At 38.1% G+C, this 72,089-nt stretch overlaps 1 protein-coding gene across 1 annotated transcript; it reads left to right on the top strand.

The window, feature by feature from the left end:
• Positions 1 to 21,839: 21,839 nt before the first annotated feature.
• Positions 21,840 to 43,278, top strand: LOC124143373 (homeobox protein Nkx-6.2-like). The gene is made up of 3 exons (XM_046512331.2): positions 21,840 to 22,410; positions 25,480 to 25,676; positions 39,387 to 43,278. Exons 1-3 carry the CDS (start codon positions 21,993 to 21,995, stop codon positions 39,573 to 39,575), a joined length of 804 nt encoding a protein of 267 aa, XP_046368287.1. The 5' UTR covers positions 21,840 to 21,992; the 3' UTR covers positions 39,576 to 43,278.
• The last annotated feature ends 28,811 nt before the right edge of the window (positions 43,279 to 72,089 follow it).

Consider the following 72,089-nt stretch of genomic DNA (forward strand, 5'->3'; position numbering starts at 1 on the left):
GCATTCAATCATTCACTCACTCAGACAACCACTCACACATTCACTCACTAATCTACCCACCGAATCGCTCATTCACTCGCTCACTGCTCGCGATCGTGGGTTTCACCAAAGTGGAGACCTGCATCACTTCGGGCCTTGCTCCCACATTAAGCTGACACGAGGTGATGTAACTGGAATACTGTTCAAAGCGGCGATAGAAATGACACTCCCTCCCTCACTCACTCTCTCGTATTGCACTAAATTGATAAAGCTACAAGCACAAACAACAACTTGATTTTATAATAATAGTTAGATAGTTTCCTTTATATAACGAAGCACTAAAACCTAGACCGCCTCCGTGGTCTAATGGTAGAGCGTCCGCCCGGAGAGCGGGAGGTCCGAGGTTCGAGGCTCGGAGTCAGTATACTGTGTCTGAGTGGGGTATTCATGTTAAACTGCGGCATGGTATCTCAGTGAGCTAGCACTATAAATCGGCATCAGTCCGGACTAGTACAAGCAGCCACACACACACACACACACACACACACACACACACACACACACACACATATATATAAGTGCAATAATCTTGGACGCGACGTTAAACCCCAGTTCACCTCACCTCACTAAAACCTAACTCATAGACACATTATGCTGACTGGATGCGGGATCGTATTTTGTACCCTGATCTATTGAGGGCGGTTGTAGGGAAAGGGTCTGTCGTGACTTCGATGACGGTATGTTATAAATAGGACATGTCACGTGTTCACTGATCTATGGTCGATCCCCATACTGCGCCTTACGTCACAATACACCTATAACAAGAAGCGATCCTTCAGTGTGGTTTAAGCATCACGCGATGTTTGTTGCATTAAGGATACCTGTAGTTGGCTGGGTTTTGACTTCCTGGTTACTGTAACCTGTTTCGGTTTTGCGTATGTTAAGTTATGTATATCACTCAAAAGAAGTTAAGGAACACAAGATTTTAAAAAAATACTATAGTTAGTCTGTCGTGGCCGGTGGGTATTGCAACACACAGACTTCCAGTTGTGGTTGTTCCTTATACAATAAAGCATTGTAAAGATCAACAAAATTAATGAACGAGAACTTCTACTGTTTGTTTTTGTTTGTTGTTTAACGCCACACTCAGCAATATTCCAGCAATATGACGGCGATCTATAAATAATCGAGTCTGGACCAGACAATCCGGTGACTGATATCATGATTTTGTTTGTTGTTTAACGCCACACTCCGCAGTATTCCAGCTATACGACAGCAGTCAGTAAATAATCGAGTCTGGACCAGACAATCCGGTGACTGATATGCTTTTGTTGGTTTGTTGTTTAACGCCACACTCCTCAGTATTCCAGCTATATGACAGCAGTCAGTAGATAATCGAGTCTGGACCAGACAATCCGGTGACTGATATGATTTAAATTTGTTTTTTTGTTGTTCAACGCCTAAGTCAGCAATATTCCCGCTAGTCGCCTCTTACGACAAGCATAGTCGCCTCTTATGGCAAGGACGGGTTGCTGAAGACCAATTCTAACCCGGATCATCACGGGTCAAACATTCAACTTAGATGCACTACACGCGGACGCCACCTTACCCCTCGTACATCCCATCAACCACCCCTCCCATTCATGTGCATCATAGCATAAACATTGCTACATTTGGAAGTAGTTTGAAAGAGTCTATACACAAAGTGTAAAGCACAAAAATAACTCATTTCAAAACAGATTACACGACTGCCACCGCACCTGTATGTTAACTTATAATGCACCCGTCCTGTTTAAAGCCGTATAAAGGCTTGTCACTATAAACCCAGATAAAATATTTTGCTCTTCTCAAAGCCATGTTTCCTGTTAATAAAATGATACAGTGTCATGGCTGTTTGTTGACCCGCCTCTGTAACTCAAGGGACAAGCAGTGACACATCTCGGTCTGTGCCCGTGAAGATCCGGGGTAGAACAGGTCTTCAGCAACCCATGCTTGCCGTAAAAGGCGACTCAACACCTACACATGGAGGCCCGTGAAGATCCGGGGTAGAACAGGTCTTCAGCAACCCATGCTTGCCGTAAAAGGCGACTATGCTTGTCGTAAAAGGCGACTAACGGGGTCGGGTGGTCAGGCTCGTTGAATTGGTTGATGCATGTCTTCGTATCCCAAATGCGTGGATCGATGCTCATGATGTCAGTCACTGGATTGTCTGATCCAGACTCGATTATTCACAGACCGCTGTCATAAAGCATGAATATTGATGAGTGCGACGTTAAACAACAAATAAACAAACTTGTCGTTCAGACCCCAAGTTTCTTACGTCGTGTGTGAAATCGTTTGGCGTCGGTTTCTTCGAAATATGTTCGTTGATGAAATTGTCGAATGATATGAATGTTATGATATTTCTCTGACAGACCTGATTATGCTAGACAGATAACTGTGAGGGGTTATTAGTGGGTCTGTCAACCTGACTTCCTCGCCTGGGAGAGATATCACCTTTCTCTCCACACAAGCGAGGTATCACTTTCCTGCTTGCGAGATCTCTGGTACCGTTATCTTTATCAAGTATTAAAAACAACCATGTTCCGATTGTATAACGCTGTCCCATTAGTTCCGCACGCAAGGATTTCTGGTCCAGACTCGATTATTTACAGACCGCCGTCATATAGCTGTAATATTGATGAGTGCGTCTTAAACAACAAACAAACAAACAAACAAAAACCTCGGCCGGAGCATACCTATATGTTATAACGTTCTCTGTAATCAATGCAACTAGTTGTCCAGACCTGCACTAAGTATTTAGTTAAACTGTAAATTATAGACTTTTAACGACGTATCAAGTCTAGGTCTCAGTTCCATCGCTTTCGGCGGAATTTTTAAACTGATGATTTAAAAATATGTTTCCTGATAACAAAATCATGTAATCATATGGTTGTACACAATCTTTAAAGCATGTTGGGGTTATTAGAGGAACACCAGCTGTTCCATGTCGACAGTTCCCAGGTCAGGAAGCTTGGCATGTTCGACTTGTTTCAACGTTAACTGTGCTAAGTCTTTTATTCCTGAAAAACAAACAACCACACAAACGCATGGAATCGACATAGCAAACCAGCGTTCGTATACTTAGTAGTCAATATTGATACAACAAAAGTGTTAATTAGTAATAACAACACATTTATGCTGACATTGATGTTTATTCAATGTACATGTATATGTGAGACCGATCATTTTGGCGGTTCTTAATTTTCTGAAATTGACACCAGGAAATTGACACCACACAGGTAGATATTTCATACCCTCAATTAAAGCTACAAATCTGTCAATTCAACTTTTATTTCTTTCCATATTATGTTTAATTATGGCAACAGAACCCTTTTCATAATCATAAAACATTAAGTGTCAACGCCAGAGAATAATCAGTCTCGATTAAATTAAATTAAATTAAATTAAATTAAATTGGGAAAGCGGTAAAATAGTGGTGAATATATGAATGGATCACTGAAAAGCAGTGGTGGCACCAGGTGTTCGCGAAAAGATTAAACTTTTCTTGCCCTAACGGTGTAGCACCTGTCACTCATACAATTTGTATTAAAAAGTAAGTTTGTGTTGGCTGACGCTGCACAGCGTCCTGCCATACGACGGCGCCTGTAAACAATCGAGTATTGTCCAGATAATCCAGTGATAGACCAGACAATCCAATGTGTGGCACATTTAGTGATTTTGTTGAAACTAAAGCCGATATGCTAATTTTGAATTACGTCCGCTGTGTAATACCTCGTTCGCATGCGTCTCTATACATGTGTGTGTATATGTGCATACGTGTGTAGAAATACATACGTGAATATACTTGTCATGTGAACGCGTTTACTCATGTGTGTGTATTTACACTAGGAGCAAATTTGCATCATGTCTGGAGCAGGTGCAAATGTAAATGTAACTTTGCACTGTGTGTATATGTTGCAATGTCAACGTTTATGTTAACGTAAGAGGATGATCTAATAATCTGTTCTTTTGACAACACCAAACAAAATGTCAACAGTTGCCAACGTTTATGCGTTTATACAGTGTTGAGCGGACGGTGTTTTCTTTTAGTTTCAAGGAGTCAAAACTTTGTGGAGAATTTTAATCAAACACATGTTGCTTTCACGCGAAAATTTTCGGTGAAGTAACTCTTCTCATTCAACTTTGATTGGAAAACAACCTGCTTTGTGTTGAAAGTCGTAAACAGACAGACGAATATGTGTGCCTTTCACAATTTACATACTTTATTTACACACCTATGATGCTTTTTATGTGATGCATAATAAATTTACATATACGCACGTATGTATAGTTACACATGTGTAGAATTACTTACGTTAGTAGATGTTGTGCATGTGATCGGGGTATCAGAGTACAGAGATTCCGCTGCTTATAAGTAAAGAGAAACGTTGAAGAAATATGTTCGTTTTGGGGTCGGGAACTGAGTGAGTTGGGTTTAACGTCGCTGTTAATAGTATTCCAGTTATATCACGGCGTGTCAGCTTAATGTGGGAGGAAAACCCGAAGTGATGCAGGTCTCAGACGTTTACCACTTCGGTGAAACCCACGAGCACGGGTATGGTGCTGACAAACCTAGAAACATAATCGGGGCGAACCGGGATTCGAACCCACAATCATAGGTTTCTGGCGTGCCCAAGGGACGCAACTCTGCACAGCGAATCGCGGCTCAGACGACTGGGCCACCCGTGCCCCCTGGGGTCGAGGATGGGTGGGTGGGTGGGGGTGTCTGCCAATGCCTCGGCACAAACATTGCTCTTTAAGTTGGCTCTGCATGATAGATAAATTCTACTGAGCTTATGATGAAATATCTGCTAAAATCCTAAGTATGTGTGTATAAATCACTATCAAATAGTAATAAAACACGTTTGAAACATATTCAAAGGTATGTCTGTGATATGCCTGTTGTGACTATTCGCCCCTGTATTCGGTGAACTAAACTGAACAGTGTAAGTCTGTCTGTGACATCGAATCTGAACAGGTGATTATGTGTAATGTTTATTAATAGAAAATCGTCCACAATTTCTGACAACGTGTTATTTCTACGCACAACACATGTATTAACCTTTAACCCCTTACAATACATAGTATCCTCAAACACATTTATTTTCCGTTACTCCCCGTGAAGATCCAGGTTAGAGTACGTCTTCACCAACCCATGCTTGTCGTAAGAGGCGACTAACGGGATAGGGGGGTCAGGCTCGCTGACTTGGTTTGATGCGTGTCATCGATCCCAATTGCGAAGATGGATGGTCATATCAATCACTGAATTGTCTGGTCCAGACTTGATCTTTAAAGACCGCTGGCATATTGCTGAGTGTGGCGTTAAACAAAAAACAAAATCTTATTCTTTAAAGGGCAAGTGCACACTGAAATGAACCTATTTTTCTTGTACTTTTTCCACATTAAAAGTGTTAACCTAGTAGTGTCATAGACAAAAATATAAAAATAACACAATTAATTAACATATGTTTTGCGTTAAAACGATTTATATTTCACATTTACCAAATGTTCTATTTCCATAACAAAAACACCATGGCTTATGCCCCTTGCAATATGACGTCATTGGTGCCAATTGATAAACATTATGACGTCAACATGCTTTGTTAGAGCAGCTTCACGTGGTGTAGGTACAGGCGTGTGATTCTAGCGTCTCAGATGCCAGCCAGCATAGTGTTATGCTGAGTCACCACTGCGCCGGCGTGTGTCGTAGGCCATGTTGTTTTACGGCAAACTGGTACTTGATATCTTTTGCGTTGAGAATCGACAGGGACCCGGTTGAATTGGCACCAATTACGTCATAACCTAAGGGGGATAACTCAGGCCTGTTTAGCTCGAAAAACGAAGGCCTCATAACGGCATATCATTTTCACAGTATTGTGAGCTACCTACTTTCACTGTGGAAAAAGTGAGTGTATATTTTCAAACACAAATACTAACTTATTCTAAAATTGCGTTTTGTTTTGAAAAAGAAAGAAAGTGATTTTTGAGTGTACACTTCCCCTTTAACTAAGTTCAGTATTTCTTACTTGTTCGGGTGTGAAACACGAGCTACATTTTAGTTCAACACATAAATCAACAAATGCTGTGAATGTCTAAATGTGGAGAAATGAAGTAAAATGTTTTATCATCGCTATTTGATCATCACTATTTGACTAGTTAATCATCACTATTTGACTAGTTAATCATCACTATTTGACGAGTTAATCATCACTATTTGACGAGTTGATCATCACTATTTGACGAGTTAATCATCACTATTTGACGAGTTGATCATCACTATTTGACGAGTTAATCATCACTATTTGACGAGTTGATCATCACTATTTGACTAGTTAATCATCACTATTTGACGAGTTGATCATCAATATATGACGAGTTGATCATCACTATTTGACGAGTTAATCATCACTATTTGTTGATGATTCATGGACGCATGCTCAAGATATGGTCGGTATTGTACAATCATACCAGCTTTTGGCAGAGAGTTTGTATGAATATGGAAAGTGAGTGAGTGAGTTGGGTTTAACGCCGCTGTTAACAGTATTCCAGTTATATCACGGCGTGTCAGCTGAATGTGGGAGAAAAATCCGAAGTGATGCAGGTCTCAGACGTTTACCACTTCGGTGAAACCCACGAGCACGGGTATGGTGCTGACAAACCTAGAAACATAATCGTGGCGAAGAATATATAAAGAGTTTTGTCTCTTTTATTTACTGTTACCAAAAAAACAAAGGCATGAAGTGACAGTGACATGTTAGGTAGTTGTATTTAACTGTGGTTGTAACACCTGGTGTCATCACTATTTCATTGTTAGTCATAGACACAGGTTTTTGATGTAGTACAATGCCCTCTGCTTTTAGCAGAGACTTCTTATGATTATCTAAATGTTTTTGTCGGTTTAATTTACAAAAAATATGTTTTTGTCAAATCTACAGGTATTAATGTTGTTGTATCGCGCTTGCCTTCTTGATCGCTACATCTTATTGCAATGGTAATGTCATGTGTATCTTGAAAATATCAGGTCGGAGAGAATTTATTGTGGTGGGAGAAAATATACTTGCACGACTATGCTAGATATTATCACCGCTAAGCTCACTATTACTGTCACAGGGGGCCTTGTGGTTAAAGTGTTCGCTCGTCGCGCCTAAGGCCCGGGTTCGATTCCCCATATGGGTACAATGCGTGAAGCCCAATTCCGGCGCTAAAAGCTAACCTCACTCATTTTCATAATCATAATGATGATGACAAAGTGCATCATACCCGTGAAGATCCGGGTTAAAATAGGTCTTCAGCAACCCATGCTTGTCGTAAAAGGCGACTATGCTTGTCGTAAGAGGCGACTAACGGGATCGGGTAGTCAGGCTCGCTGACTTGGTTGATGCATGTCATCGATCCCAATTGCGTGGATCGATGGTTATGATATCAATCACTGGATTGTCTGGTCCAGACTCGATTATTTACAGACAGCCGTCACATAGCTGGAATTGCTGAATGCGACGTTAAGCAACAAACCAACCAACCAAAGTGCATCAACACTATCCGATGATGTGTAACGTAATGTGCATCTAGCAAAACAACCGTAATTATACGTTTAATGTTTAAAGTTTTCAACATTTTCAAATAAAAAAACTTCGTGAAGAGAACATACAGAGAACATTGGCAGATTTTGTTTTGTAAACCAGAAACTTGCTGGAACGTGACTATGCATTGAAAAGGGCCGTTTGCAATTATTGGACGCCGAGCTACCATGTCGTGAACGTGCACGTCAATCATTGGCAAGACAGTGTGAACACCAGGTGTTGCTGAAAGGGGTGACATGTCTGTGCGTCGGGTGCATACGTCATGTGCACAGCTGGTGATGCACGGGTTTACCGGGAACAACAGCAAAACACTTTCTATACAAATATCTTTTGGTGATGAAATTGTTTCAACTGTCATAAAAAGGTTCTTTGACAACAGTTGGCCTTTTCAGATATTTCATATTTGAATCACATATTTCATTTTTTTTATTATTTCAAGTGAAACTTTAGAATATCGATTATTAGTTGAAACATAAGTTATTTTACAATAAGTGTTTTATTTTTTAGTCTCGTAGGATATCGTTAAAACATGACGATAAGATTATCGGAAATCCCAAAAGTGGCTTGTGATACGATGGTTCATTTCCTGATGATGCGTTACATGTCAATTTCCAAAATATATTATTTTTATCATTGTCGGGGCAATATGTTGACATAGGCAAATATACACAGATTTTATTTCACACGGGGTGAAATATAAAACTAGTTCCAGTACGCTGGTGGTAATTTATCTACAGTAAACTACGGTTATAACGAACACGCTTATAACGAACTGACGGATATAACGAACTTACTTTTTTGGTCACGACTATTTGCTGTAGTTATGCTGTTTATATGCTTATAACGAACTACGGTTATAACGAACTAAAATTAGTAGTCCCTTTCAGTTCGTTATAACCGTACTTTACTGTATATCTAATCGCCAGCATCATCAACTAATCTATTTATCTATATGGCTGGAATGACTTAAACCAGACTTTGTCTAAAGTAGCAATTTCAACATCACACTTACAATGTTCATTTCAATTGCATTCCATTTGATCGGGACCGTCTCCGTGGTCTTGTGGTAGAGCGTCCGCCCGGAGAGCGGAAGGTCCAGGGTTCGATCCCGGGCCGCGTCATACAAAAAGACGTTAAAAGATTGTACTTGTTGTTACCCTGTCTGGCGCTCGGCATTAAGGGGCTAAAACAAGGACTGGTCGGCTCGGAGTCAGTATACTGTGTCTGAGTGGGGTATTCATGTTAAACTGCGGCATGGTATCTCAGTGAGCTAGCACTATAAATCGGCATCAGTCCGGACTAGTACAAGCAGCCACACACACACATACACGTGCATGCACGTCGCTATATAAGTGCAATAATCTTGGACGCGACGTTAAACCCAATTTCACCTCACCTCACCATTTGATCGGAACCCCGTTTTCTCACTGTTGTTACCTCCATCATATTTTATTGAACAAAAATCACTCAAATAAATTATTTTCCTTGGTCTATTATTGTAAATAAAATATCCATTGTTGGTATTGGGTGGTACAGACAAATCTTCATGAGAAATACCTTCCATGGAGCTGTTCCAGAGGCTTATGTAATATGCTCCTTACTCGATCAGGTGTAATTCTAAATTGTTCGCAATAAGGCAATGTATTATTCTAAACTAAACTTGAAACTGAGTCGAATTTAATTGATCAATGTCCTTTTCAAACACCTGCTGGTACATTTCATTAATACAAAGCCTTGATGTGTTTGACAATTCTTCCAGATTATCAAGTAATCAGTTCATACCTACGACAATCTACATCTGAGAATGCCGTGATTGGCGTTAATGGCGCTGGAAGTCCCTTTAGATTCCATAATGACAATATAAAACGAAAAGTCCCGCAAACGAGTCAACAAAAGTTACTTAACCTATTTGGAATTTAAGATACATGAAATTTCCTCTCAAATCTGTTTAACCCATTATCGTCTAATGACATTTTGAAAACTCTGAACACAAACCGCCCTCCAGAATGTTCGCTTTGTGGATGGTGGACAAATTTATCGGTTAATTATAGTGTGTTCTAATCGCCAGCATCATCAACTATCTGCTTGGCTGAACAGAGCAACGGTCATAGACTATAGGCCTTCAAACTGTAATTAACAGTTTCTCCATTCATTAAAGATATGTTACGGGAAGCTTACTGTCAAAAGGTCACAATATAGCTAACCTCGTTTTAATTACACTCCTGGACTAAGAACTATACTTAGATGCTGGGGCCATTTCCTCTCTATTATTCATGATGCTAAAGACATGAGATTCATTTGTGATTACTTAGATTTCATTTGGTTGATATTCTCATTTCACAAAGGTCATTAAGAGCCTCCAGTATTAAATTCATTATTAAACTGTATCATTTTTAACTCTACTGAGATTCATTGACAAATCAGTTGGTTAAATTCATTGTCAAATCTTAATGTATTGATAATATGCTTGTCCGCTTTATCCTAAACACGGTATTCATGTTTTAGTCATAAAATAGGTCAGATAATGCTGTTGAATCTGTAAATGGCAAGAATGTAACTTAAATTTATAATATTTGTTTATTTGATTATTAATATCGAATAATAATTTTAGTTTGCTTCTTCTGTTTCAAAGAGACAATCTGCAACAGTTATGCTTCCTAACGTTCGTGCGTCGAACAATTCTAGTAAGAAACAAAAAAAATTAAAAATTCATGTATATTTATATCTGTATTTAACCATTTTGTTTCAGAGGAACAAAATCTGAAAAGAAATGCAGGTCAACAGATTATAAACAAAATGTTAGAGATGGTTATGAAGCATTGATAAACAAATCAGTTGCACTGCATCAATAAAGAACATAAAAGATACCCAAAAGCCAAGCCTGATATGAACAGTTAGATGATATGAAAATTAAACAACAACACTTTGCTAAACAAGACCTGCATGATGTAAAAACTTCAGAGTGTTTAGAGTGAGTGAATGAGTATGGTTTTACGCCATTTCAGCAATATTTCAGCAATATCACGGCGGGCACATCAGAAATGGACTTCACACATTGTACCCATGTAGGGCATCGTACCGGGTCTTCTGCGTGAAGAGCGAACGCTTTTAACCACCAGGCTACCCCACCGCCCCTTAATAACTTTAGATATTTCCGAATGCACGAATATAGCTGCTTGTCATGACCATATAATGTGATGCGTTAAACATGTTCCGGCATGTGATCAATACAATACGATAATCATCCAATAAATTGGCTAGTAACTCAAAGTGGACGAAAATAGTTCAATATTAAAATAATTTTTGAATTTCCAGATTTAAATAATAATGTTTTATAAACAGAAATGTATCAACAAAAATCATATATATCATGCAACCTTTTCGGACTGGTTTCACCGTGACCAGTATTTGAAAAAATCGATCGTCTTTGAGGATATTATTTTACAAACACATCTGAAATATGTTGAATATAGCAATTATTTTGACATGTGTACTCTAGCTGGTTCCTCTGCAATCGAGACGAATATTAGCTCGGTGCAGACCTGTAGTTATTCCGTGATAGCAATATACTTTATTTAATTGTTTGAAATAAAGGCCAGAATGGAAATGGAACATTGAATATAGCATTCCAGAATTCCAACTGACTTTATCGGATATTATGTGTAATACATTAAATATATTGGAAAATATCAATTATAATTTAACATCAATTATATGAGTTTTTAAAATAAAATAAAATCATTATGTTTATTACTATTATTTTCTGTTGTCTATCCATAAGTATCCAAGAATGTTATAAAAAATATATGTAAACGAAAACCTATTCTAACAACTGTTATATGACACCTTGCCCACACTGAAAGTCTGTCAATAGTTGCCCAATAACAAACATGTGTGCACATTATCGACAATTGCATGTCATGTCAATTACAGGGATATCTTGTCAATAACAGATACAGATGTCGTTTCCTTGTCTTACAATGTATTCCAGGTAGCTACCTCGCAATCCGGATTACAACCATGCCTTGTCAATTACATACGGTACATGTCACATCACCAGGTGAAATATACCACACTTGCTCAAGGCCAATACAGGTGTAGATAGCGATTGTGTTAGTGTCACTTCAGGCACCCCTAGTGGTAATTATACATCACGGTTCATATCCAAATGGGGGATCATTAACAACACGGGAATAATTCGCTCCCCCGCAACGTGACGCGCCCCTCCGTTATGGACAGTGGTCAGTGGTGTCACCGTTGTATGGGATGTACCTCTTGACCATTGTCCTCGCTGATCTCCACTTCCGATGTCATTAACACGCGGTGTTAATTGTTGCACCACGCGGCACGTGCTGTGACGTCATAATCCCCGATAATCAATTTCGCCGGGGGAGAGAAAGAGCTATGAAACGATTCATGGTGAAACATGTTTCATATCAGAGGTCGAATTCAATAAAACGGATATTATTGATACATTATAGCCGATTATCTCATGATCGTGAAACTTTAAAAAATTAGATTAATTTTAAAAATGATTTAATTTTAAATTTTGAAACAAATCACAGATCTTAAAGTATTTTAAACTGTGTCTTCTGTGATTGTGTTTATTCTAATATTTCCTTCTCACGGAATCATATTTTCCGAAACGATGAAACATGACAAGTTAAGTGCTTTTCCATATTTACTGCCACGTTAGGCTAACAGTTGTATATGTTGATGTTCCACATTTCATTTCATCAATGGTTGAAGCGAACCGTGCAACCTATATTTGTGTTGTCGTTTGTTCGTTCTTTTGAAATAATAAAAGGGAAAATTACAGTGATGAACAAAGCGATGAACTGACTAACCTGTCTATGTTTGTATATAAAACTATTCTATAACAATTGCTAAGTAAAATTTACTCTTAAACCAACATCAGATAACTAAGAGAGGCCACCTACGCGGCCTAGCCCCATATCTGCTACCGACGTGCTCGATCTCATGCCATACGTGATCCAAGCATTATTATATGGGTTTTTTCTGTAACTAAAAGTAATAACTTAACGAAATATAAAGTCTGCATTTATTGTCTGCAAATGTGACGAACTGCATGAAACATGAAAAAAATATAGAATAGGACTGTTCAGTAAACACACGTAGATTTCTTGTGTGGTAGATTTTACTTGTGTTTTATGTGCGCGGTAACATAGGAAAAGCTGTATGCTTTCCGATGTGCCGTGAGTTAGGAGCAGTTGATGTACTAAGCTGAACCTATGACAACAAACAAATGGCAATATTTCATATCTGTCGCAATCTTTATGGCTATGCCATGTACACTAAAAAACATGATGACTGCCGCGAATAGCGGGTTTGTTTCAGAAACATTGCTCTTCTAAAGAGAGATGGTTTATTCATTTTGAGGTTGAGAAATATTTTGTACATTCGGATTCTCGGGCCGTGCAAACGTGATGGCATATGTGTATCCGTGAAAAATTGTTACAATCAATCAAAAGGTATTTCAGAACATCTTGGAAATACACATTTGGATTTTCGGAATATCGTTCGCCATACCCGTCAGCCAGGCGTATAAACAATGAGCGAAATGCCGTGTAGATCATAACATGGAATTTGCTGTTGCGTTTAGATTGAGCCAATAAATACCATGTTGCATATCCGTGATAGCTGCATTGCTGATCAGCAAATAATATCAAGTGAAAAGAATTATGTGCAAACGAGCTGACGGGAGAACATTAGTTAAAGATACACTCAGGGTAACGAAATTAGCTGACGGGGAATATTAATTAAAGATACACCCAGGGTTACGAAACGAGAAATTGAAACAACAGCGAATATTGATTAAACATACACTCAGGGTAACGAAACAAGAAATTGAAGCAACATTTGTTAAAGATACACTCAGGGTAATGAAACAAGAAATTGAAACCACATTATTTTGTTAAAGATACACTCAGGGTAACGGAACAAGAAATTGAAACAACATTTGTTAAAGATACACTCAGGGTAACTAAATGAGCTCACAGCGAATATTGATTAAACATACACTCAGGGTAACGAAACAAGAAATTGAAGCAACATTTGTTAAAGATACACTCAGGGTAACGGAACAAGAAATTGAAACAACATTTGTTAAAGATACACTCAGGGTAACGAAACAAGAAATTGAAACAACATTTGTTAAAGATAGACTCGGGGTAACGAAACAAGGAATTGAAACAACATTTGTTAAAGATACACTCAGGGTAACGAAACAAGAAATTGAAACAACATTATTTTGTTAAAGATAGACTCGGGGTAACGAAACCAGAAATTGAAACAACATTATTTTGTTTAAAGATACACTCAGGGTAACGAAACAAGAAATTGAAACAACATTTCTCAAAGATACACTCGGGGTAACGAAACAAGAAATTGAAACAACATTTCTCAAAGATACACTAAGGGTAACGAAACAAGAAATTGAAACAACATTTCTCAAAGATACACTCAGGGTAACGAAACAAGAAATTGAAACAACATTTGTTAAAGATACACTCAGGTATACTAAACGGGCCGATAGGAAATATTAGTTAAAGATAGAAGCAGGGTAAGGCAAGGCAAGGATCTGACAGGAGAGAGATAACTACATGTATTTAAAGATATACATTCTGGGTAATGCAACAGACGTATGGGAAATATTAGATAAAGATGCAATGAGGGTAATGAAAAGAGCTGGTGTAGGTGAGGCGGGGTGGGGCGGGACGTGGTGGTAGTTAAACATACACTCAGGCTATCACAATGAACTAAGGCGGGGTGGTGGGTGGTCGTGGTATAACCTACCTACCTACCTACCTACCTACACGCACGCACGCACGCACGCACGCACGCACGCACGCACGCACGCGCGCGCACACACACACACACACACACACACACACACATACATACATACATACATACATACATCGCGTGGACAACAATGTGGACAATTTCATCGGATTAACACGATATATATATATCGTCTACAATCCGATGAAAGTGTCCACATTGCTGTTATATACCCAGTGTGCAATATCAGATAAAAAAATATATATTGATAGTGATCAATAGCATTTACTGTTATATAATGAACGCTGTACAGTTTGTTTACCCAGTCGATACAACTCGTACTCAGCGCTGATTATCATTTCTGTAGGATGTGTACGATAGCAGCGATTGCGAAACCGTCATTTCATACATTTCGGAGATCAAACCCTGATCATCAGATTTTGATCATCCATTATGTTAATTTCATTGTTGTGTTTACTAGATAATTATTTATGACATTTTTTGTAACAACATCGCAGCGTATCATGTGAATAGAGTTATAATTCATGGCAAATAACGATTATATATCACCAACGTATAAATATTAAAAGTCTGTATATGTAATTTCCACCTATTTCCAGTGTGTGTGGAGGGGGGGGGGGGCTACTGGGCAGGGGTAGCAGTCAACTGTAGAAGCTGCTGCAGCCATTGCGGTTACTAACAGTTACCCGCTGTTCCCGACCTTATTAATTAACAACTGCTAATTGCTGCACTGTGCTTCGCGCTATGACGTCATTAGCATATCTTGCTACCCACCTGTATTCGTGTCGTGTCACCTCCCGCCAACGTATGGATTGCACATATGTAGTTTATTTCAAAACTTCCTTAACTGTTGTACATGTCACCAAACTTTCCCCTTGTTAAACTAGTCGTCAATTGAGATAAAAACATATTCATAGTTTTAACAAGACGTCAATTGAGATATAAAATCCTTTATTATTTTAACATGTAATCTGTTGATTGGAGATCAAAGCCTCATATAATAAAAGGAAGTAATTTGTGAATTGATCCATGACTGTTTGTTCATCTTGGTATTTGTTAGTTTGTGCACAATGGATACAAGCGTTGTTGTGATCAGTTATGCATCATAAAACATATCTAACATTCGTTTGTGATTAAATTAAAGATCGCCGAGAAGACGTGCATCCGTACAGCTCAGCCCGACAGGGGAAGAAGAACAAGTATCGCATACTTTAAAAATACGTTTCAAAACTGTCAATAAGTCAACAGGTCTATAATCATTTGTGACGACAATGAGTACCAAGTTATGAAATGTTCACAAATCGCTTACATTAACATCGATTACCGATAACCTTTGTTGCAGAGTACACAACATGAAGGTGCTTCTTGTTGCAGCAACTGAAGTCTGTAACTACCAACTTACAGTTGTTCTTGCCTCTATTTCTCCATATGAGAGTTACATCAATACATTATATGAATCCAACACACATTATATCAATAGGAAGACAACAAAGGCGAGAACCAGGGTGGTTAAGTGACTACTGTATTTGCTCATGTGATAGGTGAGCTTCAGTAATGGCTACACATTGTTTGGGGGAATTAAAACTTATTTGCATTAAATGGGAGAAGCATTCGGTAGCAGAGGCTCATGTTACAGTGAACTTACAGTATTACTCCAACATTGTGTGTTCATCACTACAGCGAAGTTACAGTTTCACTACAGTGAACTAACATTATCACTACAGTGAAGTTACAGTATTTCTACAGTGAAGCTAGTTTTACTTCAGTGCAGTTACAGTATAACTACAGTGAAGCTAGTTTTACTTCAGTGCAGTTACAGTTTTACTACAGCGAAATAACAGTTTTACTTCTGTGAAGTAACAGTATTACTACAGCGAAGCTACAGTATTATTACAGTGAAGTTAAAGTATTACTACAGTGAAGCTAGTTTTACTTCAGTGCAGTTACAGCATTACTACAGTGAAGTTACAGTTTTACATCTGTGAAGTTACAGCATTACTGCAGTGAAGTTACAGTTTTACTTCAGTGCAGTTACAGCATTACTGCAGTGAAGTTACAGTGTTTGTTACAGTGACGTTACACAGTACAGTCAAGCTACAGGTGATATTGCAGTAGCGTAACAGTGACAGTAGTCAAGATACAGTAGTGACACAAGGTGTTCGCGAAACAGATGCGAGTAGTTTGAATGTTTCAAGGCATATATGAAACACTGGATCATATGTTTGTTTGAATATTGAACAATGAAAGTAAGCAAGACAATAAACGCAACACAAAATTCAACTCAACCAAGGTGAAAACAACGTATGAACACATTTCAAAAGTTTCATTTTTAACACAAACAATTGGCAAATGTTACATGAACAACAACACGCACTGGTGTTTCATATACAGTAAACTACGGTTAGAACGAACTCAAAGGGACTACTAATTCCAGTTCGTTATAACCGTAGTTCGTTATAAGTACATATACAGCATGACTACAGCAAGTAGTCGGGACCAAAAAGTAAGTTCGTTATATCCGTCAGTTCGTTATAAGCGTGTTCGTTATAACCGTAGTTTACTGTATATAACTGGGCTTGGCGTGACGTGAAAAATGGATTTACTTTTTTCAAGACTGGTAAAGCACCTTTAAAATGTAGCAACAGTATCACTCCTGATTGCACCAAGACTGCGTGCTTGCACGGAGAACGCTCTATCTCGGGGGGACTGCTGGTATATGAATCAACATGCAAACGGTATAGACTGATGGAGTTTTTCCTCCTCCCTCCCGTTACGAGACCACCCAAGATGCTTATTCCTCTAGTGACAAATTTGTAGCGGACTAGGCATGTTGTATAAGTCTCCGCTCTCCTAAACCCGACACAATGTCACATTGCTCTATAAAGCAATCATGTTATCCTCTGGTACAAAACAATGATAGTTTTTTTTATCCCCTGGATGTTTTTTATTCCTTCCCTCAACCATGCGTCGGAGGGAAGGAGGGAGAATTATGAGATATTATAAAACAACTATGAGAAACCTTATCGAGTTAATGCTCGGGGTATTGCAGTTACATACTGTCCGTAGATAGTAGAACACAACACGAATCTAATCGTATCCCAAGTGGCGCTATGTCGCGTGTGTTACTTTAATGCACATACATCTAACGACCCTCTCTCCTCGCATGTATATATCCAAGGTGTAGATAACAAACGATGCACTTTGTGGAGTTTTTGCACCACTAGTTTTCTATTCCTGGTTGTTCATTTCACCTCGATTGCATGTATATGTCACTGTGGCTGTTGCTTTTGAAAACGATGTACTGCACTTATCTGTTTGTAAAAGACAAGATACGTTTACCTGCTTGTAATGACGGGAGCTGGAATTGATCCTGGTGAAATCTTTAGTCCGCAAAACCTTTCTTGGCTTAGTTATCTTATAAGAACATATGTTTTGAAAGTAACATTTGATCGATGATTTTAATCTGCTATTTCCCGGCAATGCAGAATGACCGTTGTTGTTGACATACGTATCATGATGACTGAAAATTATTTCAATACACATATCTTTACAATCATGTAATTATAAATCCACCTGCGTGAATATCAAACTATAAAATTAATTTAAACTAACAGTAATTATAACCAGACAGGTCATTAAAACTTGTTTTAACAAAATGACATGTCCTTATCGTATTGATAAAATCATATTATCATACTAAATATATGAATGAAATTATGAATTCAGCATAACGTAAATTATAAATCATATCTCATATACCATGGCTATCAAATTTATTTATATTTTATCATTTCCGATAATATGCCGTATCAACAACAACAACAATCAATCAATCAATCAATCAATCAATCAATCAATCCTCGTTGATAACAATATGTTAATTGTATATGGGGCATTACTTTGTATATTTATTTTTGTCATTTGATTATGCATATGAAAATAAGTATGTACAAAATAAGTTAATAACAATCATTTTAAAGGGCTCGTTAAATCATTTATAATCTATTAAACTAAAATCAAACATATAAAAACCGTACAAATAATCAATAGTAATTGTTGATAATTACAAACCGAACGCATATTGTAGGCAACAAAAATAAGTTAAGTGTCTCTCATATCCACCTCGAAAAGTTGAATGACGCTAAGCTGCCAGGCAAAGGAAAGTACACACTTGAAAACTGGATCGGACCAAAACATTGCAAACGTTATCAAAACGTTACTAAGCTGAAAACAGTCGCGAAACACTGCAAAACCCAACCGTATCATTTCTTGTTTGTTTTCATTTCAAGGATAGGTTATAGTTTCTTTTGCAGTTTAAATATTGACCTAAAGCGACAGTGTCTATTTTGTTCCCAATTGAACTGTTTCCCTGATTGACCCAGTGCAGTAACAAACTGAAATCCGGGAATATTTATTTTCATTCATTTAAGTGTTAAATTCTGCTTCAATTGTGGTAGCAACCAAGACAAAGCAAACTGGCGAATTCAAATGCAGACACATTTTATCAAAAATCTATAAGAAACAGATTCCACAGAATTCTCAAACAACCTTACATTACTTATTTTATTTATACACATATAAATAGTGGAACGCGATACTGAGAATACATCACTAAACTAAACACTCGTTAGTATTGCTTTAAGTACATGTACATGTACGTCTCTGATATAGACTCGGTAAAGTTTGACTTGCTGTAAAGTAACATTGGGTAACAACACATTGTACCACCATCTTAAACCTTAACTTACCTGTTTAAATTTGAAAACCACCAGACAATATACTGCTCAGATCAGTCAAGCCGCCAAGCCCATCTTATGTCAGAAAATAATTACGTTGGTTTACTGTATAAGGAGCTGCTGAAGTGTAATGCCCCGCATCACTATGTTTCTATAACTAACGCTAAAGAGGGTTCTTTGAAGGAGAAAATATATTCTAACAATTCTACAGATGGTCTTTTAGGAAGTTGTCGCTACAGTGATGTTTTGTGGAAGATGAAGAGACGCTACGCATAAATGAGTAATGAGTTTCAAGCATATTTACTTCAGTTTTTTCCTTCTTTAAGTGGAAGGGAGTTAACACCGGTATGCTCCATTGACTTTAACCATGTTGTGTTATATCCCGAAAAGGGTTTAAATTATTCGAATAAACGTTTCAGTTTGATAACACACGTGTTTACACAAACAACAGCTATCAGGTAGATAATCTCCTGGGTATAATGAAAAGTAATTTATGATAATACTACCACATTATCAAACAGGGTATATATATATATATATATATATATATATATATATATATATATATATATATACACCGCTAGACAGACAAGATAGATAAATACTTGGATTAACAGCTTACAAATATTACAAAATATCAACATTTTGTGAATTTCAAAACTGAAACAGGTTCTTTTGTGGTTATTACTTAATCAATATTGCTTTGAAGCAGACAAGTTATCATATAAAAATTGATAATTTACCTAACATATATATTATTAAACTGCCGGGCAAAAGAAAGTATACAATTAAACATTGGATTTGACTAAAAAAATATTAAAAATTTATCAAAATATTGCCAGGCTAAAATGGTGAGAGAAACACTGCAAACTTAAGGTCCAAAACATAACTATCAAACACGTCACCATCAAATCCCTACGTCTTATGTTTTTCAAATCAGCCACTGTCAAACACCGGTGTATACTTTGCCCGGCAGATTATTAAGGGTGTTTTCATAATGTGTCTACATAAGTATTTTTGTATAATATGCATGCATATGCATTGTATTAATCACCTATATACATATATACTACATGCAACTGATCACACTGACTATGTAATAATTTCCTGTATAATTCTTAGTTGAAGTAGGGAGCATAATATCCGTTGAAGTGGTATTGGTCGTATGATTGTCATAGAGATCTGTGTCAACACAACACGTGTCATAGATTGACCTCCATCTCAACTCACAACAAACACATGCATATTTGACAGCAAGACTAGATATGATGAATATTATTAAAATAGTATTTAAAATTAAATATTTGATTTTAAACTAATATTCATATGTTAATGAGACACCATTAAAGAGGCGGATTGTGTGTAAACGGGCATCAAAAGAACACTTACCGTTTCAAGCAACAAAAACACACATCATAATATCCGCCGCCACTTCGAAACAATATCCTAAAAGCTTACTTTTATTTAAATTTGAATTTAACTACAGAATGATCATAACTGTAACGAAAAAAGATTTAATGAAAGATGTTAACAATAAACTTGACACATATCTCCTTGTAGGCTCCGAAACGCCACCATGGAAATCGAAAAGAATTTGCATAATTAAAGACATTTTATGCGCAGAGCGTGGCAGCCCGTGAAGAATATAAAACACAACTTAATCAAAAGGTTGTGAGAGAAAGAACGAAAAAGTAATTAATTTTGTAAAAAGGGTAACACCGAAAAAATCAATACTTTACAACTTTGTCACCAGAATGTCACATGAAGAAATTACCTGGGTAAAATCCCTTATTGAACCCGACCCAACTCAAACTCGGGAGTGTAAAACATAACACTTTCCCCTTGAGAGGGTGATAACTGATCACTGATAAACTGAATTGTACAAACAGGGTATATGCGACATTTCAGTCATTTATTTTCACTGACACGAGTCATGTGTGATATTTGAAAGGCGGGTCCTTCAGATAAGGGATTTTATGTCATTTGAATAACACCAGGATCTGGCTTTCGAGCGAGGTAGCCATTTTAAACGCTTTAAGTGTAGCCATAGCAACTCCAATGTCATCGGCCAGGCTGTGTTAAAACTTCTGGTGATAGAAATATGTAATAAAGGATTAATACAGGAATTATTACAACACGATTGGGTTAATTGTTTGTGCGATGTGTTGAGTAAATATCATACAATTGGGACAAATTTTAATACGATTGTGCGGTTTTAACGAATTTTGACCCCTATCAATTTTCTTCTCGTTTGTTAAAAGATTTTCGTTCAAATTTGACATTTTTCTATTCGGAGTTTCGTTTTAACACAATTTCCAACCCTCTGGCAAAATTACTAAGCAATACGGAACAGATCTGCCGTTCCACTTTAGATGCGAAAAGTGATTAGGAAATTGGATCTTATCTTCACAACATGTTGTAGAATTTTGTTTGTTCGATCTTAAACGACCAACACGTGTAGCTGAAGCCAGCGCCGTCACGCTGCTATAGCAAACCTCAAACACAACGCCTAATCATTTTCTTATCCTCAAATCCCTCAGCCAATAACACCTTACCTAAACCAGCAGACAGTTCGAATAAGCCCCGCCCCTCAACCAATCAGAACGCACGATACGCACGACAGGACTCGCCTCCGGCGGTACAAGGTGTTATGAATTACAGGTCCCAGTGATTGACAGATCAGTGTGTAAGTCGGCCCGAGTTAGAACTGTCAGAGACGTGTACATTTCTCAAACGACGACGTACTATCGCCGAGCGAACACACACTTACCTTCATTTTCTGTGAGCGTAAACATCCAAGGTGACGGAAGACAAGTCATTCGATGCCAACATGTTGGACTACTGTGCCAACGATGTGTCGGGGAACGGGTACCCAACCTCAAACCCCTCTATGGCATCAATTCTAAACATGAGCGGTTCTATGGACACCTCCAGACAGAATTCCTTCGTCCTAAGCAGTCCCCCTTTAGCGGCGTTACATAATTTAACCGAGATGAAGTTCCCTTCATCACAACAGTTAACAGACTATCAACAAAATGCGTTCAAGCATTTGGCTGCGAACTCAACACCACATGGGATTAATGACATTCTAAGCCGTCCCTTGCCAGGCAATCCACTCGGAATACCCCGGATTAATCCACAGATGTACCTTAGCCCACAAGTACGGTTTCCAAAAATCGCAGAATTGCCAGGTAGACAACCAATCTACTGGCCGGGTGTGCTTCCGCAGCCTTGGAGACCGTCGCCAGGTAAATATGAAAGGGGCTCAGATATGTTCATAAAAAAAGTTATCTTGCTTGAACGCAGTCATGTGGGTAACATTTTTGTCGTAACTGCACCTTCTAAACTCCTCAGCTTTTGAAAAGAACGTACAGATGAAAAGTTAACTCTCTTTTATGACTTTTCGAGTTGATTTAAATTCTCTATTGAATTATGTGTTTCTGTTTTTTTAGGTTATTATAACTGTAATAAGAGACACATATCCAATCTAACTGTAAATTACCAGGAACGTGTGGTTGAATAAGATTTAATTCTTAATTTATTTTTTTTTAAATATTTTTTCAATAATACTGACCTTACCTCATTATTAAAGGATTGAGTAACTGTACACTGAATGTGTGTAGCCAATCTATCCTAAATAATTAAAAAATGTTCTTTTTCACTTCTTCAAAGATAAGCGATAGGTTCTTATGTGAATAAAATACATTTGTTAAATAGTATCAAAGTGATGAATAAAACACCGTGCTCTTGTTACATCTATCATGTAACAAATCGACTTACATTAGACGTTAACTATGTCATCAATGTTACACTCCCTACCGGGACGTCCCAAGGCGCTAATATCATCTTGTGCCTGTATTCTTTTTCTCAACAAAAGTTTTCGTCATTTTAAATAATCATTTTTCCTAAAGAACAATTATAATATACTTAAGTGTGGCGAAATCACATTTCAATATGCCTGTGTGAATAATAGGAGGTTAAATAAATAATTTAAACAACAGATCGAGTACAATTAACATATCATCATATCCCACGCTGGACCATTATCCTGTTAAAATCATGTTGCCTTATTTTCAAAACAGGTCTGTGCATTTAGTGATGTTAAAACACTTATCACAAATGTATATACCATTCTGTATGGTAGATCTACCACCTGGTTAGCGTTTTGTTTAAGCACTTAAAAACTGACCGGAAAATATATATGTCACATCCTAATTACCTAATGACAAAATAACAGCCTTGTTATCTCATTTAAAGTACTTAGCTCTTTCGATATCTAACCATGCATTTCTGCTCGAACGCGCAATGCTGGGGGTCTCTGTATACCAACCGGGAAGTTTTTTGAAAACTTTTTAATGTTTTTTGGGTGCGGTGCTTGTGTGGTTGCCGTGTAACGTTATCTGGCCGTAGGGGGTTGGGCCATCATTGTATATTTTTTATGTATATCCCCTCCCAAGAAAAGGGGGTAAGTGTTCACACATTTTGAACTTATGTTGGTAGCATTCTCGCAATGGAAAAGGGTTTGTAGAGTAACTGATCTTGGGAAGAAACATATATACTTCTATCATTGATACATTCTGATTAAATAATCTTAAATTCTTTTCTGGACATACGGCTTTCTATTTCTACTCCTACATAAAAATACTGTATAATATACTCGTCAGTGCAGTCATTCACGATACAGGTTACAGTCATTCCATTAACTATGAAAATAGTTGGTTTTGTGTCTTTATATTGATGTTAATAATAATAATAATAATAATAAGGTTTATAATATTTTATATATAGAATATATTAGAATAAGTTGCAGGTGTGGATTGTCAAACACATCTATTCTTCATAGATAACACCAGTCAATAGATAACACTCTAATTCTGATCACTAAGTACATTACAGCCATAGATAAGTAATTGGATAAAATACAAGTTGAATATTTTAAAAGAATATTCATGTACATTTCACTGACATTCTAATCAGGAAATGAGAGTTGTTTTCGTGTACTAGACTTTCTTTCGAAATAAACCACGAATGTGATTTGTTTAGATACTGTTGAAAAACGGAATTAACAATAAAACAAAATTCCTTGGGAGTTAGGGATTTATATACCATTAAACACCGATAGAGAAAAATACATGGCGAATATTGCAATATTTTTTTCAAAACAAACGCTAACAACGCACGTGACAAATGATGGAACGTAGGCAAAATAATCTTGATTGACAGCTGCCGACATCAGTCCGCTCTGATTTTGACAGTAACCCGATTATATGGTGCACGCAATCGATGCCCAATAACAAGATATCGATAATATCCTAAATGATGACAGGACTAAAATCAGAGCGGAGGGGGTGAGGGAGGGGGAATAGTCTTCGTATCACGCAATTAACTGGTTAAAGATGACACCCGCTAATTGTTAGAAACCGGAGTGATAGCAATCGACACGGTTGTACATTTCAGCTTGTTCATAGCATGTGGTATCCATAGCGGATGTGTTCGTGCAATGTAACGTCCTTGTATATAGCAGAAAGGGATTTCGGGGCCCAGTGAACATGACAACTTCACATTGTCCACACATGTTCCAAATTAAGGGACAAAATTGGCCCCCGGCAAACGCACCAGAGATGTACATATCCTTATGTTCCTTTCGCTACAGACGCGTGGTGGTGGGATAAAAAACGATGCAGATCTCAAGATAAGGTTATATTGCAATTTCACGGTTATGTACAGCTTATACAAATTTTGAATTACTGTTTTGAATGAATGAGATGTTGTCTATTGAATATAACATATCCGAAATACAGATTCCAATCTACTTTTCATTCATTTCAAACCCTCAACAGCTTCTTGAGGAGAAGGGAAAAGAAATATTCTAAACATTAAAATACATTTACTCTCTTCCCCAGTGTCTTAATCTATGGACTAACACGAACACTATATACACAAGTAGTCGCTCTTACATCTGTTAAAATTAAAATAGGCACATGTTATGTTCATAAACAAGTATTATTTTTTAATCTCGCTACATACACTGTATGATCCCGACACAAGGGTATCATTTATGTAATAACCTAAAAATAGAAGTTATAAGTAGCAAACAATTTTCAAAATACACACGTAAGCAAATTGTTGCAAAGAGAGGACTATATTTCATATTTTATTGAACTTTTCATGTTTTACATTGCCTTCTTTGCGATACATTTGACTGATGTGGTGGCATTCATATAACGCCGCCCCAATATTTCATTTCCCATGTCTTGTTCATTAATTTACCACTTCGTCATTTGTCCTAACCCGCCTTTTTTTCGTTCCCCACGAAGGCTCCTGTGCACGTTTTACAGCCAACTCATCCAATGTAATTGTCGACAAGGATGGAAAGAAGAAGCATACAAGACCAACCTTTTCTGGACAACAAATCTTTGCACTTGAAAAAACTTTTGAACAAACCAAATATTTGGCGGGACCTGAACGGGCGAGGCTAGCGTATGCATTGGGAATGTCAGAGAGTCAAGTTAAGGTGAGTGAAATTTGTTTACACTTCTGGTTTATTTTTATTTTTTTAGTTATTCTTTCTGCATCTCTACTTTCTAACACTTAGCATCGGTAAACTATTTTTCTTTCCTTGTAAGCAAGCGAAACGAATTTCTACTCTTGAATTTATTTCTGAGTTCTTTATTTCTGAGTTTAGAACTTAAATAACAATTGCATTGACATTTTGTTTAGATTGGATTAAACCCATGGCGCATCAATAACCCAAAATAAGGATTGAAAACATTTAAATATAACAACATATCCAGTAGACCATGTTCAATTTGCAAGGGAAAATACTAAATACAGAGGCGATTTAATTCCTAATCACAGGGCAACTCTCCAACAATGGCAGTCAAAACTTAATGTAACAAAATGTGAATTCATATTCTTTTCTATAATAATAAGTGATCATATTTAATCCCATACGAATTGTTAATTACGGAAAACAATGAATACAAATTTAAATCTAAAACAATAAAACTCATGTAAAATGTTTCCCTGCCTGCGAGTGGGGGACATAAGCTGTTATTATCGCTGACAGTCGGAGGTGACTGATAGCCGTGAAATCATGAGGCCGAAGACGAAACAATTAAAGTTAATCCGCCAAATGTCGTCCGACAAATGAGGCGTAAGGCAACCAAACCGTCTGGTGACGATTGCACTTGAAACGGATTTCAGTTAAGAAATCCGATCGTGTCCATATCATTTTGCTTAATTTATTTGTTGAAAAAACATATCGGTTTATCCGCCACCATCCGCAATCTATGTTTGTGATATGGCCAAGTGGGTGTACTATCGAATTACATTGTGACAGATCTTTGATCTTTATTGACATGTTTGTCGATGAATTAGGCATATAATCAACAACACTGTATACAGTTTGTCAATTTCGATTGCTGTGCATGTTTACAAAGCGGCCAGCGATTTCAGGCAAGGGTAACTTTGTTGTGGTAGTATGCGAATCATTGATTATATTCGCAGGTGCGCGTTTGTCCAATGACTTCAATAGAAACATGGTTTCAAATTTTATTGAATAGATCTAAAGTTTATTAAATAAATAAATCAAATTATGAAATAATAACAATAAAGTGCATAACACATAAACATGATACATAAATAAATATATAATTTAAATAAATAATTGTATAAATCAATAAAATTGTATATCTTTGCAAACAACATTTTAGTCCACAGGCTTATCAATAAGATATAGCAGCCACTCGTGCAATCCGTGTATCTAATTTGTTTCCGATTATTGCTTTGGGGGTGTTAATTGGCCGCTGTGTGCCCCCAGGCGGTTTGTCAATCAAGCTCATGTCTGTTTAGACCATAGTTTTGATGGCTCAATTCCGGTGTTGGCTTGTCCCAATGAGCTTCGGTCACCTTCTTCAGAATCTTCTGACAAGTGATGGTGGTGGAACTGTTCGAAGCAGGGTTCGTGAACAGTCGGTCTAACCCTCTACTGAATACCTTGTCAATCATATTAGGCCCATGTGCCCGATCTGTTCATATCTGTCTTGAATAAGCCTGTCAGTTCGGTTTGGTACCAGTGGATTATGATAAATATATACATTGTGGGTTCTTTGTGGTTTGGGAAACCCTCAGAAAGTGTCATATGGCGCGTACTTAAGAATGGTCAGACGCATTATTCTCACAGACCGCTTCCAACAAAACCGTGGACCCGACAGCGCAATGATGGCAAATATGTGCATACATTTCCAGTGTCTTGTTACATGAACAGCTATTCGTTTATGATGTTAAAATGTGTAACTTTGATGAAACTTCTGGGCGTCCACATTAGCATTGTGTCGTGGGATAAGGATAATGTACACACTACTTACTAAAACCATTTCGGGCGTCTATGACAGTGAATCATGTATGGGTTTGCAGCAACAGCTGATTATATTAACATTTCACAAACCAGTAATCAAAATAGCATTTACATCACACGATGAGCAATTATTCAGAGATGGTAAATCACTATAAGCCTCGACTAGGTTTTTAATCTTTCAAAAACGTTTATTTATACCCGTTTATGGTAAATTCCAGTTCATTACACAAGTGTCACTTTATGTCACATAAAGCATAATTATCCTAATGAGATTTAATCTACTATTATGGGGAAAATATCAGTCTATTGGGATTATGCAAACCGAGCTGTGTCGCGATATATTTCCTCTTTTTTAGAAACTTCATGACCAAAGCCGGCGTGTTTAAAACGTGTATATTTCGCATAAATGAGTTGGGCTTCTATAACGGCTGCGCCACGGGAGATCTATCGAGTTAATATCTCTATTGAAATTGAGCTCGGGTGGCGGAGGGGAGCGCTTCAGACTGTAATCCTATTCCTTTGGTAGTCGGCTGACAATTCGCCCAGTCGGTTCTCACATCGCGAGATCCCGCTGCGCTTCGCGAGATCCCACTGAGATCTCGACTCGAGGGACACCATCACAAAAAAAGGTAGTTGACTTTTCAGAAAGGCACAGCGTGGCCTCTATTTAATGACTTCTCTCTGCATTACGATACATTTGCCCTGTGCCTGTGTCATCATTTCGCGCCATTACAGATGAAAGGGGGACATGTTAACTTAGCGTAAACAGCTATCATCTTTGGAGGGGGTTGATGGGAAATGTGGATGTCCACTCCATAATAACTCCCATGATGCCTTCAACTTGGAGATGCTAAAGCAGCCAAGTGGAAAAAGCTTGTCAGTGTATTTCAGGGCTCATTTTTTTATGAATAAAATTCACTCTTTGAAATTGACACTTGTGAATTTTTAAACAGTCTATAATGCCTATTGAAACTTCAAGTATCTGCGCTTGTTTGACGATATCTTAATCTAGTTTGTATCAACCTCCACTGTGAATGACATGGGGTTTATGAAATATACAAGTCGCTTAATAGCAACTGTTTGCGTAACTTTGATCAGATCGTATCAATTTATGCCAAACCGTGGTATATCCGCTCACATATTTCGTTGATATAAACGTAAACAAATCAAAGTTTATCCGTTTGATCATGTAATCATTTCACTACAAGTGTAATAAACCTCATCACAAAGACTTATACACACAGCGGTGGGTGCGCTGTTGACTTCGAAGTCTGAATAGAAACGGAAGTGCACACTTGGAATGTGGATTACGAACGACTCGCGTGATGTCACTTTGACAGACGCGTAGATTTTTATCAACTCATGCCTTGTCCGAAAGGATATCAGCAAATGCGGAAATTGTACAATTTGGCGATTGCCTTGGGTTTTGGGGGTATTTAAACAGAAAAAAAACGGTTCATATAAACACAGTATATTTTCAATGGTAACATTTTTTTAAACAAATACAAGCGACACGTCGTCACATGCAGCACGTGCAACAAAAGATAAACTGGATTTTCTGGTAATAAACTGCAACGTACATCAATAAGAAATCACACGGAAATGCTGTTTTATTTCAAAGCTATGGAAAATGTTTCCACATACATGGTATTTAAGAAATAATTTCTCATATAAATTGCAGCAGTCTGTAAAAATAAAGAAATATGCCCCAAAGAAATATGTTGCCTTCTGCTCAAAGAATCAGAGAAAAATCAAGCCTTTTGATACAAATATACAAAAGGTAATTGACGCGATATGCCTTCTCTCCAGGGATATTTAAGAACGAGTGGTTCTAATTACAGGGAAAGGGTCGTTTTGTAGCTAGAACCTCATCTCAATCTCCTATAGTTGAATTTCTAGTATAAATAAACTCATTCTTTCCTAGTTCAAAGCAGCTTTGCCAAGGGGGATGACTGGAACACGAGGACCTCAGAAGACTCCATTGATATTAAAGATCCGTCAACCTCACAACTGCAAATGATAATATAGTTTGTGAAATAGTTTCTGGATGAGGGAATAACGAATTATTTTCAAAACAAATTCACCATTCTGGCTTAGTCGGCATCTTCGTTTGATGCATTTCTTAGTAAATAAGATTGAATCGACGATACTTCATACAATTATTGTGCAACACTACGTATAAGGAATGGGTAATTATCACACGCAACTTCGGGACCATTTACGATACTTAGTGAATGGTACACTGTATCTATCTCGCAAACACCATGCAATATTACCTTACACATTCGTCAAAAGTAGGGACCTTCAAAGGGGACAAAAATGACTTCTCCTGTTGAACACTTCAAGCTATTTACGTTCAAGACGAAGCTGTAATCTATTTACCTGTTTAGTTGTCCATTGTTGCTCTTTTTCATTTATTCGCTTTGATCTCGCCGCTTCTACTTATCACATTAATTTCTTTATCTCGTATCTTTGTAGTTGTATCAATGTTCTCTAAACCGAGCCGATCCTACCTTTAGTCAATTAATGCCGCTAATCTGTGACTTTAAACGCCTTACCTGTTCCCTGACAATAGAGTGTTATTGATGATATGATTAGCAAGGTAAGTTGACGGCGATCATCACTACAGGTGTCGGAACACACCTGAAGCTTTAACTCATTGATCATGTCAATTACACCCGGAGATTGTCGATAACGTTTGTAAACAGCAAGTTAGCACAACAAACTGGCTCGAAACGCTGTTATTTGCAGGTGTAATTTCAAATGAATTTATAACAAAGACGGCGCAAGTAAATATTCTGCAATAGGGTTAATATGTTGCAGAACCGAACGGATAAACTTATGCCCCTTTTGCGTCATTAAATACATGTACATATGGTAATGTTTTCATTTCATTTCATGAACCGTCATGAATTAATTATATGTGAAAGACGAGGGGTCGGAATTTCAAGTGAAATAAACAAAGAATTAATACCCACATCTGTTTATGTAATTACAGTGTTAAATGTTACAGGATATTGTCGCTGTTACAATCACAGTACCAGCGAAATAAGAATACTGATATGAATAAAGATTGGCACACAGAGGTTCTTGTCATTCTAATGTTTCTGTAATTCCGTCAAATTAACCCATTCTGTCACGAATGAGCGAATGTCATCCAGAAACGGTCAAGGATTAAAATTTCAACCTGAAACCAAGCGATATAAAGAAGCACATCAGGGTGGAATTCTTATGATATTGAACTTTCCCCTAAGCGACCCGGCAGTATAACAATTCTTCGATGTTTGCTAAATTCGATGATAAAACATTAGCCCTCACATAAGGAGGCTCTGAGCCTGAAACATCCCATAGCGAATTTGTCAAACGCGGTGACGTAGCCTTTGTTCACGCCTTTCACGTGCAGGGATGTCTTTGCCCGTGCAGCTCGGACACAATGGTGAGCGAAAATGAAATTGCGAGTTATTGGGGGAGTATGCATCCCTACATGCAATAGTGATCATGTCTCAGTTAAGGAGGACTATTCACACGGAAAAATTATTTCCTGAAGCGCAAGAAGGAAAGTCATCAGTCCTCGGTATTTCGACGGCCAACGATTCTCTTAGCACGGCACCGGTCTTTTCTCATCGTATCCAATACTAGTTAATGAAATTTTATTTCGCTTTTATATTAATTTCATTTTCTGTGTGATAAAGTTTAATTCCGTCAAGTTTTTCACTCCTTTCACGCTGCATTGAACAGCAATTGACAAGCGCGTGCGCTCGTGCGGATGTCGATTTCAGATCAGCTGTCAACCCTTTGGTCGCTCGTGCCGAAATCGACATCGTTTAGACATCTCTGATGCACGTGACAAACAAGGAACTGCTTTGGGTGAAATGTGGTATTCTCTTGGAAATTCCTTTATTAAGTCTAGTACTTTTGATCATAAAATATTAACAATTCAAATATTAATAATAAATAAAATTGTCAGCATCTCCTGATTGAATAAAGTCGTAATGTGATCTATTTGCACCAGCCCTAACACTTTAATTATTTAGTGTGATGGGAAATGGCTTTTAAATAGGACATCTCGTTAGCCTGGAGGCAAACTTCTCGTAACATAAATAATGTGATCACATCTCGCAAAGGAACAAGTACAATATAACAATGCATGGAGAAATGTCCTGAGAACGTAAGCACTATCCTACCCGAATATTCTGCTTAACGAAACTCATTAAAGAGGCTACAGCACAGTTGCTTTATAAGTGACAAATCTAGTGACTCCATATCTAGATTTTAAATAATCCTATTTTCTTTAATGGTGGAACATGTTAAGACAATAACCTTCTGAATCTCTTTAAATAATAATAACAAAAGGTTTACTGATTTTCACATAATATAATTCAGACCACAGGGCGAGAAAGTGCGGCAGCGGTATTTTTTGATTATCTAAACATAACGTCTTATTGTTTTTCTGAACTGCGGTGATATGACAACTGTTTTGTTCTTTGATTTATTGCGATGGAAATCTACTTAACATGACCAAGTTTATTTACGTGGGAATATTTGTGGAAGGCCCGATAAATGTATGGGAACACTCGCCCGGCATTGAATGACGCTGCAGCCTCAGAAATATTACCCTTCTTTAGTTATCGTTATTGAAATCCTCATCATAAACGAAAGAATACCTTGGACACACGCTGAGAACAAACATGTTATGATCGCAAGTACTTAAAATGAAATGCGTCGATAAACTTCATCTCCGTGTATAAAACATCACTTTAGGAACGGTTCAATAAGACAAAAGATCGCTTTCAACGAATTATCATAATATAATCATCAAATGATACCCCAACATCAAGATTCTACAAAATGATTATATATTCTAAATGATTAATTCCTAAATGTTTGCTCTCAAGTATTAACACAAGAAATAAGATTAATCGAATATCAATAGCATCCTCAATTATGTGTGAGAAAAAAATTCGATTTCTTAATCACGTGATCTGACTGGTCGCTTAAGTCATTAGTTGGGGTAATGGATCACGGTACTTCGATTCCTCACCGTTTTTGTAGCGGGTTCATGACATTGAATTTTATTCCATTCGACCTTTCTTTGGTACCGCCTTAAAGCTTGTCTGCATTTAATAGGAGAAATATGTTACCGACCGTGTTCGCCTATATTGAACTCAACACCGAATACAAAGTGTGTGAATTTTCATTACCATTTTATCATACATAATTAATATATAATGCGCTGTATTAACTTTAATAGCACCTGCACTTCATTGATTTGTACTCACGTGGGTATAAAATATGATTCAAAGGGCTTAAGTATTCATTTAAGTTCAAATGCGCGACATAAGTTCACAATTCAACATTATACCTTCTGTATATATAACCAATGCAGAGAGTAACGACAGTCATCAAGAACGAAGCAACACATTCAATCATTCAAATTCAGAATTGATTATTTGCTTTCAATAGTATTTCGGATAACTATCCAGTATACTGGTAAATAAATAATGACTTCATAATTAGATATTACTAGCCGATGCCCGTACACATTTTACGCTATACATCTAGATTTCATAGATTTCGTTTTTGTTCGAGGCTTAATTATACAATCGCGTCCAGTGTTTCCAAACAATAGGCAAGTGCTGTATCATTTCCATGAACGTGTGAAATTGTGCAGTTTGTGTATATTTGTTCAACATGCAAGGAACGTGAAGAACACAGCTCGCATTGAGCGCGTGTTATTTCAACTGAGAAAATCCAAACGAAACAAACAAGGAAACTCCTATACCATTCTCGGGATTTTTTACTCCGCGCGTTGCCCCCTAAATCATGTGCTTGTACTCCTTAAAGCAAGCATATTTATTTATTTTAACAAGCAAACGAAATTCAGAATATCTTGATAACTTAATACATTCTTCGTTGATGCCCCTACCCTCCGCTAATAACGAGAAAAGCAGACATAAACTCGAAAAAGAATAACATATTAAATAATTCCGTCATGTTATATGAGAGATGGGGTGATACAAGGGAACTGTGTACCCGTGTGGTCTCTCCCGTGGGTTAGGGGTCATATCCCACCCCCATAATGCCAGCCCGGGGGTGGCTGATAGGGAGAGTTAAGTTCTTTCGCTTACACGCTTTTACCGTGAGTTATTTACACTACAGCGGTGGGCTTATATCGAGGTGGGTGATTTATGGGGATTCTGTTAGTTCTAATAACATCACTCCAAAACACGTTCACATCTCAAATATGGCTCTCAGGGCTGCGATCAAGCACATGTTTTTTGCATCTTCAGTGAAAGAAACAATTTGTTCGTTATGCTTGTTAGTTCTAAGATCGTGATTGAGATTAGTAATAGCAGTCATCGGTGTGAAATTCACGAAGGACCACCACGAAAGTGGCTGCACTGCTGTGATAGAGAGATGTACTCAAGGGTCGTATCTGTTGTTGATTTCTTTTTTGTACCGTGAGATTCATGTCTGTTTTGTTTACACAACAACAAACTAGAACCACGATTCATATACTTATTTCCTTTATAAACAAACAAACTGCTGTTTCAAACCAAGATAATGCTTAGACAATGTTGCATGCTGCACGTGCACTGAAATAAACAAACATGTACATATCTGTCAATTGTTCCTATTTATCTAGCAATTTATTGTAAATCTGATATCTAATAATAACTACGAGGCGTCTTATTTGATAAACGAAACAGGTTTAGTACCGACTACTGTGTTCTCTGACCAAGGAGATATTTTCAAAGCTGGTGAATGTTTTGATTGGCGTGTTGTCTATTTCACACGTCTCGCTGTTCCACGTGTATATGATACACCTCTGACGTACACTCGCCACAGTTATAGCTATTGTTTTACACGCAATGTGTTTATACGCTACAGTGTTACTTCATAAAACACAAGTAAGGTACTAGCGGTTTTATTACACCTTTGGTTTGGCTGTAAAGAAATTGTTAGAAAACTCAAACAGCAACTGTTCTGGAGCTGTTCCTAAGATTGCTGCTATATTTTCTCTTCTGAAGTCATCTCCTAAACATCGCTGATGTATTTTACAAGTTTTCATGTACCACCAAGAGAGAAAGACTCCTTTTGACTGCACAATCCTTCTGGAACTCTCTTTAACACTATGCTGGCATAATTTTCAGCTTGTAAAAGGATTTTTAACACTCAATTAAAGCCAATGAAAAGAATGCGCTGTTTTTACGCCAGCTAGCCTAGTGTGGGTTTCATCCTACAACAAACTTCAGCCAGTGTTGGTTTTAGTGGTATGCGTTTTTATCTTCACCCTGCCCTCATACTCCATAAATTGTCAACAAAAATGTGACATCTTCCTCACAAGCCTATATTACTTGCATGTCAAAGAGCCCGTATCGTTGTAGATGCTTTGAGAAAACAACTAAAACTAACGAAGGGTAAACGAGACGAAAAGAGACAGTGCGTTAACGAAATCCCCCCTCCTTCAATCCACTTAGTTTTCGCTTATTACGTCCCAAGGCGCACATGCGTATCTTTTACCGAACGACGCAAGCAATCCAGGACCTACCTAAATGTTTTGCCAGATTTTTTTGGCGTCTGTCATCGTTTCAAGCTTGACTGTCACATTTTAGCGATCGTCCATTTTCCCAGAAATTCCTGTATAAGCATCCATTTTATGTCTGAGTTGTAGGGAAAGCGTCAGTGCAACAAGAGGCACACATTTGTCCTATCTGTAAACACAATGTATGTTTTTTGTCCTTAAAGGTTCATGACATCTTTTCAGTTGTATTTTTTTTCTGTTCACTGTCATATACGCATTGTCTGCCACCTGACATCCGGTAGCCATTGTTGCTGTAGCTTTCGTCGCATTTCGCTGGTCTTTGCAATGGATGTGGTCTTTGTTTTCATTGAGAATCAGACAAAAATACGTTACTTTCGTCTGTGTCCTTTCTCTCTCAACACGACGTGTGAGATAACACATCACGCACGTGGTCACTCATCCTAGCATCTTTATTACGTGTTTTTACCTGCGTAACATGTTTTCGATGCAACGCAAAACCTCCCTCGCGAGAAACCACAGCGAAATAATTAATTACTTTCACAAAATTGAGGGGTTTATTTTCTCACTAGTCATATCCTTTATCACAACATATTGACTTAATTCTAAACAAATACCCATTCATTTCCTATCAAATATTATTGTTATATATATACAACATTAAGCGCAACACACTTAGCGACAAGGAAGCGGTCCACGTATGCTTAAATCAAGTTAACACTGAACTCACACAAGGTCAAGATAACAAAGAAAAATGAAATAAAACATTCGTCAATCAATATTATTTTTATCAAATAACCAACCTGCTATTTGATTGACCTTGATGAACCTATAATATTTGGAAAACCCCACTGCTAGCGTTTTATCTAGCCACGTGTTATTTCACGTATGTAATCCCTGTGTACATGTTACTCCCTTTAACATGGATTGACGACCGCTGCTGGGTTCTGTGTCAAAAAGACGGGTTTATGATTTGAGCGTTTGTGCTTGACAGGGCGATTCTTATCCATGTATTTACAAAATAGATTGTCCCCAGCTATGGCTTTAGCAGATTCGTTATTTGAAACCGAAGCGTAGAATGTCAACGGGAATGACATTATTTTGTGTACTTAAGAACTTCAGTGTTTTTGTTGGAACTTTGAAATTCACTTACAGTGTTTCCATCCTTCACGAACAAACAAACTTTGAAAATCAGCACCAGGTTTTTCTATAAGAAATAATGTCATCATATCTAAGTACACTGCCCTCGTATACACACATCAATTAGACGCATACTGTATATGATAGATGTTTCTAATCTGTCATGTCTGTATTTATGAAAATACAAATTCTGATAATCAATATTTCGCTATAAATAAAAAGAATATATTTTCTCATATGTAAGATTTAAGGTTTATGTGCGCCGTGAATTATTATACTATAAAAAGCAGCGTTAAACCCAACTCACTCACTTACCGTTATAGTGTACGTAGTTAACCATAGCTCATATTTGTCACTATTCATGATATCGAGAGTGCAATCGGCCTGGTTTAAGCTAGGGGCAGTTCGCCATCAACGCTGGCGCAGGCACTGATATGTTTGTGTGTTTAGCTAGCCCTCGGAGTCACACACTTATGGCAATAAACGTCATTCCTAGTAATAATGTACATACTCTATAGCCATGGAGAGGTTCCGGCAGTATATAAAATCCCAAATTTACATTCAACCGTAAACGAAAACTAGGTATCCAATCTCATGGAGACGCGATTTCCCCCTAATCAACTCATATTTATACTTTTACAAACGGAAATCGCAACTTTGATGTATGCTACCAACGCGACCGTTTACTGGACCGCGCCTACACATTTAACTGCTTTTATTCCCTGTTAAACATTTTGTAAGAATATCAAAAGTAATAATCAGATTAAAACGCGATCTTTCCTCGAGAGTATTTCTTTACAAATTTAATTGTTAAATAATTATTATCCTGAAGATGAAGTTTTAGAGCTTTTTGTCAACTGCTTTCATGCGACAGCTCAAACAGCGCGATTAGTCGAAACAAGCCAATGATTGACAATGAACTATACAATTTTATTGCGCACCGCATAGCCTATTTTAAAATCAAACCATGACTTAATGTTGTTGTTCTTCTTCCTGTGCTCGTAAAACTAACGACCTCTGAACGTAATTCAATACGTACCTTGCCCATAACTACAAATTATCAAATATTGATAATGCTGGCTGTATTATGGCGGGTATGGGTATAGAATCCTCAGATAGTAGCTCTGTGAACACCTGGTATTAATATGAGTTTTTGTTCGGTATTTACAATAGAGTCAAGTCGCTCTTTCACATCTAGGTTCATTGACAGTCTTATCACGAGCGCAAGGCATTCAAACTATAGCCTGTTTTGTAGATCAGCAAGACTTTAGTCAAGCATGGACTGCTCATTTGGGCTTTGTCAGTGTTCAACACGTCGGGTGAAGCGATTGGATTTTCAAAAGCGTTGTCAATAATTCATTTTTCTTGCAAAGGGATATTCTGTTCATTTAGTTCTATGTCTTCAGTATCACAAAACTTGGGCTTCTAATACTGGAAGTGGGTGGGCCTTCATACAGTTATTGCCCATTGATGAAAAACTACGAAAGCGTTTTCTAATGGTAGCCATTCATATCTCTTGCTATCGCTACTATGGTGACTATTTTGGTAGAATATTATTACGTCTCGTGTCGAGGCAGGTCGACACAGTGTGCCGAGGTTACTTTTTCTTGAATGCGAGTCTCGGCAAGAACACAATCTAAATAATTCAAAAGTGGTTGACAGATTGAATGTACCACCTGCGTTTAGAGCGGGTTTAATCAACAATTAGCGCAGTGCGTAAATGATTCGAATTAAAGCAATCTATTCATTTCAGAAGATCATTGGACGTTTGATTTAACGCTTAAATCAGGATTACTTCCCTTGGTTTTGTAGCTGTTGTTTGGATTAATTCATACAATGCCCTAATATACAAAAATATCCACTTGCAATTTATGGGGCTGGGCTAAAGAGATAACCCTTCACATCTCCTCAAAACCTCAAGTAAAGGGCTATCACGCGCCTCTTTCTCAAACAAACCGTCATTGTCGCCATATACTGAGGCAAATGATTTATTTATAATGCATCGAGCAACTCAATTTGTAAGGCAGGATTTTGATAGCCAAGTATTAAACTGTTTTATACATGACTAGGCCAGTGTCATGATGAGATGCTGCCTTTTAAACATCCATCGGGTGAAGAAAAACCCTTGGAAAAAGTTATAACAGAACGCTTTGAATAGAATACCAAACTATAATCCCCTTCCCTGTTGGGATAAGTCTATTTCATATTCAAGGCGCTGTTTAAATTATATTTTTAATATCGGCTGTATCACATTGAAAGGATTTATAACGATTCTACTATACCGCATACGATTGGTCGTGGAATCGTCCTGCCGTAAACTGGTCGCGCTCTTCAAAGATAGAGTCGCTTTTCGGCATGTCGAAAAACCGCTCTCCCTGATCAGATAAAACTATTCGGCAATATTCGAGGCCGGCGCCTGTTTTATGTCCCTATCAACTTTATTCGCTTCTCGAGCTGAAGCTATAAGCGGGATTTATGGACAGAGAGGTGTTAAAATGGGTATATCCGATCACATCCAACAGTACTTGGTCATTCTGTAAGATGGATTTGAGTGTTGACCATTTAAATTCCTTTTACACACACGGGCGATATATACGAAGGCCTATAAACTTCCCATGGAGTCTCATTCTGTCAACATATATGAAAATGTAATAGACGCCCCATCTGTTTTAACGCCAAATAAAAGACCGTCATTTCTTATGTCTTGCCAACAGCTAACGGCCTATATAAGATACGATACATCTTACTCTCACTTAAGTTTGTGACATGTATCGAGGGGAGATAACTGATGTATTTTAAAGGTCATTGACCATTCTGAGTGCAATTTAATGAAATATCAGTGTTAGCATATCCCGTAACTTAGTGACACAGATTATGTGCACTTGATAACACGTTCTTGAGATGAATCAAGTTGGAAACTGTTTTTAGTCCTACTCATTTGTTTAACTTCTAACCTATCCTTCTCAATCGTAATCTTTTGGCAATAACCTTCCAGTTTAACATCTCTAACAGGAAGGACATTCTATTTCACCACTTCGTTTTTATAAAAGTATGGCTGAAATTTTGCCGAGGTGACGTTATATTATAACTCACACTTTATGTAATATATTCGCTTTCGGTTGTGTGTATGATAGTTGATGAACATTCGCATTATTTAATACATATTTTTTTTTTTTTTTAAGGTATGGTTCCAGAACAGACGAACTAAGTGGCGCAAGAAACACGCCGCAGAAATGGCTACAGCCAAGAAGAAGCAAGAACAGGCGGAAGACTTGGAAGGTTCTGACTTAGAAGATGACAATTTTGATGGCAGTCGCCATGACAGTTACGAAGAAAGTCCACTTGATCATAACGGTGTAAACGTGTGTTGAGATGCCACACAACAGACTCCTCTGTCCAGATGTAGATCTACCAGTGCTAATAATTACTCTGTGTGGTCCGGAAGTGACTGGTGCTGCAAGTTAGCCAATGAGAAGTCAGATCTCAGGCACGGCGTGGATCGGTTGCCATGGCAATAGATCTCAAGATGGCGGCTGGTCGCCGCGTATGACGCTATATAGTTATATGCCCATGATGAAGACATTTACGAGTTGGTCGCTCTCTGATCTACGTTGTTACTTAGTAACGATGTTTTGCCATCATATCTATATTGCTATGTCCTCTCGTATTGAACTTCCGGTCACCGAACTGATGCTGTGACCTTTAACCTTCAGCTGTAGCCACATAGGATCACCCATACCCTATCTCCCAGCCCTTTGGCAAAGGATAAAGTCAAATATATGGTTATGACTGCTATAAATACCCATTTCATATAACCCTACGACAAACATTATCGTGGGAGGTTTGAGTTAGGTAGCTCTATAAGCCATGTGACGCAGAGGTTGTCGGGATACGAAGTTGACCTACTGACCTTTCCCGAAAACCCCACCCTGCATTGAACAGTCAGATCGCTTTTCTGCCATAGAGCTGTGATGTCAATAGCAAGCTATACATCACCTTGCATTGACAGGGAAAGTCGACGTTTTCATCTGACGGCAATTTATCAGGATAAGGGAAAAATAGAAAGAATTCCAAAATGACTATCGGCTTGCAGGTTGCGGTTAGGTGTGTTGTCTAACAATAAAAACTATGTTTCGTACTCATTTATTTGTAATATTTATCTTGAATTTAACTTAAAATTCGCTTTCAAGAAAAAATATATTTTTATTTATGATATGTGCATTTTAACAGCTGGGTCTGAACATACAGATTTTGTAATGCAACAACTGTTTCGGTTTTAGTCGCCTGGAGGGTATATAATGGGCTGGTCTTTCTTACGGGTGGTGTTCAAACCAGGAACACATCGCCTCTGCCATGGAAATCCATGGCACCAGAGCAAGATAACATTGTTGAAAAGAACAAATCTTTAAACCCGGCAACCGGCTTGGGGAAAGGGTGTTTGCATAGTCAAGTCATTTATTCTGTAGCTAAGAAGTTATCTGTACCACACGATTTCTAACAGACAGCAATGATTTATCACTTGAGGACAGAATGATCGTTTCACTGACCCTAGCAAGATGGACACTCTCTGAGAACCACAATGTCATGAAACCAAGAAAATAGTTTAGTCTCGTTTTATTCAAACTTATATCAGTCTTGCATATTAATTATATTTCGACCATACATCTCATATCCAATATATTTAATTCGTTCAGTTACAAATATTGATGTTTGATTCTATTTTCGTTGGTCAAATAATATTCCAAAATCGCTAAAACGAATGCTATTGCAATTTTATAAATATTTTCTTGGTTTAAACATCACTTTTCATTGACATGACATTTCGACGAGTACATACTGACAGAGGTTTGTTATATGAACCTACCATCCTACCTACCGCACGACAGCTTGTATTGTTATTAAACCATGCGTATTTCGTTTCATACATTTATGTATGGACTTTGTTTGAGAAAAAATGACAAGTCGGAGAAGCCATGTTTGATCGATAATGATGTCATTAATGCATCCGATCACGATGGGCACACTTTCAAAGTGCTATTGATAAATTTGTAAAAATTGATTTGTTGTTAACAACCATTTGAATAACAATTGACTCTAATGATCCCTGCAAACTGAATTATGTCAATGAAAACAATCCAGATCATAAAACGACCGTTGCAAACCGGGTATAATTTCCCTGGTTCAATAAGCATTTGTCCGGGGATTAGTATCGAAATATTCTATGATTGGGTATCAAGTCCAACTGTCCACCATTTGCCAAGCGACCGCCTAAATATCGGGCGGCTTTTGTCTTGAAATCAATTAATTCTCCCTCAAGTTGAAGAGGTAATCATTTGTTTAATTTTGCAATCACCGTGATGTAGTGTCGATTATTGAAATCCTTGCCAGTGTGCAGACAAATTATACTTGAGACATTAACATCCGACAGCAGTTGTATGGCTAGTAGTATTGACGACTGTCGCAAGGGTTGACTTCGGTTGATAAATCGTGAGCCTATTACGTTGAATGTGGAAATTGTGCAAAATAAAACACATTCTATGACAACATATTATAATAAATACCAATTGTTGAAATTAATTGTTTTCCACAACATTGATTTATATCATTCTCGATTAACGCAAAGAAACAAATGATATCAGAGTGTGAAGAGAATGATTTTGTTCATATTATGAACAATTATATGTATTCAAAGTGCAATCTGTTCCCAAACTGAGGGTTTATATATATTCGTGTTGTGACGCTGGAACACGAGCTATGAATCGATGTCAACCTGTTAGTCGAGGCGCAAAGTATTTAGATTAGCATCCCCCTACACAAACACCTGAGCGTGTTGACAGCTTATAGCATAAGCCGGACTTTTGTTTACTTTTATATCTTTTTGTTACGTCTCTGTTCTGTTTACTCATAGGAAGTCTTATACACTTCCACCATTATCATATAGATTATCATATAGATTATAAATCAATATCACTATTGCTTTTTAGTCTGAAATCTGTGATTTTAATTTCATGACTATGTATTTTATCCAAGTTCGTTCAAGTTACGTTTTCACCAAAAAAAACTCAGTTTAGGTGAAGTATATGTTCTCTTTAAACGAGTCTTTTACAAACCTACAATGGCGCGTAAATGTCTCGTGTCTTGCCAATGTGATATTGACAACTAGTGTAGATTTCAATCAATTCCTACAACGGCAACCTCGAATGATGACATACTGAACGTATGTGATCAATATCAGACAGAGTCTTCCAACAATCACATCTTCTATAACTTATCTTTCTGAAATGTAACCTTGTCAATATCTTGATCATATGGCCACTGCTAGCGTGTTTAAAAGGGTAAACTATTGTACATTGACCATAACCAAAATGTATTTCAGTTAAGATTGATGTCAGATTTAGCCTTTGTTGTTTCCTCACGTTTGATTGACAGTTGTATATTTCTGACCCGATTAGCGATATACGTGATGTAATATTAAATATTTACATTTCACGTCCTCTGTGTGGATTTCTATTGAAATGTACAAACATGATTTAAGTGTATAGTATTTAAATGAAATTAAGTTTATTGTTAATGATATTATTGAAACAATGTTTCCTAGTCAGATGTACCTGTATGTTGAACTTTGAGCTAGGAACTAGATGATACTGAATGCCATCTGTGTGTCAGCTATTCATACCATCCATTAACACAAATTAGGGGTCTGCAGTATCATCACTATTTTGTATTTTCATTGAACGGAAAACTGTTCCAAAGCTTTATTTATTAATTCCGAAAATGAGGATATTAATGATGTAAATCCTCAGAACGCAGCACTACCAGTAGAGAAAATATTTCATAGTCTATGAGTAGGAATTTATTTCCTAGCGGAAGGTTACAATTATTGCACGATGTGTCAATTATTCCTACTCCCCTATGGCTGCTTGTACATGACAAAATAGTTCCGCCCTAGACCCAGGGTTGAAATTTTACAGGGGAGGTAATCGCAATGTCAGGTCTTATGCGGCCCTGAAGGGCCCCTTACGATGTGTATAATTTGTTTTAAGATGGTTCGAATAAAGAGAGCCTCGAAATTGACTATGTCTTTGTGTGGTGAATTATTCCAACTTTCTTAGTCGCCTGGGAAAAGGAGAGCCAATAACAGGCTTTGTTCTTTTTCTGTTGGGGCTTACCACTTTAGGCTAATCAGCACTCTAACAGTCAGATCGCCGAGCCGGCAGGGCGCTATTAATTTCTATCAGGTAGCCAAGCCAATTAATAATCTTGAATTTGCGCGATAAATCATCCATTTAAAGAGAGCTGATCCTCGCAATGGCACATGCCGCCGAGAGTAAATTATTTGTACCCCACACTCCTGAGAAGCACATTCTATTCAAGTCTGGCTAGCTCTCCGTATCTACAACATGACGGATAGCATTGAGGCTGGTCTCAATACCAGGGTGAGACGCGAACAAAGACAGGAATCTGATTGATAAATTTCAACCCATCACATTCTCAAATAAGCGTCTTTCCGACTCCCTCTGTAGCAAAAATATGTCGCCTGATCCCCTTACGACTACTTGCAGCTATTTATCTCGGCAAAGAGCCCGGTAGTGAGGTTTTAACGTAATTTGTACGTCTTCCAAGTTAACCTTTCCTAGCCCCTATTGTCAAAGCAGAGCAGGACGAATTGGTAAATCGCATTTGAAGAATAAGGGATGTTCGGTGATGACGGAGGAGAATATTGGTCGTGAGGAAGATATGATTGTAACGACTGCACCCTGAAAGTGCTTAGGTTCAGACGGTGGATGCTTTATATGATGAACACGAAACAATCCTGGAAGAAGTCGATAGGAAAGCATTACTGCCGATTCGAAAATTGCATTTTTCAAATTTACGATAATTGTGCCTATTGAAAGTTGACATTTAAAAACAGTGTGACAACAACTAGTAGGATTTATATGTTTAATCAAATTAGTTGTGACAGTTCATTTTCGGGGACATGGCTTTAGTGATATGTAGCTGTGATATTTCCAAATTTGTAAATTGGGACCATGGTCATGTGACACTCAGTACGATTTCAAAGGGTCAACATTATAGAAGCCATTTCCTTACTCACAAGGAACTTCTATCACCACACCGCGACAGAGAAATCGATATTTATTTTAACTTGTTCATATATATTTCCTCTAATGAAAGGTATATTTATGTTTGACGCAACTATTTCCACGTCAGGGCTTATGATCGAACCACAAAAAGAAACCAGAGAGACACGTTTGAGTTTCGAGTTGATCAGCTGACGTATTAAGGAATTATGTTTAGAAACATACAATGCATGTTTTGGTTCTGTTATAGTTTTTGAAAACTGCTCTTTTAGTTTTTACTTGTCTGTCTCTCAGAATATATTACAAATATGAATCCAACTCAAGTCTAGAATGATTTGGCAAGTCTAGATTGCTTCAGCTCTGAAATTAAGCATTGTTCTGGGTTCCATTTTGGATTTTATTTTGGATTTTGTAGATACACCTTTTAAATAAGATAACTTCTTACATATCTGAACCAATATTTTTATCATCTTCTCTATCTTTAAAGTTTATGTGTCGAAATATATTTTACGCAAACACAATTTCATGAAAAAACTACAAGTGTCTTAATTTACTTTTTGCAAAAAATATAATAAAACACGCATAAATACATATCATTTGCATCTGTTGATAACTGACAAATAATAAAAAATTAAATGGACAACATACATGTATAATTTTCAAATCAATATTTTTTTCTGGTCGTGTACACCCCAAACCACATATTCAGACGGATGGGGATAAATATTGATGCCTCTTTAATGCGTGTTGGGGTAAAAACAATAAGTCACCCTCAACCTTTTTTCGCATTTCAAACCGCTGCATATTTCTGAACGAAACCAAATAACGAAACATTTCACTACAAGTCTTTGAATGGCATTTAGAAGTGATACACACGAGGAAGAGAATTTATGGATGTAAACTTCTTTATTATGAGGATGATCAGATGAAGGAGTAAGCATATACTCTGAAACGTTGTGTTCCTCATAATAAAGAAGTTGTCATTTACATATTCTCTTCCTTATTTCACTACAGCTTGTGAACACACAAACTGGTGCGCCGAATTGAGTATTGGGTGACGTATTTCACGAAAATCATGAACGAATTAATTAAAATGATATATAACAGTTACTTTTGACTCTATACAAAAAAGTCTGAATCTATTTGAAAAGCCACAAACACACAAATATATTTATTTAAACCGTTTTGTATATTGTACTGTGGTGTACATTCACACACATTTGATCCACACAATTTATGTGTCCACTTACAAGAAAGCCGTCTTTGTAGCTGGAATATTGCGACGTTAAACAACAAACAAAACCAACTTACAAGCCAAGGCTTCCACGGTCGTTCATGGAGACGTTTAATCATGTGTGCACCTGCATATGTCTGTAACGCTCAGCCAGTGCTGTTGCTAAGCAATCATACTCACACAATACATATCTACTGGACGATGAAATTTTACATTACTTTACGTTTTACTTATTTCCTATTGCACATAATACATACATATGTGGAAACGAATTAGGGTAGTACCTACATGCTATATACATGTACAATTAAAGCCCTTCGCGGGAGCCATATCATCCTTGAAAAAGGTTCTAACAAATAAAACTCAACCATTAACGAAACATAAAAGCGAGAAATGCAATTAAAACGTTTCATGAATGTGATATGTCCTCCGAGGGAGTTTCCCTGCTTGGTGAATTTAATGTCAAATCTCCACCTTATAACAAACGTTCTCCTCGGGGGAATTGTACGCTATCTGTTTTAGCTGAATGTTTGTTATGCTGAAAACTGGTGACACAAACTTGTTTAAGGTTTCAGATTATTAAACCCATATAGGATAATGTAGCATTATTGGAATTCGTGGCGCGGAACAGACATGTTAGTACATGAATATCATACGGAGAACTTCACACGCAAATCATCACGCGTTAGTCAGGAGGAACTGTATATCACCAGGAACATATTGGTGAATATATACAAATATTTAATAAATAAATATTAATGCTGTGCATTTTTGTAATTCTTTGAAATAACTACTTCCCATGGCATTTATTTTGTTCTTCGATATATTTTATTTATTAACCCAACAAGAAACTTATCATTATATCACAAGGGTATGGCCCCATAATCGGCATAGCCGAATATTCGTTATAGCCGATATTTGTTGTATATCATGTCAGAGGCTGTTTTCTCATAGTAATTGTTACTAAACTTACACTGATACAATTCTCACAAATAACCAACCTCTCCAAGTATAATTGTAAAATACATGTACACATTATTTTTTCGTTGTGACAGTCAAACGTTGGACACTCGAAAAAACATAAATAAGAAATAACCTTTGTACATTGTGCCGGTCAAATACCTAATGACAAACAACTGGCACAATTCGTCGATTTTTATTTCCAGGACATTAAGTAATCACCCTTGTGTACACATTTTCCCCTAATGTTATCTTCATATAGCGAGTGCTCTGACCCTACCGGGTTAACATTACAGATGTTTGCATATAATAAAAACATCGGATGACTGTATCCATACTACCCGTCATGGTCCTTTAAAGGCAATTTACTTCAATGAACGTAAAAGCATCCACACAAATTTGTCCATTGGACAATGCATTGTGGGAAGTGAACCGAAAATTGTGCCAATAAATTCTGCAATCAGTCACTCTCAGATTGTGGCAAACTTTATCAAATTTTCCAGCGTCCATTTCAATTGACCATTCCGCCTGACCAGTGCAAACAATAATTCACACAGATGGACTTATCACATTAGTTGGATTACACGGATACAAACAGCGAGATGGATCGCACTTGCTTAAACCACGGCGATACAGCCAGAGCTGGTCATGGTGCCTTGGCGTTGTTGTAGACAATACCTCATCAGTTGGCTTTGTCATGTTTGGACGAGTTTCTGTTATGACATTGTTGCGGATGTTGCTGGGGAAAACATTATAAAATTTTAATTTTTTTCTCGAAATATGTTTTTAAACTTTTGATATACCATCGGGGATAAAGGAAGACAGGATTCTACACTGCCTCTAATTTCTTTATCTTAACACCTTGCATATCCCAACACACTCTTCTCGAGTCCCGCGTGGATTCCGGGTTAGAATAGGACCCCAGCAACCAATGCTGGTAATGATAGACGACTTGTAAAATTAATGGCTCGGGTAGTAACCCGATCGTTGCCATCAGTATTAATCATCGGATGTTCTGGTCCAGATTCGATTATTTGCAGGCCGCCTTCATACAGCTGAGCTGAGTGCGGCTTTAAACAACAAACCAACAAAATTTCTAGAAATGATCTTGGAACCACAGGACCTTATACTGAGAGCACTTGTCAACGTTGCTATCACCTTAAAGCTACATCCCATGGTGATATAAAGATAATCTTTCCCCACAATAAATCCCCATTAATCAGGACGTGACAGTTCACAGGGGAACGGATTCCGGATTAAACAATTATTGTTAAAAATTGCAAACATTGAAAAATATGTTTCAAAAGAGTTATTTGCAAGCAACACAAACATTCTATTTTTATTCAAGTACAATATTAAAGAGCATACATTCATTTAACGATTCCCAGATGGGGGTAAATATGACAATGACTCAAGATCTTAATGTCTCCAAATCATTCCCAGTATTCAGTAATATTTACATATTAATTAACCTGCTGGCACTCGGCATAAAGGGGCTAAAACAGGGACTGGACGGCTCGGAGTCAGTATGCTGTGCCTTAGTAGGGCACCCACGTTAAAGTGCGTCAGGATGTCTCAGTGGGCTGGCACTATGAACCCGGACTAGCCACACACACACACACACACACACACACACACACACACACACACACACACACACACACACACACACACACACACACACACACACACACACACACACACACACTCACTCACTCACTCACTCACGCACACATACACACACACACACACACACACGCGTGCATACACGTCGCTTATATACACAAATTAACGTCAAATAGCTCACACAAATATGGGAAATATTTTCATGGAAAAAAATAATGGGAATGGTTCCATTTTAACTCAAAATCATCCCTGGTTGCTCAGAGGAGTGCTGTGTAGAGCTATGGCCATCTGTCTAACACTTCAGTCTTTTTTAAGGAATGGTAATGCCATGTACATATACCTCTATGACCGTTAAAACATCAAACATATACATCAACAAGTTACACATTAAATTTGAACATTATTTCATCTTCACAGACAAAATGAACAAAATATGAATCCACGACCAGCCACGTACAACATTTCTAAAACTCAAAAACTTAAAAAGTGGGTTAAATCCACTAAATCTGATGAAATTACCCACTCCGCCCTGAAATCATCAGCGATATTTCCCACAGAATAACCCCCGCCTTACAGAACCGCCTATATCATAACATCGTGATGAGGACCTTCAGAAGGAATTATCTGTAGAAATCATTCGCCAAACGAAGTTCTCTTCAGTAGCTGTAGCCTGTGGTTGGGGAGAGACTGGGTGGTCATGTATATAGACGCATGACTGGCAAAGTATGAGGGCGAAATCGTTATTTGGAGAAATATGTATGATTTCGATCCGGGCGGTCTGGCCCGGTGGAAAGGAGTCCGTGAAAGCAATCAACCAGTGAGAGGCCTCGATTTTCGGATGTCAGATCAATTAAACGGAGCGAGCAGTTGCGGGTGTGAGAGGGCCTACCTAAGCGCTAATTGATGTGTTTTTACATGTGTATATACACTTCAGAAATGCATGAAGCTGATAGAATTCACGCTTTTATAACTGGTATTGCCTTCAGCGGACATTACGCAGCAGTAGGGCGAACTGCTTGTGAAATATGACGCCGTGTTACTAAAGAAGGAACTACTTTTTATTGGACTTTTTTCCTATCTCCTGCGGACTTTGAAAAGAGAATAAAGAAAACAGAGAGGTATTCAGACAAAAGGATAAGAAAGGGCCAAAATGATGAGGCATTTCTGTTGTTAATTATGGCACGAACGCAGTGGTAAATCGTTCTCGTTGCTTCTCACCCAAATCTCGCGGGTTAAAGAATATACGGTTTCCGAGATGGCTGGTATTTAAAGAGCGCCACGTGGAATTTTTATACTCTCAAAAGAGATTAATTAGGATTTAAAGGTAACAAAAACGTTGAAAGTTGATTGAAATTACATCTAATTAGATCAAGCTACTCGAAAATATGGATCAGACGCGATGCACCATGGGATTGGTTTCTCGTTATTTCTGCCTTGTTTTTCCCCGCGAGTCCGTATATCCGAATTATATGTCACTTGACAGCGTATTAAAAGACGGGCATATTCCAAGCTGAAATATGTAATTTTGATACCATATGTAAGATACAATCTGGAGACAATTTGAAGTGAATAGCGAGGCGTATCAAATATAATGTGTTTTACCACATTGCACTGATCTCGCGTGTCTAGACACTCATATGTCATATTCTTACACTCCTCTTGGTTTATTTTTCTGTCGCACGCTCATTTGTATCCCATCCTTTTCTTGCATTCCGACGTTGAAAAGCCAAAAACCTCAGTTATAACAAGATAAAGTGCACCCCACACTTCACCCCGTGTAAACGGTGTATCGTTTAGCCATAATCCCAAATATGACGAATAAAACCACGTTTAGATATAGCATCGTCATACAGACACATGTTAAGCGTTATAACCGCATGACAACAGTGGGGATGTTATAGAATAGGTATTAATGAGAAAATAACATGATAAGAAAATCTCATGTATACACATGTCATTACCCGATAACAGACAACTATATTTCAAAATATAGTTCAGAGCATATATAAGCAATTATTTATCTGTCAGGGATACATAGCTATGAGCATGCATGGCTCGTAGGGCTATACCCGTCATAACTAGACAGTATTTCATTGATCTGCAAATGTCTGGCAACCTTGCCCAGATGAAGTAGGATAAGAGGAAATGTATATACGATTCTTATTAATCATATTTGAGTGGAATTATATCTCTGTCGGAATTATGTGTCTACAAAATAGATAGACACCTCATTTAATGATATATGTGAAATTGAAGCTAAGCTTGGGTATTATCGTATGTTTCTCAAACAGGCTGCGCTCTTCACATGGAAAGACCGACAGCTAGTATATAAACATCAGCCTCACGCAGTGTTAGATCTAATGAAATGGTCCTAAATTGTGCTTAATTATCCTCCTCAGGTTCTCGAGGGTCAGCGTCCCAGACGTCTCCTACATCACCAGAGTCAGCATTAGATTGTAATTTGTCAGATTCAGACGAACGTCTTACCCTTCTCCCTAACAGACTCCCCCCTGACGCCCCTCCCCCCGTGTCCCCGGGAATCAGCTTTCTGTCGCAGTCATTATGCAGATACAGGATCCGTTTGTCTTACTGACGAGCGTCTGTGATGGGTTTCTGTGCTTCTTAGTTGCTCTTGCTAGGGATTCCGTCTAAATTGTGTTCCACATTTACCACAGTGAACACAAGTGGAGGGTTACGTATTGGTATATTTTACTTTTAATTACCGTATTCGACATAATAAGCACCCAGGGCGCTCTCAAAATTAGAAATGGGGGACTCTTATTAGAATATTATTTTGGTGAAAAACAACAGAGTTGAAAAATCTTACATTTCGTGGTTTATGCTGACAGCCTGAAATGTTTATATACGACAGATATATTTTTCTAGTATTTAATTTCCCATAATTATGGGTGCATATAACATACGTATTATACAAGAATAAATGTGTCTTGTGTACTTTCATCAATCGGAAGGGGTGCTAATTATTCACGAGCCAATATATTAGCGAATATCGCCATGGGCGCTTATTAGAGCGGGGCGTTTATTACGTCGAATACGGTAATTTATAACAGATTTTGGAGTTACTATTCAAACAGATTCTCTTTTTCATTCCTGTCGCTTCATTTAGTATATTACCACGACATGTCTGGTGGACCACATTAATTCCACCGTTATATGAGCATTCGTGTCAGCACCAGTCAACGGCAAGAATTTAACAATATAAGGACACTTTAAGTACACTATATTGTTCGTAGGTCTTTTACATTTGGTAAATTTCTGATGATATTTAAAAAAATGCTTTCTACCAATTCCTTAAGCTGAAACAATTTCATTTTGAAGTTGAAACGTGTTCACGTTGACCGCGACATTGAATTTTATGCTGACTAACACCATGTTCACGTGTGCAACCGGAAGTCCTCAATGGCTGAAAACCACGTGGTTTCTGTGACCAAAATAGGATAGTTTTACCAATAACCACCGACCCAGTCAGCACGTTTGACCCACTGGTATATTGATGTATTGCTGCTTGATGGCCATCACAGGATACTGGCTGCAGTGACCACTTGTCTTTGAGGAAAGTGAGAAATTCATGGAAATATACTCTCATGATGAAACGTAATTTCATGAGAGTCTTACTACAATATGAACAAAGTTGACTGTAATGCCTGCTTGCCATCTCGAAGTCAACTCATCAATAAACGGCTGTAGAACAACATGAATTGGATTCTTGTTTTTGTATGTTCGTATATACGTACTTTTCAGAATGTGAAAGAAAAATGAGACCATGGGTCTCCAAAGGATAACAGAAAGATGATAAAATGCCAATACCATTGAAATAGTAAATGGCCACCTGGGGATGCAGGATTGGAGATGCTCCCCAGCAACCTATGCTGGTGGTGAGAAGCGACTTTATGGATCGGTGGTCAGGCCCGCTGCCTTGGATGATTGCATATCATGATTGCATGTCATGATTGCATGTTCAGAATATCGAATCCAGTGCAGAATAGGTCTTCAACAACCCATGCTTGCCGTAAAAGGTGACTATACTTGTCGTTAGAGGCACTAACGGGATCGGGTGGTAAGGCTCGCTGACTTGGTTGATGCATGTCATCGATCCCAAATGCATGGGTCGATGCTCATGATATCAATCACTGGATTGTCTGGTGCAGACTCGATTATTTACAGACCGCCGTCATGTAGCTGGAGTATTGCTGAGGGCGGCGTTAAACAGCAACCAACCAAATCCGAATATCGATCACTGGATTGTCTGGCCAAGACGCGATTAATTACAAGCATCCGTCATATAGCTGAAATACTGCTGAGTGCGGCGTTAAACAACAACCAACCAAACGAAACAGTAACTATAACCCCTCTAACAACGTCATCACTGACGTCACTACATGGAAGTGCCACAAGAGGGCACAATATATTTTAAAAAGTCTCGGCCCTTCCCCTTAAATGTTTGGCTATATTCTGTTCAAGTTCATTTTGTCAAGGTGTTAATGAAGCGACATTTTGTTTTCTTTTGTTTTGATCCCCCGTCCAACAAAGTTGGCGGGGGATATAGAAACGGGCCCTGTCTGTCCGTCCGTCCGTATGTCTGTCCGTACGTCCGTACGTCAGGTTTCGTTTCCTGAGCATGACTCAGAAACCGTTCAATATTTTTTCATCAAACTTTGCAGGTCTGTCAAGTACATGCTGAACTGGTGCCTTTTGCTATTGAGAAATTTTAGAATTTTTTATTTTTTACGTTTCCATGGCAACAAGATGGACTTAGGGTCTGTGAGGGTAGGGTTCGTTTCCGGAGCATAACTCATAAACCGTTCAATATTTTTTCATGAAACTTTGCAGGTTTGTCAGATACATGCTGAACTAATGCCTTTTGCTAATTAGAAATTTTAGAAATTTTTATTTTTTACGTTTCCATGGCAACAAGATGGACTTAGGTTCCAAACTCTTCTTTTTTTTAAATTTTCATGACAAGTTCCACCTCGGTTAAAAAAGGTTAGGGTTTGTTCAGATTTAATCATGTCATAAATTCTGCAACAGGGGCGGGGGACATAGCCACGTTAGTGAAAAACTCTTGTTGTTTTTTGGTCTGTTTTTGTGTGTTACTGTCATTCGCTTTAAGTGCTTCAATGGTTTGCTACCGAGGTAACTATCCATGTACAAATTGAAGGCGTTCACTACGCTTATACTGTCGCCTCTATGGGGATCTGGGACCACATATAATAGTCGTCTGTACCTGACTGATTGTATGGCATCGTGCCCAGACTTCCTGGATCGTTTCTTGGTTATCTACCACTGGTCTGCCTGGTCTAGTTTGTATGCAGGTCGTCGTGATATTGCTAGAAAAGACAACGTCGCTGGCAAACGTTAACTCCCAGCCCTGTACGGAGCTGCATTCGGAGCTTCTGATAGATGGTGTGACAAATCGTCAGCCGATTCAGATGAGCCATTGTCTGTTGTCCCTGTCGTCAAACCGAACAATAGAGCCATTGTCAGTTGTCGCTGTCATCATTCCATCCACTGGAGCCAGTATTTTCTGTCGCTAACATCATCCCAATCAATAGAGCCAGTGTCAGATAGAGCTGTAACCATCCCAGTCGGTGGATGCAGTCAGTATGGTAGGTCTGTAACATCATCTGAATACGGGGTCAGTTCTAGATGACCTGTCTCCACCCTGTCCAACAGACTCAGTCTTAGATGTCCTGTTTAATCATCCCGACCAGTAGAGTCAATATGAGATGTGTCTTTCACCATCCCGACCAATAGAGTCAAGATGAGATGTCTCTTTCACCATCCCGACCAATAGAGTCAATATGAGATGTCTCTGTCTCCATCCCGGACAATAGAGCCAATGTTAGATGTCTCTGTCTCCATCCCGACCAATAGAGTCAATATGAGATGTCTCTGTCTCCATCCCCGACAATAGAGTCAATATGAGATGTCTCTGTCTCCATCCCGACCAATAGAGTCAATATGAGATGTCTCTGTCTCCATCCCGACCAATAGGGTCAATATGAGATGTCTCTGTCTCCATCCCGGACAATAGAGTCAATATGAGATGTCTCTGTCTCCATCCCGACCAGTAGAGTCAATATGAGATGTCTCTGTCTCCATCCCGACCAATAGAGTCAATATGAGATGTCTCCGTCTCCATCCCGACCAATAGAGTCAATATGAGATGTCTCTGTCTCCATCCCGACCAATAGGGTCAATATGAGATGTCTCTGTCTCCATCCCGGACAATAGAGTCAATATGAGATGTCTCTGTCTCCATCCCGACCAGTAGAGTCAATATGAGATGTCTCTGTCTCCATCCCGACCAATAGAGTCAATATGAGATGTCTCCGTCTCCATCCCGACCAATAGAGTCAATATGAGATGTCTGTGTCTCCATCCCGACCAATAGAGTCAATATGAGATGTCTCTGTCTCCATCCCGACCAATAGGGTCAATATGAGATGTCTCTGTCTCCATCCCGGACAATAGAGTCAATATGAGGTGACTCTGTCTCCATCCCGACCAATAGAGTCAATATGAGATGTCTCTGTCTCCATCCCGGACAATAGAGTCAATGTAAGATGTCTCTGTCACCATTCAAGGCAAATGGACTCAGTGAAAGATTTCTGCTACCATCTCGACCAAAGGAGTCAAATTGAGATGTCTCTGTTCCCATCCCGACAAATGGAGTCAATGTGAGTTGTCTCTGTCCCCATCCCGACCAATAGAGTCAATGTGAGATGTGTCAGACACCATCCCGATCACAAGAGCCAGGATTGTATGTCTTAATCGTCATCCCGATCAATAAAGCCAATGTCCGACCTCTCTGTCACCTCCCTATGAACGGAGCTATTATCGGGTGTCTGTCATCATCCCGAACAATACAGTCAGTGTTCGATGTCTCTGTCGCCTCCCTATAACCGGAGCTATTTTCGGGTGTCTGTCATCATCCCGAACAATACAGTCAGTGTTCGATGTCTCTGTCACCTCCCTATCAACGGAGCTAGTGTCTGGTGTCTGTCATCATCCAGATCAATAGTACCAGTTCTCTGTGTTCTCTTCCTGACGCATGATGTCTCTTAAGTTGCCTCTGTCCTCATCCCATCCAATTGAGCAGTTCTCAGTTCCCAGCCTCCGTGTTCAGAAAAGGCCCACAGTGAGGTTTGTGGGGACAGTGTTGGTCCGCCACCCCTCCACTTGGTGGCATGTTGGGACGTGGCTTGCATGTCATCGCGCCTTTAATCTGCTCCCGCGAGTCGCTCTCATCGAATTTGGCCCTGGGGAACGGCTAAAATTTGTTGCAATCGAATTAAGAATTAATTTCCCTAGCGAGGAGGGCGATGAAATGCGACCGAAAATTAATGATAGCGGTGCGGCGTATTAATCATTATTACACAGACGTTTTTCTAGCGATGAGCAGCCGCTTCGAATGGCCGTAACTGATTGGCTGGGATATAGCCACTGGGATACTGGACGATGAGGAGGGGGGACAGGGACGAGAAAGGGGTCGGGGAAAGGGAGATGTAAGGGGCGGGAAAAACAAAAGTCATTAAAGGGTACTAGACGGTACCCTTCAACGACTTTAAACGGCCAAAAGAAGGAAAACGGCGAAAAAATTGATGTCGTCTTGGGAATGTTGATAATTGTATTTCACAATTTAAGTAAAGGTGCATTGAAAAATGGACAGTCGTGACCTGAAAGTAATGCAAGATGTTCAAAATTAGATATTTATCGATTTATTAAAATAAATAATTTTAAAATTATATTTCTTATAGTATTGGTTTGTGTATTCTTATAATAAACTGGTGATTGAAGAGGGTAGAGTTAGAGTACCATATTTGTCGCGAATGTCGTTTTACCGTGATTTAAGGAAAGATAGCTTGGAACAGTATTATTACCTTAACTCGTCTCAATTTAAGTTAATCCAGCTGTTGACATCAAATGTTCATTATATTGCTAATTCTATTTTCAAAAGCGTGAAATAGATTTCAGTGTGACATTGTTCCATGACAACCCCGTATCAGCCCACAACTCCATTACGCATCTCCAATGTCCTGCAAATTGTTTTTATTGTGTGTTGGTCCAGTGACCCCTTTATTGAATACCTCTTTCCGCCGAACTAGGGGCGGTCTGGTAGCCTAGTGGTTAAAGCGTTGGCTCATCACGCCGAAGATCCGGGTTGGATTCCCGACATGGGTACAATGTGTGAAGCCCATTTTCTGGTGTCCCCCGCCGTGATATTGCTGGATATTATTAAAAGCGGCGTAAAATCAAACTCACTCACTCACTCCGCCGGACAATTCCCTGACTGTGTGCTAATGCGAAATATAAGCATATATACACTTAAACGCTTAGCTAAAAATGTTTGATGTGGAGGTAGCATTTTGAAATGAACACAGTCAGATTCATGGCTAGTATAAGGAAAACAATTTTGAAACTACATGGACATGTGTCAACCTTCTTCTGTCCATCACGGTTGACAATGTACAGCACAGAACTTTATTTCATAAAATCACGGAATTTAATTCAAATGTTCGAAATAATATATTAATTCAAATATCAAATATGTCAACTTTTATTTCATTCAGAGGAAGACAACAAGAGGAACGTGAAACAGGCGGCCGTGAAAGGTTGTCAGGGAGTATATCACCCGAACGCTACAATATTGATTATTACCCAATCAGGAAATTCGAGAACATTTACCGCCTAAACAACAGCGTCCTTAATATGGGCACAAGGGGAGAGACCATTCTAAAATTTTGCAACATCATAAAAATGAAATTTAACATTTCATAATATATTTGGGGTTGCATCAAAAAAAATAATTGAACATAATTCATTAACGAATCTGTCATCACTCTGTACGGGAACTGTGGTTGGAAAGTTGCCAAGCAAATGTTGACCCAAACTTTGTGATCTGGTAAATAGAAACGGATCCTCGTCGTGAAGTTTGATTTCCGTTGATCTTGACTTTTGAACATAACGTCAAAATATATTTTAAGACAGAGACGACCAATCTATGGGCTGTTTATTTAAGTTAGTATTTGTAATATGTAATAACTATAACGTTCTTTTCGCCAGAGGATCGTCTCTCTAATTGTCTCTTACCAGGGAAATTTGGTCTTTCATCTAAAGTCTAACTAAAATGTGTGAGTGAGTGAGTATGGTTTTACGCCGCTTTTAGCAATATTCCAGCAATATCACGGCGGGGGACACCAGAAATGGGCTTCACACATAGTACCCATGCCGGGTCTTCGGCGTGACGAGCGAACGCTTTAACCACTAGGCTACCCGACCGCCCCCTAACTAAAATGACCATTTTTAATGCCATAATATACCACTGTACAGTGTAACTGCAATGTCAAACCTCCATGCGGTCGGTTGTATTTGAAAATGTTTGAACTAACAGTAATCATGAATTTCGAAACCTGTACAGGTCATTTCACCACGTCAGCCTTGAGCCAATACGCGAAAGGTTCCAGGGCGATGTCTTTGAGGTTTCAGAGCCGAAAAAAACTCGTCAGTCTTTTGGTAATGTATTACTCCAGTGGGAAATGATAAAAGCAAGAGAATTTCAATCTTCATGCGAAACAGCGGCTCGGTTGAGATATGTGCAATGTTTCATGAAGATGTCGTTTATGATCAGGAAAGGAAACTCGGCGGACGGAGGGACTGAGGTAGTGATGGACTGGCAGACGGAGTTGGTTTGAAACGTCAGATGTGTTCAAGGCACACGGAGACCTATGCACGATACGTGATACACGATGAGACTATAATACTGCTGATAGGTCAGACATTGGTAAAAGTAGTTCCGATACATCAGATCTGGTTCAGTCATTACGAAAGTAGTTCCAATACATCAGATCTGGTTCAGTCGATAAGAAAGTAGTTCCGATACATCGGATCTAGTTCAGTCATTAAGAAAGTAGTTCCGATACATCAGATCTGGTTCAGTCATTACGAAAGTAGTTCCGATACATCAGATCTGGTTCAGTCATTAAGAAAGTAGTTCCGATACGTCAGATATGGTTCAGACAGTGGAAATGTAGTTCCGACACATCAGATCTGGTTCAGTCATTAAGAAAGAAGTTCCGATACATCAGATCTTGTTCAGTCATTAAGAAAATAGTTCCGACACATCAGATCTGGTTCAGTCGATTAGAAAGTAGTTCCGATACATCAGATCTCGTTCAGTCATTAAGAAAGGAGTTCCGATACGTCAGATATGGTTCAGACAATGGAAAGGTAGTTCCGATACATCAGATCTGGTTCAGTCATTACGAAAGTAGTTCCGATACGTCAGATATGGTTCAGACAATGGAAAGGTAGTTCCGATACATCAGATCTGGTTCAGTCATTACGAAAGTAGTTCCGATACATTAGATCTGGTTCAGTCATTAAGAAAGTAGTTCCGATACGTCAGATATGGTTCAGACAACGGAAAGGTAGTTCCGATACATCGGATATGGTTCAGTCGTTAAGAAAGTAGTTTCGATACATCAGATCTGGTTCAGTCATTAAGAAAGTAGTTCCGATACGTCAGATCTGGTTCAGTCATTAAGAAAGAAGTTCCGATACATCAGACCTGGTTCAGTCATTTAGAAAGTAGTTCCGATACATCAGATCTGGTTCAGTCAGTAAGAAAGTAGTTCCGATACGCCCGATATGGTTCAGACATTGGGAAGGTAGTTCCGTTACGTCACATTTGTTTCAGACATTGGAAAATGTAGTTTCGATACATTTCGTTCAGACATTAGGGAAAGTTTTATTCGAAATATCAGATATGATTTAGACATTGAGAAAAGTAATTCCGAAACATCGAATATGGTTCAGTGAAAAGTAGCTGCGAAAGAACGGGTATGGTTCAAACGTTGGACGAAGTTGTCCATCAGATGTTTACATTGAAAATGTTGTTCAGAAAATGACATATTTGCTTCAGATCAGAAGGGATATGGACCAGCTCCGACATGATACAGATGTTGTCCCGCTAAGTTAACACATGGTTGCTCAAATGGTTACGCCATTCAATCAGTGACAAGAAAGGTGTCCCTATTTTGAATTGTATCCCTTGTATTTTTCAAGGGAACAATTGTATTTGTATTTGTGACGGGTGCTACCGGTGAGGCAGGGTACGCTTCCCTTTCGTGTACACCTAGTATCAACACTATTTGATAGTGAAGAATTGGGTAAGAATTAATTTTCATTGCCTGCTTGATCCCATCGGGGGCACAAAAGTCAAAATAGCTGAAAATGATATGAATGGATCATCGAAAATCAGTGATAACACCAGGTTTCCTCGAAAAAGGTATAGGTGATTCACTGTTTTCACATGGGGGCGGTCTCTCTGCATATGACCTGTTTCACACACAGTAGATGACAATACAGAAAAACAAATTGTTTTCTTTCACAGCTGTACAACCCGAGTAAAACTGACATTCGTATTCTCTGCCAAGTGCTGAAGCCAGCAAGCGTGACACTTCCCAAACCTCTATGTATGTACGTACCACGGAGAAGACAACGAAGTTGGTCTTATTCATGGCCAAATGCGACTTTTGTGGACCCGTGAAGATCCGGGGTAGAATAGGTCTTCAGCAACCCGTTCTTGCCGTAAAAGGCGACTATGCTTGTCGTAAGAGGCGACTGACGGGGTCGGGTGGTCAGGCTCGCTGACTTGCTTGATGCATGTCATCGTATCCCAACTGCGTGGATTGATGCTCATGATGTCAATCGCTAGGTAGTCGGGTCCATTCCCAATTATTTACAGACCTCCGTCATATAGCTGGAATATTACTGAGTGTGGCGTTAAACAACAAACAAACAAACGAATCCAAAGTTGATAGTGATCCATAAACACATGCGTCTGATACAGTCGGATTCCTACAATGGACTCCTTTTCAGCAGACAATTCTAATGGTTATTGAAAGGGTTTTGTCCCTATTATTTAGATGAGGTCGAGCTGGGCTTAACAATGGGTACACAGCACATGACTCACGGGGCGAACAGGAAAGAAATACACACCAAAGCTATGAGTGATGTGTAGCCTAGTGGTTAAAGCGTTCGTTCGTCACGTCGAGGAAAAGGTTTCGATTCCCAACATTGTCCTGTTTTGTGACTCGATGGATGTGCAAGCTACATTTTGGCGAACCCTATTATTTTTGCCCACAACTGTTTTATTGCTTACAGGAAGAAAGAAAGAATATTTATAGATAAATAAAAAAAATTTATATAGCGCCGACTTTGCTCAAAGCCGCTTAGTCAAAGGTTCTGCTGAAGAGAACTGTTTTGAGATATTTCTTGAACGTGGGAAAGTCAGAGATACTATGGACAATCTGCGCTGAACCTCATTCACTCAAAGAAGAGCAGTAGTTATATGAATATTGGGCGTTGCGTAGTAGGGATCGGACAGACGGGTGACAGAACATAGTCAAGGAATGTGAACGAAATGGGCGGATTTGTATGAAAGAGATGCGGGGTACAAAACACCACCGTGTTGTATTATGAGGGTGCCAACCCCCTTCTCCCCTAAATCCCGAATACCATATAATACTTCACTCTGAATCGCAATGCTCACCCCTGAATGGGAAATACTACTTCACACAAATCTCAATAGCACTGGGTAAAGGCTGCGATTTGGAGTTCAGTTACTGAAAAAAATATCCCAAAAAATAAATATTAAGGAAATGTATACGTACACTAAATGTTGAATCTGCTAACTAAATACAATTTTTGCTATTTTACGAGTACCCTCTAAGTCCACCCCTAAATCCTGCTACCAAAAGGGGTTGGCAGGCTCTTTTATGAGGAGATAATAAGTGACCCTCCAGCCGAAAAGGGGCCCTTGTTGGTGCTAGGATACAATTGTGCGGTGACGTCATAAGAAAGACGTTTGACGTCAAATTGCTTACATAAAAATCACCATTTGTGCGGACTGTACAATAAAATATCGTATTTTTCTCTCGTTATTTCGTTATGTAATAAAAATATTTATTCAAACATTACAGCATGTCTACTTTCAATTAATCAGACATTATATCTAAAAACTGCAATCATGACCTTAACAGGTACAAGTCTGAAATAGGGATTTTGCAGGAAAAAGAAGAGTCCAAATGTTTGATGTCATGTATCTCTAATAAATAAGAATTGAAGTTTGTGAGGGGCGGTCGGGTAGCCTAGTGGTTAAAGCGTTCGCGTTATATACAGCAAACGGACGGGACCCAAAAAAGTTCGATATATTCGTCGGTTTGTTTTAAGCGTGTTCGTTATAAACGTAGTTTACTGTACTTTAATAGGTAACAAATAGCGTACTAATAACACACATTTGTGCAAACTCAGCCTTTTAAATGGGTATATAGGAATCAGCAAAAAGAAAACGCATAATTATATGAACATCCATTAGCCTTTACGTTAATCAGTTTAGTGGTCAGATAGTAGACACGATGGATTGTTTTTCTTTCCTCCAATAAGAGTAGGGCGGTCGGGTAGCCTAGTGGTTAAAGCGCTCGCTCGTCACGCCGAAGACCTGGGATCGATTCCCGACATGGGAACAATGTGTGAAGCCCATTTCTGGTGTTCAACGCCGTGATATTGCTGGAATATTCCTAAAAGCGGCGTAAAACCATACTCACTCACTGAAGTTTATGAATTGTATTTTGTGTTCCTGAGACACTGTGTTTTTAAGATAAAATGAGAAGTCAAAATGTGATTCTTCACCCATAAGGCCCTTTATCTCATGGTTGGTGACATATGTAGAATGGGGTTTTACACTTCTTATTGTACGCTCTTACTTCAAGCACATCTAGCCATCAGAGAACATGGTATAAAGTGATACGTTATGAGTTGAGTATGGATAAATACTTTGCGTATTGCACATGAAATCGGTATTGATGTGTAACCAGTAGCTACAAGAACAAATGGGGGCTGGTTTTTGCTTGCCTCATCGTCATCCTAGTATCTCGTTAACCATTTTCATCAACTCCATATTACACTCTGGAATCCTTTCTCCAATTGTACTTCCCTAAAAAATCATTTCTCTCCAGAATTAATGGGAGAACCTTGGTGAGAATGAATACAATAACATAGCATATCCTACCTAGCGAGAACAGATGGTATTGCGGCAATACTTTAAAGTATATTTATTCTGATACAACGACTGTCCCAGTATTTAAGAAAACAACCACGAAAAGTCAGCATTGCTATCGACAGTTGTTGTTTCTCCTTGAGGCTGACAATACTATTTCAGCTGGAAAGACAGATAACGTCATATTGCAAAACCCATCACACATGTCATGCAGCTGGGTGGATGTAAAATCACTCCCGACTCTCTGAACCGACACGGAACCAGAATTTTTCTTATGTTAAAACCCGGATCGGAAATATTCTGAATGTGGATTCCTGAAAGCGGACGTCTTCTCTGCTAATTAGAGTGAAGGAGGCTGAGGGGTCTTCCGTGTATCAATTTGCTCCAACACAATTGATTATTATCACGGCTGCTTCGGTCCAAGTGTTTTATTACATCTGTAACGCATTTGAGTAAATTCAAAAACCGTGTCTTTTGTCGCTTAACGCTGAAACAATATATAACGTAATTGTTGCTAGACTATCAATCGACAAAGCGTTCAGTGTTTAGCGGGAATTATTGTGATATCATGGAAATTTCAGCTCGGAGCATGTCAGATGTCTGAAATAAAGCTGCACCACAGAAAACCGATTTGACCTTTCTAAAATAAATTTCCTAACAAAGATACAAATGTTCATTATTTATGAGGACAACACCAATATATTTTCATTGAAGCCTCTAAACCACAAACATAAAGACCTGCTAAATTGAGTTGAGTAAAACAATCCGTCTCCGCTAATGAACCATCATTTTATCTTAGTCATGTTGTATAGAATGATTTCACAACCGCAAAGCATATAAAATCCTATTTTTATCACAAATTCTCTTGTCTTGCTATCTTCTCCATCATATCTGACCATTTTATCAAATTATCCAAATCGACGCGTGAATTGGTTATATATAAATAATCACAAGCGCTAGAAATAATGAGATATTTCATCACGGAGCCAATAAACAACATTGATTGAGACATTGTTGGGCGTTTTATTGGGCCACTAGCTACCGCTCAATCGCCTCTATAGTATATTTCCTAATAAAATATCATATTTAATTAACAGAATTAACAATATTCTAATATTTCCAGAAATTAATATCCCCAAAGTTTACATGCTGCCCATCAAACGTCAATCGTGTTTCTTAAACGTCGCTTACAGGGTATGGAAATTCTACAACATTTCAACAGCGAGAACGCGAGGTGCTGAAATTTATTTGTTTTAATCTCAGCAGTTAACTGGGGACGACTGTTAAACGCGTGTCGGGCTCAGCGCTAATTCAGCACTGCTCTAATTAAGACAAGGCCTCTTTGTCATCCCCGTTAGATCAACAAGCAATAAAAAGAGTATCTTTGGAAGAAGATTAAAATCAAAGTTTATCAAACATAATCAGAGTGGAACATGCCCCTGCGGGTCGAGGCTTCTAACAAAGAATCGGGAAAACAGTTGGTGCGTGTTTGCGTCGTACAATCAGCTCCTGTTGTCTCGATGGTTCGTGAACCTACAGCTCCCTGCTACCTTAACAGAACCGGGTTGAGGCAAGTCACAATATAACGCATTCCGTGGGTTTTGACAATCGTTTCTTTACGTCTGAAATTAGAAATTCGGGACAGCAATAACGTTAATTATCACTAATTCGGAATAAATATGGACTTACAGTAAAGTACGGTTATAACGAACTCAAAGGGACTACTAATTTTAGTTCGTTATAACCGTAGTTCGTTATAAGCATATATACAGCATAACTACAGCAAATAGTCGGGACCAAAAAAGTAAGTTCGTTATATCCGTAAGTTCGTTATAAGCGTGTTCGTTATAACCGTAGTTTACTGTATTTATAACCTATGAACTCGGATATCACGAAGTAGTGCTATCGGTAGGGCAGGACATGCAGCTCTATTCGAGAACACCTGGTGTCATCACTGACAATGATTCAATTATATACTTGTGAAGGCTAATTTGCACTTACACCCTGTGGGAACTGTTTTTGAGGATAATCCAGACTGGTTTATCCGTGACGTTGACGTTCTATATCTTCTTCCGGGTACACTGAATACGAATCAAATCTTTAAGACTATTAGCAGACATGGTGAACAGTCAGCTATAGAATATTTAATGTATGTATGACATGCTTCACATAATTTCAAGGTCTGTATGTAATGCAAAACAGTATTATAATGTCTGAATGTAATGCAACACAGTATTTAGAATGTACGTAAGACATGACGCAAATGTCTATTTGAATGTTACATGGATAAAAGTTATTTATGAAGGGTCAAACAGCATTACATTATCTGTATGTAACGCCACCCAGTATTACATTATCTGTATGTAATGCCACACAGTATTACACTATCTGTATGTAAAGCCACCCAGTATTACATTATCTGTATGTAATGCCACCCAGTATTACATTATCTGTATATTATGCCACCCAGTATTACATTATCTGTATGTAATGCCACACAGTATTACATTATCTGATATAATGCCACCCAGTATTACACTATCTGTATGTAAGGCCAACAAGTATTACACATCCTATATGTAATGCCACCCAGTATTACATTATCTGTATGTAATGCCACACAGTATAACACTATCTGTATGTTATGCCACCCAGTATTACACTATCTGTATGTAAAGCCACCCAGTATGACATTATCTATATGTAATGCCACCCAGTATTACACTATATGTAATGCCACCCAGTATTACACTATATGTAATGCCACCCAGTATTACATTAACTGTATGTAATGCCACCCAGTATTACACTATATGTAATGCCACCCAGTATTACACTATATGTAATGCCACCCAGTATTACATTAACTGTATGTAATGCCACCCTGTATTACACAATCTGTATGTAATGCCACCCAGTATTACATTATCTGTATGTAATGCCACCCAGTATTAAATTATCTGTATGTAATGCCACCCAGTATTACACTATCTGTATGTAAAGCCACCCAGTATTACATTATCTATATGTAATGCCACCCAGTATTACACTATATGTAATGCCACCCAGTATTACATTATCTGTATGTAATGCCACCCAGGTTTACACTATCTGTATGTAATGCTACCCAATATTACTCTATCTGTATGTAATGCCACCCAGTATTACACTATCTGTATGTAAAGCCACCCAGTATTACATTAACTGTATGTAATGCCACCCAATATTACTATATCTGTATGTAATGCCACCCAGTTTTACATTATCTGTATGTAATGCCACCCAGTATTACACAATCTGTATGTAAGGCCACCAAGTATTACACTTCCTATATGTAATGCCACCCAGTATTACATTATCTGTATGTAATGCCACCAAGTATTACACTATCTGTATGTAATGCCAACCAGTATTACACTATCTGTATGTAAAGCCACCCAGTATTGCATTATCTATATGTAATGCCACCCAGTATTACACTATCTGTATGTAATGCCACCCAGTATTACACTATCTGTATGTAATGTAATGCCACACAATGGCAATAGCTGTATAAAACGGTACACAGTGTTACAATATCTATATAAAAGACCACAGAGAATTACATTGTCTGTATATAATGCCATACAATATGTCAATAGCTGTATAAAACGGTACACGGCGTTACAATATCTTTAAATAACACCACAGGGAATTACATCATCTGTATATAATGCCACACAAAATGTCAATAGCTGTATAAAACGGTACACAGTGTTAAAATATCTATATAAAACGCTCCAAATAAATACAGTGTATGTATATCATGCCACACAGTGTAAATAGCTGTATAAAACAGAACACAGTGTTGCAATATCTATATAAAGCGCCACACCGAATTACAGTATCTGTATATAATGCCATATAATGTCAATAGCTGTATAAAATGGCACACGATGTTACAATATCTGTATAAAGGGTCACAGAGAATTATAGTATCTGTATATATAATGCCACACAGTATGCCAATAGCTGCATGAAACGTCACACAGAATTACATCATCTGTGTATAATGCTACACAATATGTCAATTTCTGTATAAAGCGCCACATAGAATTACATTATCTGTATATAATGCCACACAATATATCAATTTCTGTATAAAGCGCCACATAGAATTACATTATCTGTATATAATGCCACACAATATATCAATTTCTGTATAAAGCGCCACATAGAATTACATTATCTGTATATAATGCCACACAATATATCAATTTCTGTATAAAGCGCCACATAGAATTACATTATCTGTATATAATGCCACACAATATATCAATTTCTGTATAAAGCGCCACATAGAATTACATTATCTGTATATAATGCCACACAATATATCAATTTCTGTATAAAGCGCCACATAGAATTACATTATCTGTATATAATGCCACACAATATATCAATTTCTGTATAAAGCGCCACATAGAATTACATTATCTGTATATAATGCCACACAATATATCAATTTCTGTATAAAGCGCCACATAGAATTACATTATCTGTATATAATGCCACACAATATATCAATTTCTGTATAAAGCGCCACATAGAATTACATTATCTGTATATAATGCCACACAATATATCAATTTCTGTATAAAGCGCCACATAGAATTACATTATCTGTATATAATGCCACACAATATATCAATAATTGTATAAAACGCCACACAATGTTACAGGATCTGTAATGCCACACAATATATCAATAGCTGTAAAAACGCCACACAGTACCAGATGATCTGTAAATAATGCCACACCAGTACCTATATAAAACGCCACACAGTAGGGCCAAGAAATAAATTGTGTTTCTGGTCTCCAGCCGTCTCATTTTCAAACTGCATATGTACAGGCCGTATGATGCGTCGTGTAAGGCCAGACCGAAAGACCAGGAACATGTCTTTCTTTTTTTCTTTTTTTTGGGGGGGGTATCCATAATACAATATCAATGCACAGCGAAGCCACATCTGTTACTTATTGGATGCCGGGAATATCAAAACACCGAAAGAGACAATTATATATTAATTTATACCCACCCCCCTCCCCGGTTACATTATTGAGGGCTGATTGATGTGTGTGTTTTACACCGTTTTACCAACATTTCCTCACCTTGTATTTACACACTCTAATTAATTCACAAACAGTTTAGTGATAGGTACAAAGTACTACCTGAATTGCGAAATGTTATCGGACTTAAATTATGCCTGAACACTTTCCTGAAATCATCAGTTAATAATTCATATACCACATGAACTCTATAGGCAGGCCCGGCAGATGGCACCATCACAGGGTATTTTAAAAGAGATAAAGCTGACACATCCTCGCTCAGGGAGGTTCCGGTAGTTTCATATATTAATCTTGCACTGACTATGTTAAAACTCTTGCCGTACGCCAAGAATACTGATTTGACATCATTTTTAGTCGTTTCTGCGTAGAAATAATGTTGACAAAATGAAATATATGAATGATTCTTCACTAAGTTTCTCAAGACATTCGGGATACGATAACAAAGAACATGTAGCGTCATTAAGGAGGATTACAGTGTGACCTTATTGGTTGGGGATTTGGGGGCTCGAATAAAGCATCCCGAAAGAAACGATTTTCATTCTGCATCCTCACCTAGTCTCCAGGAATTCAACCAAACACTGTAGATACTTGTGAAGGAGACGATTACTTGTGTCAAGGGCTTATTATAGCTATTTCCTGATTAATTTCAAATCCAAATCTACCGCCATTGTATCGGTGTTTCAATTTGTAAATATCGAATCATGAAATATCAAATAAATCTCATCTACAAGAACCAAATTATTTTTTTCATTTCAGAAATAAAAATACAACTGCATTGTCAATCAATCTGGGCGCCCGAGTCATTGCGCTCCATTAGGGAAAATATATGGGTTGAACTTAGACGCTGTAGCAGGAAATCCGGAAAGTCGTTTAAAACCAATCGCAACTGTTCGACATAGGAACGTAAATTTCACACTCATTTTCACCGATCGATAGCTAATTGACTTAGCGAGATATTTTAAATGACAGCCCTTCTTAACAAATACTCATTTTTGCAATTCGCATTAAGCGAAATTATTGATTTTGCAATTAACATCCAATAACCAATCGATTGATTTTAGCTAAATCGTATTCCTCGCTTTATGGGAAGAGGGTATTAGCAAATATTTCGTTGGATGGCTAGCTTGATGGTCGCTTTTGACATTATAAACAAATTAGATTAAGTAAATCTCGCATCGCAACTTATAGAGGTGTCTTGTTTCCACCTTGATGTTCTGAAATACGCGCTTTTCCCAGCAGTTTCACCGTTTCGTTGATTTGTTTGTCGAACTTTTGGTTCAGCGGGCATGGAATTCAGGTTCCCTTAAGATTAATTGAGCGCAAGTTATTATCCACGAACAAAAATGTCCAATTTATCATGGCGGCGGCGAAATCAGATAACTGCAATGCACTTCATACTTCTCTTCATTGATTTCTATCTCTCACATTTTGTCGAACACTGTCAATGCTCTCAACACGTAACAGATAACATGACGCTCCGAAATCTATTGTTTTTATCATTTAATTGTTATTTACAATGTAGAGAGCAACATGAACCTGAGTTTAAATAGTTCACCACGTCCCACGCCTGTTTGAAATATTAGAGACACTACAAACATGAATATCGATAATTTGCAAAAAGATATATTTGCATAAGATATTCAGGAAACCATTTTATAGGGATGGAAATGGTCTCTGCTTTCGAGGTGTTATAATTCTCACGATGGGTCATAGATATGTGTACAACAACCAAGCAGGGTTTATTTACCGTGGAGTTAAACACTGATAAAATGATCCCCATTCACGGTGCAAATGGATACTCTTATGCGGTGAAGTTACTACTAGTCACCTCTTTCATTCAGTTGAACCAACAATTTGTATGATAATATTTTCTTTCTAGGTTTCATGAAATGAGCAGTGGAATGGTAATTTTTGTTTGATTCTTGGCTTTTTATATTTGTATTGTTTGTTTGTTTTATTGAGCGGATGTTTCATTATTTATGGCGTCTGTTTTTTCGATGAATTTAAACTTTCTTTCATGAACTGTGTGATAGAGTGAATTTAGGACCCGTTTGAGTTTTTCTTCATTATAAGCGTTGACAGATGACATTGGATTGAAGTTGGGGTCAATAAATTCCCTAAAGGTGCCACTTTGGAATGGCAGATTTATTCCCCGGGTATTCCACGAGCTATCCGAACTGTGACGAACAGAAATAACACAAACTTTCAACGAATAAAGCGACCCGTAAGCCATGACAAAGGCAATGAAAGTTATTGAAACGCGAGTTTAAATGTGAGACAGAAGTTACGAAGGCTATGAACATCCTTTAGAAATTCCTTCACTCTCAAGACACCTGGAAACCTTTACGCGGGTGATTGGGCACGTGTCAATGACCGTATTACGTCATCTTCACACGTGAAAGCACGAGACGTCACGTTGATTGGCTGGTCATTGTGGTATGGTCACGGAAAGGGTCATTAACCGGCAATAATCGTCATTAAACTATCGTTTGAAAGCAATTTGCTTCTATGTGGCGATATTCTTGTATATTGTTGTTAGCGTCAATTATCTGCTAATCGGGTCCATTTTGCCTGTTTAAACCCCTCTTTGTATGCGCGAGGTGTATGTGTGGGTCTCATGTCTTGTTTAGGCCTGTCCATTCGCTTTGGGCTTCTAAGCTTTCGTTTCTAGGTGCCCAGGACAGATCTATTTAACTCCCGGTAGCTTTGATCTTGATAAACGAGTCGTTTGGGTGAAAGAAAGAAAAGGATTCGGAGCTAATTCCCTGATGACCGACAGTATTCTTTCAATTATGGACTAATTTCCAAACATTATGTGAAGAATTCATCTCTTTAGGTCGCAAAATGACGGTCGGTAAGGATTTTAAGCGGAATTTGACTGTCACAATGTTGTGCGGATCGTGCATCATGCCTTATTTAAAGATTAAGCCCGCCATCAAATATGGTCCCCGGAATCTAGTCAATGAGAAAGAGAGGCTGAAAATGTCCTTCCCAAATCCTAACCTTTCTTTACAGTCATTTTCCATCAATAAAAGGGGGTCATGAAAAATGCACACACATGATCAAGTTTTAATCGGTACTAATGTGGGATTATGGTCAAACAAAAACGTCGTCCGGATCCACTTGCTCCGAATTACTATTGCGGGCTTTTGCAAATAGTGCCACGGCTGGGACTATTTATGAGGGGTGAACTTCCCAAAATAAATTCGATCTATATTAACAGTTGGATTAATGTTTCCTGAACGGCCCTGGTCAAACGACAATTCACGATTATAACCAACATGACAGAATTATTCTACCAAACTTTGTAACTAAATCGGTGACCACAGGGAAATAACGATTCAAAAGTTTTGAACTTTTATTTCAATAAAGTCATATTTCGCTGCCAACTTAAAACATTTATGCTATATATAAGCTTAAATTTCTCACCTTACACATACATAGATGGAAAAGTCAAGTAACCAGTTTTAACAAATTATAGCTTTCCAATTGAGAGATCAGTGTTCTGCCCTGATAAAGAGGTTGCAAAGGTATCTGACACCTCTCTTTAACAACTCTATTTGTATTACAGATAAATATTCACATCGCATCAGTGACTAGGTTCTGACACTTCCTTTCAATATTTCACGCCAAGACAAAACGCTACAGGGGATTTCTGTAGAAAAGTCTGCAAAACGTATTAAAGAAAATTTCAGATACACGTTTCAAGGGCTAACATTTTCTGGGAACCGCTATTCTTAACGTTTTCCAACCAGGCGCTCTTACCGATAACAAACGGATACATCATGAAGATTGCACTTAACTTTTGTCTGACATGCGCAAATTTTATACACCTCAGCCAATCAAATCAAGTGACGGATGGGAAAATAAAGATGGCGGAAAACGACAGCCAATCTATCTTTAGGTAGGTTGTCGCTTATGGACTCCAGCGTAAGACCGTTTTAGATGAGTTAATTTTCAGAAAGGCGAAAATGAGGCTGACGATAAAGTATGGGAAGCATGAAGCCCCTTGGCTTCTATATAAAGACGAATCGGAAAACAATTATTAATGGTGTGGGCTAAGTCTCGAGGTAAATGGAGTATTTAGATTAAGTTAATAAAATCGTATCCATGGTTATTAACTGGCGATGAGTAAATGTCTGAAGATCGACGGATAAATGTTAGACATAAAACTGTCGATAGATACCGCTTCATCATCTCAACGTTTATTTTTCAATTTTGTGATTAATTTTAAGTGTAAAAAATATTTTGCCGACTTTATTTTGCAACTATTCCATTTCGGAATTGGAAACTTCAGGTGCAGTAGAATTTAATACTTGCTCAGAGATGATTACTAAATTTGACTGAAATAACTAAAGTTTAAAAGAACAAAAACAAAAGTTTAAAGCGCAATTTTTAAAGTAGGGGGGGGGGGGGGGGGGGTGAGCTTGAAACATCAAAACGCGAAATCAACACTGTTCCAGAAAATGTAGAAACTATAATCCGTTTTTTTCAGCTTCTTCACAGAACAACATATTCATAAAACATTCTGGATGTCCTGTAAATAGAAACGTCAACACCGGCGAGTAACTGGCCATGGTCTCAGTTAACTAACTGTATTGGATGTAAAAGGCAAAATAGCTATGAAACGTACGTGAATGGACCACTAAATACCACTAATGACACCAGGTGTTTACGAAAAGAGTTAGCATGTTCTGCCCTACAAAATGCCTTGTAGCCCTACAAAAAATTTAATATTTTGAAGCAGTGACAGAACAAATATTTTTTTTCTCGAACAAAGGAACATTATAATGGA

The sequence above is a fragment of the Haliotis rufescens genome, unplaced genomic scaffold (assembly GCF_023055435.1).
Source record: "Haliotis rufescens isolate VD_foot unplaced genomic scaffold, xgHalRufe1.0.p SCAF_81, whole genome shotgun sequence".
Lineage (NCBI taxonomy): Eukaryota > Metazoa > Mollusca > Gastropoda > Lepetellida > Haliotidae > Haliotis > Haliotis rufescens.

What these genes read in the sequence shown, in the direction of transcription:
- LOC124143373 (XM_046512331.2), top strand. Translation starts at nt 21,993, where the DNA reads ATGTTGGACTACTGTGCCAACGATGTGTCGGGGAACGGGTACCCAACC. An exon ending in GCCTTGGAGACCGTCGCCAG is followed by an intron (nt 22,411 to 25,479) that starts GTAAATATGAAA and finishes TTCCCCACGAAG; the next exon opens with GCTCCTGTGCACGTTTTACA. An exon ending in TGTCAGAGAGTCAAGTTAAG is followed by an intron (nt 25,677 to 39,386) that starts GTGAGTGAAATT and finishes TTTTTTTTTAAG; the next exon opens with GTATGGTTCCAGAACAGACG.